The sequence below is a fragment of the Rutidosis leptorrhynchoides genome, chromosome 1, assembly GCF_046630445.1.
Source record: "Rutidosis leptorrhynchoides isolate AG116_Rl617_1_P2 chromosome 1, CSIRO_AGI_Rlap_v1, whole genome shotgun sequence".
NCBI classification, from domain to species: Eukaryota; Viridiplantae; Streptophyta; class Magnoliopsida; order Asterales; family Asteraceae; genus Rutidosis; species Rutidosis leptorrhynchoides.
In genome coordinates, this window is record NC_092333.1 from 236,548,846 (window position 1) to 236,620,934 (window position 72,089).

General features: G+C 34.0%; 3 protein-coding genes across 3 annotated transcripts; 1 reads left to right on the forward strand and 2 right to left on the reverse strand.

Moving 5' to 3' along the window:
- Positions 1–9,320: 9,320 nt before the first annotated feature.
- On the forward strand, positions 9,321–11,398 carry LOC139868701 (probable aldo-keto reductase 3). The gene is made up of 5 exons (XM_071857038.1): positions 9,321–9,544; positions 9,656–9,859; positions 10,430–10,602; positions 10,708–10,810; positions 10,906–11,398. The coding sequence occupies exons 1-5, from the start codon at positions 9,332–9,334 to the stop codon at positions 11,233–11,235; spliced, it is 1,023 nt and encodes a 340-aa protein (XP_071713139.1). The 5' UTR covers positions 9,321–9,331; the 3' UTR covers positions 11,236–11,398.
- A 5,311-nt stretch (positions 11,399–16,709) lies between these two features.
- LOC139895963 (uncharacterized) lies at positions 16,710–17,393 on the reverse strand. The gene has a single exon (XM_071878523.1). The coding sequence runs from the start codon at positions 17,391–17,393 to the stop codon at positions 16,710–16,712; it is 684 nt and encodes a 227-aa protein (XP_071734624.1).
- Positions 17,394–56,291: 38,898 nt separating this feature from the next.
- LOC139895969 (uncharacterized) lies at positions 56,292–57,076 on the reverse strand. The gene is made up of 2 exons (XM_071878535.1): positions 56,912–57,076; positions 56,292–56,810 (listed from the first exon to the last, which is right to left on the reverse strand). The coding sequence occupies exons 1-2, from the start codon at positions 57,074–57,076 to the stop codon at positions 56,292–56,294; spliced, it is 684 nt and encodes a 227-aa protein (XP_071734636.1).
- Positions 57,077–72,089: the final 15,013 nt, after the last annotated feature.

Consider the following 72,089-nt stretch of genomic DNA (forward strand, 5'->3'; position numbering starts at 1 on the left):
GAGATTCAAGGACACTCGTTCGAGTTAAAACATCACATCATCCAGCTCATCCAAAATAGCTGTCAGTTTCATGGATTACCGAATGACGATCCTAGTTCTCACCTTGATAAATTTATATCTCTTTCGAACTCCTACAAATAGCCAGGGATCGGACAAGATATAGTCCGGCTATACTTGTTTCCATATTCTCTCACACATCATGCTCAAACATGGTTCGAAGGACTGGAAAAGATTCCATCACGTCATGGACAAATTTCTAACCAAATATTTCACTCCTTCTAAACAAACCAAACTAAAGAATGACATCATTAACTTCAAACAAAGTAATGATGATTCTCTTTACACTGCATGGGAGCGATTCAAAACCCTGCTGAAGAAGTACCATAATCACCAGCTAGAACAGTCAGCTCAAATCTGTACCTTCTACAATGTTCTTACGGTAAATCATAGGATGACGATCGATGCAGCAGCTCAAGGAAATCTGATGAACCAAACCGCAGACGAAGCATGGGAATTGCTCGAGAACATGACAATGCATCATCATTACTGGAATAGTGGTGAAACAACTTCATCATCTGCCCCACTCTCTACACTTAACAATCAAACGGAGGCCATCAAATCCCTCACGAAAAAGATGGAATCTCTCGCTAAACAACTTGGAGAATTGAAGACGCAGTCGCAACAGGTCCACCAGGCTCAGGCTTGTGTTAATTGTACCAACCCGCAACCTATTGAAGAATATCAAGTTGAGTACGAAAACCATGACAGTTCAGTCTGTTACATTCAATATCCAGCTCGTCAACCAAATCCCAGATTCAATCAACAACCTAGGGTTAATCAATTTCAAAGAAGCAACCAGCCTTTTTGCTATCGCTACCCACCTTACCCAGCCCAACAATCTCAATTGTCCTACAATCAACCACTTCCACTTACTGGTCCACCAGTCGAGGAAAATTCCCCAACCACCCAGATTATAAAAGTAACCAACCCCACTATCGTAGCTGATGATCAGTTGACTCAGTTCATTCAAGGACAACAACAGCTACATCAGAGAACTGCATCCAGACAAGATCAGATGGAGATACTAATGAGAAATCAATTGGCTCTGCTCAAAAGTCTGGAGATGCAACTCGGACAGTTATCACAACGCCTTGAAACCCGACCACAGGGAAGGTTACCCAGTAATACTATCCAAAATCCCCACATAGAGGAAGCTAAGCAAATGGATTTTGTACTCCCAGAGGAAGAACCACAGAGAAGGTCAGCTAGGCTCAAGAACAAATCGACATATACTCAGAAGCTGGCCCCTGCAACTCCAGTTCGTGTACCCTATATTGGAAGGCTACATGAGGAACCATCCAAGCTTGATTCCTTCAAGCTTGATGGAAGATTCCTGGACACCATGTCCAAAGTTCCCAACCAAAAGAGATACATCCAAAGGCTTCTTACTACACAGGAGAGGATACCAGATTCTAACAAAATTTCACTGGGTGAAGAATGCTCAGCATTACTCAGAAACTCTCTACCACCAAACTAAGAGACACGGGCCGATTCATTTTCCCGTGTTCGATCTACCAATCTGGAACCATTCATGCGATAGTAGATTTAGGAGCAAGTATCAACCTAATCCCCTACTCTCTCTACAAGAGATTAGAGTTAGGAGACTTGTCACCAACTAAAATGACAATCCAACTTTTCGATCACACAATCAGATATCCTAAGGGCATAGTTGAGAACGTCTTGGTGAAAGTCGACAAATTCTTGTATCCTATGGATTTCATAGTAATGGACATTAAGGAAGATCTACAAACACCAGTAGTGTCAGGAAGACCTTTCATGAATACGGCTAGGACTGTCATTGATGTGCACAATCAAACCTTAATCTTGCGATCACATGGGGAGAGCGTTACCTTCAAAATTGATTGACCTACCGATCTCTCTGGACAGGCAGAAATGTTTACTATTTTCACCAGACGGATCACTTCCGATGACGAGTCTTTACCACCAGCCAATGATATCGAAATGGGTGTCGAATCACAGTCTGTAGATGACCCAGAAATGGAAGAAGAGGATCCCAGTGAAGAAATAGAGGAAGAGGAAGAACCTGAAGAGGAAGAGGGAATGGAAGACGTAAAAGAAACTATGAAAATACCCTCTCGAAGCATTAAGCATCATGAAGAATTAATGAGGATTGAGACGGAAGATTACAGGTTAATCATTCGTTTCAAGAAGAAGACTGACAAGGTTGAGGTTAAAGATATAGAAATTGACCCTGCAAGTATCAAAATGGAGAACCAGAATACTGAAGAAACCCGTTCATCAGACGCATCCTCGGAAGAACATTATACTGATGATGACGAGGAAGAGAGACATGAAGACATTCTGGATAACTCACACTCTCCAACCGAACCAGATCTAGGGGAGCTGGACTCTTCGTCAGATCGGATTCCGGTCATATCTACACACGCAGACATGATAAAATTCATCAATGATATTGATGAATTTTAAGATATTCTCGAAGCCATCCGTAAATCAACAATTTATTTCATGCTACGCTTAACGGAATGAATTATGGCTATCCAAGAAGAATACAACCTCTATCTCCAAAGAGAAAACAATGATGTTGAAATCCTAGAAGAACGCATTCAAGACTTTATCAACACTCTTCACGATCATATCTACCGAGAAGAAAGGAAACGAGAGCACAATTCAGTGGTTCGCACTATTCTTGAGATAAGGTTTTGTCGAGATCAGAAGATCATTTACTCTAAGGTCTACAACGCCTTAGCCGGATCTGCACTTTCGTTCTCAGCAAACCAACGAGCACTACTGACTCTCATCCGGAAGCACATGGATCTTTTCATCGGATGCCCGACTTATCACTCTGATTTTCAAATGATCGAGGATATTCACAGCTTTTTCGCTCTCTTGGAAAGAGATAATTTCGAAATCACATCAGATAGGCTAGTGATTTACGTAACAATTGATCACCATGCTGATCTGATTATCAAATAGTTACGAGACGCAGTTACAGAGGAAGTAAGGCGCAACAATCCGTTCTCTCATCTTGAACCAGATCAAGTCAACATTGCAACCTACGTTACGAAGCAGTTATCACGTATCTTCCACGAATCTACATATCCAAGTTTCACATTTAAAGCTGGATGTCGGGAGATATACTCAAAAACGGTGACGTTGATGCTCGGGTTAGGATTGCTGTTCACTTCTTTTCAGCTTCGCCTTTTGGCTAATATGTGCAAAGCTACAGATTCTTACTGTGGAGATCACCATTCCGAATATTTCGAGATACTAAAGATATAATTTCTAACATTATTTGAAGACCTCCGAAATGAGCATCCCATCAGAGAAATAATCACCACCAGCACTGCCTCTATGATTGACATTCATGGGTCAAATAGCAGAGCCGTGGATCATATTCTCATCGGACTTCAAGATTTATCACGAGCCGAAACTGCACACTACTTATCTTTCAGAAGATCTTCAAGAGAAGTACCGGATCTACTACCACTATTGGTCCAACACATTCTCAGGATTTACCCACCAAGACTCACATTCCCTTGAAAAGACCAAGATTACAACCACCAGCGAGGAATGTTTGCTTTATAAAAGCATCACTACGGTCGAGCCAATGACCTTAAACAAAAGCGCTTCTCGGGAGGCAACTCGTGCAATAAAGTAGAGTAGAAGAATAAAGGATGACAAATGAGCCGATCAATAAAGGACGCAAGGATTGAAAGCTAGCTAGTATCAAGCAACATCTACTAGGGGTACTTCTTTCTTCCTGCTACTAGCTCAAACTTTAAATTATGTCACATCCTAGCTTATCACTAAGTGTGGGATCCCAACCCAATTAAACACTAGACAAACACTCTCAAATCTTCAACTAAAACTCCTAAGTGTGGGATACACTAGGAACATTGAGGACAATGTTCGTCTAAGTGTGGGATGTTGGTATAATCTTTTTATACTGTATTAAAATAACTCATTACGAAGATTCCAAGTTCTTAAGACAAATTTCAAAAAATTTTAACAAGATAAAGCCTTTTCGAAAAAGTATTTTTGAAATCCTAAAACGTTTGTAAATAAATGTAAGTAAGGTGGAAATCTTGTTAGCTTGAACCAAAGCTCTAATAGAGCATTGCATGACTAAGGCATTATCGATCTAAATTGATTATGGTGAGGCACCCAAATAAGACCAGCATTCATCTTTAATGCTTAACTATTTTCCGTTGAGAGTGCCGATGTCTGTGCTCGGAATCATAACTTGCTTTAGATCTAAATTTCCAAAGCAGCGAAACGTGTTTCGGTTATAATCGGAAGAGCTAGCCATTTGTCAAAAATAAACCTTTCGCACCTCCACTACTTCTACTTCACCACCACACTCACATCATCTTTACTATCACCCGAAAAATTCAGAAAATGAGATTCCTTCCGAAAACCCGATGTTAAAAACCTCTCAAGTATCATGGTAAAGGTCTTGAAAAACTTTACTGGCAAAAAGTTTCTCGAGATGAAATATCTTTAAAAAAAAAAATTCAAAGTTCTGAAAAAAGAAGCAGAACTTATAAAGAGAAACGCCGAAGAAGAACTTGACCGAAAATGATTATCAAATGAAGAAAAGTTTAAAAGTGCTTCTCAAAAATTTCAGCACTCCTATCTATTCGAATAAAAGTCTGCATAAGGAGTAAGGACTATATCACCCTTTTTCTCACCCCTCGAAAACAACTTCACTTCCACTCCAAAATTCCTTTCCATCATTAACAAATGACCTAGAAGCTATGGTTACTACCGTTCTCACATTAGTAGCAAGGATTTGAGTCTTTATCAAGCCTATGACGATGGGTGCAGCATGATTGGCTATGAGTAAATTCATTTCTTAGATCTATAGGAAACCCTAAACACTTATGTGATTTGAGTGACCCGTGAAAGTTAGCCTAAGTCATGTAACATCCTCGCATACTTGCAAAGATAGTTTCAATCCTAACATAGATGACACACCTTATCTTTCGCTCTTATAATAAAAAGCAAACCGCTTAGGCTATTAGAAAAGAAACTTCGGAAAGATTTCTTAAGGTAATATGAGAGTTTTCTTGAGGATAAGCAAAGTCTAAGTGTGGGATATTTGATATCGGCTAAAAAGTCACGTTTTTACCCCGGTATTAAGGCCTAAAAACAAGAAAGATTCAAATTTTATTGACAAAATACCCACTTCATCGGTTAGAATTGAAGAATAAGTAATTACGAAGACGGTGCAAAAAGAATCAAGAGAATCGGAGCTAAAACGAAGATTCTAGAGCGAAAACAGTGAAAGACAAGAAATCAAGTTACAATCCAGAGAATAAGCAAGCCAAACGGCCTGTCAAACGACCGGCCAAATGGCTTGCCTGGCTCACAAATGGCTTTCCACACGCCCAAGTTAAACAGCCCCTGCAAACGGCTTGGTCTAGCAAACGGCCCCTGCAAACGGCCTGTCAAACGGCTTGCCAAATGGCCTGCCAGCCGCTTGCAGGCAAATTTCTTGCTTATTTAAAGGGTCTTTGTCATTCATTCCAACACACACTTCAATTCACTTCTTTCTCTCTCTTGTACAATATTAGTCATACTTTCAAGGTCTTCGACTCCGTGCGGGAAACCTAGTACCAGGAGAAGAACGCCGAAGATTGTATTAGGAGCGGTCTGGAGTTTGAAGTTTTCACTTTTGTATTCGGAACTCATTAAATCTACTGGTACTTCTATCCTTTATCTTTATAAAACGTCTTCTATTATTATGATGTTGTTGTCATGATTAGCGAGTAGTTATCTTTAGTGTATGCTATGATGTAGCAGTTATAATGCTGAAATAATGTTATGGTTTGTGTATGTTGTTAAAATGCTTTCCGATTATGCTTTAAACTCAATCGCTTTTCCAACTAATAGAATGTAGTTATCGGCTCTGTAATTGGGAAGTCGCGAACCCCGATTCAGAGTATACTATCTGTGTCACCCCTTGGTAAGAGAAGTCTATTGGATACAACGTAAGATCGACTGAGGCACACCGGTTGTAGTAAGTCAATCAAGCTTTGGATTCCGACTGAGGACTCTTTTGTAGTGAAACATCTGACTAGACCCTTAGTACATTGTCGGTCCCAGACCATGCTAGTGTAGTCACCAAGCATATAAACTTCGTATGTGCATGCTGAAGCACAGCGGTTGTTGCAAACTGTAACTCTGCTAAGTAAGGCCATGGAACCCGGTCAGTGTTGATTAGTACACTGCACCATAACGCGGTCTCAAGCATTGCACCCCGCTTGAGGGATTCTTAGTTAATTAAGGAACTTTTTGTTTAAACACATAAAGGATTGGACCGTTAGGATAACCGAAATTGTTCATGGAAGTCAACCTGACTTAGCCATGGTGTTCTTTATGGTTGAACTCTTTTTAAGGGCCTAACTATCTGTAAAACCAATCATTAATGAAAGCATTGAAACACATCACGTCTCTCGGATATGGTAAACCCTATATTCTATTATGCTTAAGAAAGTTTAGACCTTTGTGGAATGTTAATAGGTCACCCAACCGAGTCGCTCAGATGGATGAGCCGTCTGAACGTGTATGCCTGTAGTCAGACTGCACAGGCGTCGGGGGTAAGGGATGTTGCTGTCTATTCAGAATCTTTAATCCTATCGCATTACCCAGTGACATGTCTTACGACAGGGACGTTTAGGACCAGTGTAATGAATACAAGGCCTCTGCCTATTCATGAGCCAACATTCCATAATCTCGGCAGAATAACTGATGAAATCATAGTATGCACTTGTTTTAACCTTATCTGAATTACAAATTTTATTTCATTTACTTTATCTGTCCTATAAACTAGAAAAACCCAAAATTAGGTAACCACTACTCCGTCACAACTATCTTAAGCTTTAAATATAGATTTGATTTTAATGATATCTTAAAAATACGACTCTAGGTCATACTTCTCTTACTCATAATAAGGAGTAGTACGATTTATGCCCCGCTAAATATAAATTTAAAACAGTACCCCCCCTTGGTAGCTGATTCTGACGTGTTGCGACCTAACGTCACCGCACAAATAAAACCGTCCGTTTTGACCATATCAGTCACGATGCTTAAGGTTACGGTAGCGATTTGGTTGGTCTCGGGTGCGAAGTTGTGTATTACGAGCGTGAAACGGTAACAGAAGTTGAAGTAATAAAAATGTAATTTTGCTGTCACAATTTAGCAGTTCGCGGTGTCGAGCTTGGATTTAATGAATCTCGCGGTCACGAGGTTCTTTGTCGAAGTTGCGAGGTTGAGGTGGTTTAGGAGTCCAAATTTCCATCTATAAATATACCATTAAACCCTAACTTTTTGATAAGGTTTTTATTTACGAATTCTTTGGGTTTAGGGTCAAATTTTAGAGTTTTTCACTATTTTTCTTGGGTTTTTTTATCACTTTGGATTCAATTGTAAAAAGATTTAATCATTGGTAACTTTAATTGATTAATACTATGATGAATTTTTGTTTATCCTTGTGTTTATTTATCTTTTACATGATTATGTATAGCTAAATCTTTTGTATCCACTTAGATGATTGAACCTAGGTGATGGATTGTTAACTCTTTAATTTATAGAATCGATAATTATTCTTAATATGTTTGATTTAAGATCCACCGTTACTTATGCTTATTATAAGATTTGATTACAAGTTTGTTGGTCGAATTAACAACAGTTAATAAGATTGATGAACTTTTCTAAGTTATTAAAATATAATTTAGATATTGTTAGATTGCATGCAGGACACCACTGTAATTAGATAATTGTGAAAGAATTGATTAGCTAGCTAAATTAAATGTGAGGTTAAAGCGTGACACTTAGTTAACCTGAAATTGAGTCATAATCTTGAATAATTGATTGATTTTATTTTTGATTTGCGTGCGGGAAACCAACGTTAGTTGATTATACTTTCATGATAATATTAGTAGTTTATGTGCGGAAAACCAACCTAGATTTTTTTGGGCAAACAAACCATACTCAAAAGCTATATAAAGCTACAACCACAAGTCTCATAATCATACAACCAAACAAACCATACCCGAAAGCTATATAAAGCTACAACCACAAGCCTAAGGGCTTGAGACGGAAACAAACTAGAAAGACAAAACATTATTGCACGATTACGTGCTGCACAACAAACCATGTACGTACTGCACAATAAACCCTATACCATTACGTGTACGTGCTGCACAATATTGCACGATTCGGTTTGTTCTTCTACAATAAGTCTCAAACAATAAGCCCTAGAGAAAAAATGACCACCATAATATGATATTTTGAATGCAAGTGTTTCTAGTAGCAACTATTGCATAACTGGTTTTTGCTTTTAGGTCTTAACATTTGGGTCAACTGGTTTTGCTTTTGGGTCTAAAAACTTGGGTCAACTACTTTTGACACTCTGTTTTTGACACCAATGTTGCATACCTTTTGAATGCAAGTGTTTCAAGTAGCAAATGTCAATAATGATCAAAATGTCATAAGAGTAGATACAAAATGTCAATACAACACAATTGCAAAATGTGTCAAGTAGCAAAAGACAATTCAATACAACACAACTGCAAAATGTAATTAAAATTCAAAAGAGTAGAAACAACAAAACTATAGAACCAATACTTTGATTCATAGTCGAACTAAAAGATAATTCATTACAACCAAATGGTTCTTATCTACGGGCCAACTTTCGTTCCCTGCTTGCCTTACTCTTGGCACGTTTAGCCTCAGATTGATCAACAATTGTCTTCTCACGAGCCTTTTGTGCCTTGAATTTGTGAATGCTTTCCATAAGCACACATTTACATATAATCTTAGTTGGTAATTTTGCCTCCCTTGTACCCTTACGCTTACCTAAAGACGAATCACATCTGTTCTTCCACAAAAGCAATCGACCATTATGAGCTTGAATTTTGAAATAGGATGAGATTCATCGATTAAGGTTTATGCATTTTCGATTTGGGGATTTTCTTTATACTGGAACTGAAGATTCACGTCAATTGAACGCCATTTATATGGAATAAAATGTTGGATCGGACGAAATTATCCTCACATGCGTTGCACATGTGAGGGCTTGGCGTTTTAGTGTTGACATCCGTTAGGCATGAATATTAACCATGTAACTAATTGAAATCACAGGTACCAATGACACAAAAATTAAAGTTTTGGTGTTGTGATGAACAAGTGAACAAATCACAGGTACCAACGGAGTAATTTTTTTCTCTTTATATGTACCTTTGTTTACATCAATTTTCCAAAAAGAATAAAAATTAAAAAAAAAATGTCAAATATGAAGAGAATTAAGCTGGGATCACAGGGGTTAGAGGTATCGGCAATTGGACTAGGATGCATGGGTATGTCTCATGGTTACGGCCCCGCTAAACCTGACCAACAAATGATCAACGTTATCCATCACGCCGTTAATTCCGGTGTTACCCATTTGGACACCTCCGATATTTACGGTCCTCACACTAACGAAATCCTCATTGGCAAGGTTTGTTATTATTCCAGTTGATTGCGCTTATCTTTATCTGACTATTAAACAACAGAGTTAAAAAAATAATAATAATTAAGTTTAGACTGATTTTGGAATTTGTTCATATAGGCGTTGAAGGGATTGAAGAGAGATCAAATTCAACTGGCTACGAAATTTGGGATCATACATGGGGAGGGTTTTAGGGTGAAAATCCGAGGGGATCCGGAGTATGTGAGAGCTTGTTGTGAAGCAAGCTTGAAGAGGCTTGATGTTGATTACATTGATCTTTACTATGTTCATCGTATCGATACAAACATCCCGATCGAAATCACTGTTAGTACTTCCTCATTTCGCTCCTTGTGTTTATGTCAAACTGAACAATGCTTTATATAGTGTTAACTAAAAGGCTGAGTACTCGGAAAAAATTCTTCCGATTAGTCGCTCCATTTACTCGGTCAAACTTGGTCACACTCGGTCAAAACTTAAGATTAGTTGGTCAAACTCAGCCAAAGCCCGGGATTACTCGGAAAATCGGTCAAAACTCGAACAAAGTTAAACTTAGAAAACATCTGAACTCCTCCGAGTACTCCCGAAAAATTCTCGACCGAGTAGCAATTTCAAGTTATGGGGTGGGACTATTCGTGAATATTCGTGATGTGTGTGTGTGTTTGCCTTTGAAAAAACAGAATACGAAATAGTTATTTGAAGTTATTAATAATGAGATTGGTAGCTCAGTGGCATGAGACTTGGAATCTCAAGCGGAGACTCAAGTTTGAGGCCAGCTCGAAAGCAGGCCATTGGGTGTGCTGGAACATTGCCTCCCACATATTGTATATGGGGGCGAGTGTCAGTTATATCTATATCTATATATACTGTGTGTAAGAAAGAACAATATTTTTGTAGATGGGAGAACTGAAGAAACTGGTTGAAGAAGGTAAAATAAAATACATTGGACTATCAGAGGCTGGTGCGGACACTATTAGAAGAGCGCACGCGGTGCATCCAATAACGGCCGTACAACTGGAGTGGTCTTTGTGGACTAGAGATGGTGAACCTGAGGTCATTCCAACTTGCAGGTAATTAGGCACAAGCTATAATAAGCTATATGTTATATGTTACTGATATTATTAAGTTACTAAAAGCCACGTAGTGAATGATGTCTTGTGTTTACTTTTATTCAGAGAATTAGGAATTGGGATCGTTCCTTTTGCTCCATTGGGTAGTGGGTTCTTTGCAACTGGTCCGAAGTTGATGGAAAATATGGCAGATAATGACTTCAGAAAGGTATATATGCACATGTCCAAATTTATCATTCGGTTGTTGGAGCTTGTCACATTTTTATTCATCTGAATAATATTATTTCATCTGTTAATTTATAGATGATGCCAAGGCTACAAGGAGATAACTTTGACCACAACAAACTTGTATTTGAGAGAGTTAGTGAAATGGTTCAAAGAAAAGGGTGCACCCTGGGCCAATTGGCACTTGCGTGGGTCTTGCACCAGGGTGATGATGTCGCTCCAATCCCTGGTACAACAAAGATCGAGAACCTGAACCAAAACCTTGGTGCTCTTGCGGTTAAACTAACCGCTGAGGAAATGGCTGAGCTTGAATCCTTGGCTTCATTCAAGGGTGCTCGGATGCCCGAACAGCTTTTGGCATATAGTTATCTGGATACTCCACCACTGTCATCATGGAAAGCTGAGTAACAATATGGGTTCTTAGGGGGCTTTTATTTTAATATGAGCTTCGTTAAAGTATGGTTTGAATAATGCCGTTTCGGGTGCTTTTGTTGTGAATAAATCTACAAGTTATATGTTTGTGATTGGATTATGTGATGATATGTTGATTGTGTTTGTTATATATGTTCCATTTTGTATTTTTTTCTAGAGACACATTTTGCATACATCTGATTACTTGTTATAATTACAATATGAAGTATGTATATGCAGTTTAATCATTTGATACATCCTAATTATAAGATTGTATTTGAGGGAGTTAGTAAAAGGATCAAAGAAAGGGGTGCACCATGGACCAATTGGCACTGGCTTGAGTCCTGCAGCAAAAAGAAAGGGGTGCACCATGGACCAATTGGCACTGGCTTGAGTCCTGCAGCAAGGGGATGATGCATTGATGCAGATCCTATCCCTCAGACAACTAATAATTGAAAACACAAGTCAAAACCTTATTCGTGGTTAAAGTCACGATTGAGGACTTGGTTGAGCTTGACTTCATGTCTTCATTCTATGAAGCTCATGTATAATATTTTAGCTTCGTTTGGTTGCATTAGCTTTTAGGTTTTAGAAAAAAATAAAAAAGCTTCAATTATAAACACTACCGTTTAGGGAAAAAAGGTTTGGCACATTAAATACTTAAATAACCTTTCCTCCATGATAGCGTAATAAAAAAAAACCCGCGCCTGATTTTTTCCATACGCCTCAACAGTCGATTGCAGCTTCTCAAAGATTTCTTTCTGTGTTCGGTCTCCATCCATCTGATATGTATATTCAAGTTTATTAATGGGGCACTACTTATTTTGTAAGCAAACATGAGGATTATGATGTGTTTTTTGGTGTATATATATGTACTTGTTTTTTGGTGTGTCATATGAAGTGAACATTAAAAGTCACAAACTTTATGTAATTTGAAGTTATGCATCGCGTCCTGGTGTATCTAGTATGGAGAAAGTAAAGAAAGTCTTTTTTCAACACTCGGACTAAGAAACTTATCTCTACTTAAGAGTATACGAAGTGTCAACCTGAATAAATTTTCGTAATTCACGTACAGCAAACCTGTATATATTACTAATAACACCACTTGTTTAACAAATAAATGTTATTCTACTAATTTTGTATATTGAAGGTAAAAAGGTCAAACAGTACGCCTGAAAGTTATATGCGTGATTAAACACATGGAGTTATAATTTGCGGTTATGGATTGAAATTACACCCATGTAGGGGTGCTGCTAGTTTCTTCCTCTATATAGATATAGTTTGTGGTTATGGGTTGAAATTGTTGACTTAGTGTGCACGTCATAACATAAATCTATACTACCGCTTATATACAGGCTTATGGGATCACACACTTTAGCATTTAGACACCATTATTATATATTGTTGATATATAGTTATAACCTATAGTTCGAAAAACATATTTTAATTAAATATGATTTAATAAAATTAATGAGCCGTTGAACCCCAAAATATTTGATGGGCTTATTTTAATAAGAGTAAAATAAAATAAACTATATATATTATATATATAGGCCCATCTCGTTTTATTTTGGACTACCGTAAGACAATACAAAAATTAAAAGGGTTGTTTGTATTGGGATGACACAATATAAATAGAAAAGAGTGATTGCTTGTTTTTAAAACTAATGATGGCAAAATTAATAAAAGAAAAAGGGTTTTCGTAGTTTGGTTTTTGGTCTTACACAGCTACCGAAACGAAAGAAAAGATATATGGTTTTGTTCGATGTACGGCTCAAAGAAAAGAAAACAAATTATTGGTTTCAATTCGTGCACTTTAAAAACAGAACTAGCCTTTTGTTTATTTCTTGAACTAATTAAATAATCTTATTGATTATTTGATTATTATTGTTGTTGTTAACCGAGAGTAAGCAGAAGGAATAAGATTGATTTTATTTGCTTTTCAAAGTTGAAGTTATAAACAATATTGTTTTCGGGTTATACGGACTAGCATCTGATTGGTGTTGACGTGCTGTGTGGATCAACCATAGAGATTTTCATACACTTTGAATATATGTTTCTTCTAGACGTGGACAGTTATTTCTACCGTTCTTGCATCGCTCTCTAAAGGTATATCTAAACTCCACTTTATGTTTTATTATATTGACAATTATTATTGTTGTAATTGGATCTTGTTGGGAACCATTAATCGTGTGAATGTTTAATTGAAAATTTTATTATAAATTAAAATATATGCTTATTTTAATCATTCCGCTGCATTTATAAAAATTAAAAGTACACACGATTTTCCTTCAGAAATTACAGCCATGTAGTGTTGCTGCTAGTTTTCTATGTAGATAAATCTTTTGTGGTTATGGTTTGAAAATACACACATCTTTTGTGGCTATGGTTTGAAAATACACACATCTTGTGTGGTTATGGGTTGTGCTAGTTTTTTGCTTAAGGTGTAGAATTAAGTGGAATTCTTCATATAATTGGAACAGAGTAGCTATAGCCTATACTCCATATGTTGTAACTGGAGTTGGTATAAACATATTTATTTTTTGAAAATATAAAGGGTTAAAGCTAAAAATAGGCTACAAACTTACACAAATGTAACGATGTCGCCCACAAACTTATTTCCGTCCTAATGTCGCCTACAAACTTATAAAAAATGTGCTGATGTTAACATTTTGTTACCGGTTAACCGGTAAAGTTAATTATTTAACTTTTTTTATTCATTTTATATGTCCCGATGTCGCCCATATACTTTCAGTTGTGTCCCGATGTTGCCCATATACTTTCAGTTCTATTTCGATGTATCACCGACGTGTCATGACTACTTAGAAGCCACGTAATCAACCATTTTGGTTGACGGTTAAAAAAAGTATTTTGTTTATATTAGCACATTTTTTATAAGTTTGTAGGCGACAGTAGGACGGAAATGAGTTTGTGGACGACATCGGTACATTTGTGTGAGTTTGTAGCATATTTTTGGCTTTAACCCAAATATAAAAGACAAAGATATGTCGAATGAAGTGATATTTTTGTTCATGCTTAATGAAAACCAAATTATATATATTTCCTACTAGTGAAATGACCGGTGAAATCACGGGTTTGTTTAAACGAAACAATTTAATGACATGTTTTAGGTATTAAGTGAATGTAAATACTAAAGTCATTTATTTTAATGACCCGTTTGATTAAGAAACTTATCGTTGTATTTACAAATATATAGAGACGTGTATTCTCGCATACATATATAACGTAATTAATTTCGTAAAAAGAATTCATATTTGAATATTAATAATATAATAATTATAATTATGATTATTATATTACAAGTAAATAATAATTTGGGAGATTTTACAATTTAGGAGAGATTAGAATTTCTTTTTATAAAAGATCTTGTATTATTTTTTAATTAAATTAAAATTAAATTATGACATCATCATTATAAAAATTAAATGTAATTTTCTTAATGATGATATCATCATTTTAGAGCTTTGTATGACTATATAGATTAAAATTATGGTAAGCAACTGCTTTTGCTCATCACTTATTTTTTACCTAATATTGGTTCAAAAAGTGAGAGAGAGACGTGATGGAGGTTATATAATCTTGATAAATTTAGTTGTTTTACACTTATATATACAACCTTAATAAGACTTTTTTTTTTTCTTTTTGGAACAACTGAGATTATATTAAACCGACCCCAACCAAAAACTGAGATTATATTAATAAGACTTTTGATTTTATATTACATTTTGGATCGTTAATGTTTTGTTTAATTATAAAATTTATAAGGTAACAGAGAGTGTGTTTTAAGTTAGGTATTAAACTATTGCTAGATGGCCTCCAAACTACATAGATGAGCTTAGTGATGTTAGTAGTCTTGTCTCAAGCACCGGGCGTATTTCTGAAAGAACAAGGAATGAGATGAAACACGTTCGTAACGATATTGCTAATTTAATTTGGAATGAACATCAGTAATGCTTTTGTATTTGTTATGTTCTCGATTATTTTTTAATGACTATGTTTCATTAAATTAAAATGATGATATTTAGCAAATATTATGTGTTATCGTACTTTTTCATACAAAAGTACCTCTACCATTCCCAATAACATAAAACATATGTTGCCTGATATCCTCCTGAATACTTAACATCTTTCTCCAACCCCAAGACGGATTTGCTTTTAATTGGACGTCCCAAAAACTCCTACCCTCAAGTCGGTATGAATGAATCCATTTAACCCAAAACGAAGATTTATTAGTCAATAACCGCCAAACCTAAGACGTCATGAGAGCAACATTCCAATTTTTAAGTCTTTTAATCCCAAGACCACCCTCCGATTTGGGAAGACAAACATCCAACCACTTAACCTTCGCTTTACCACGCTTCATATCACCTTGACAACATAAGAAACCCCCCATCAATGCTTAAATCTTTAATAATGGCATCCAGGAGAATGAAAACAGACTGCCAATAAATTTGCATGGAAGAGAGAACCGACATAATAAATTGAACCATCCCAGCAAAAGAAAGAATTTTTTTTTTTCAATCTCCTATTCTACATTTCACCCTTTCGACTAGAATACGGTAGTAACGATAATACAGTCTGGACGAAATCAGCGAGACTTCCAAATATATCACAGGTTGCTTACCTTCTTCAAAAGGAAGAATCGATAGGATAGTTTGCTTCATCCCTGAAGAGACACTAGTAAAAATTGCGGTACTTTTGGGAAGACTAGGAATTAAACCCGAGCATCCTTTGAACTCATCCAAGCTTTGCCGAATAACAGAGACAGAGTTTGCATTTGCAAAGGAGAATAAGAATAAATCATCAGCGAAACAAAGGTTAATAATTTCCTGTCTATCACACATATGGTGAAATCGAAAATTCCAAGAGAGCCGGATATTGCGAACCAGCATCAAACTCAGGATTTCCATAACCATCGTAAATAAATAACGCGAAAGAAGATCACCCTGGCGAAGACCACGTTTGCCTTTGAAAAATCCATGGAGCTCACTATTAACATTGATAGAAAATGAAGTCGATGTGACGCATGCCATGATCCAACTAACCATGGTATTATGATATCCAAATCGATATAAAATCTCCTCCATAAATTTCCAATCAACCGTATCACACGCCTTTTGGATATCGACTTTAAACGCGCATCTAGTCGTACCACTAGCACGATGGTTGTTCCTCATTAATTTCTGTGTAAGCAAAATATTATTTGATATCCGGCGACCCGAAACAAAAGCCACTAATTTTCACTAATAATGTCACCCAGGCTGTCTTTAATACGGTTAGTAATAATCTTACAGTAATACATTTGTAGATGACATTACAACATGAAATAGGACGATAATCAGTAACCTTGCAAGGGTTGGCCACTTTAGGAAGCAAAGAAATAATCGTGTGATTGATTTCTTTAAGAAGTTTTCCGTTATAAAAGAAATCTTGGACCGCTCATGTAACTTCTACACCAATAATATCCCATGCGACTTTAAATAAACCGAAGAATAGCCATCCGGGCCCGGTGATTTGTTATCCCCAATGTCAAAAATTTCCGCCTTAACCTCCTCATCCGAGACCATTGATATCATAGCTAGATCTTTCTCATTACTGACCTTTCTTGTGAATAATGAATCTGGATCATGGACGGGAGTCGAAACTGTTGCAGTACCCAAGAAGGTAGCATAATGATTAACAAACATATTTGGAACTTCATTGCCATCAATCATATTACCATCAACATCCATAACAACTTGAATTCTACTCTTGTTTATTTTACTCTTGACAACATTGTTGGAATAACGCGAATTATTATCACCAACTCGTAACCATTCCACTTTTGCCTTTTGTTTAAGAAACCGCTCCTCATCTAATAAAGCGTCGTTATAAGCTTGTAACAAATGAGATTCATCCCCACGAATGTCAACTGAGAAAGGGTTTAAATCAAGGGCGAGTTGAGCTGCATCCAGTTCCATCCGCAGTTTCAAAACATGCTCATGTAAGTTCCCCTTCTGCCACATAATTTTTCTAATCGGCTTTTTGAGCATACGGAGCTTCTTGACCACTTTATACATGCAATGTCCCTCCACCTCTTGACACCACCCATCTAAAACAGTGTTACGAAACTCATAATGGGTCACAATGTACATTGAAAATCTAAATGGTTTATGGCGCATATTGTTCACCAAACATCAGGGAGTTTTAAAATTGCAGGAGTGTGATCAGATGCCCTATAGGGTTGGAAACCAGCATACGAGCTAACAAATTTAGCAAAAAAGACATCATTGGCCATAACTTTATCAATCTTATTCAAAATACCCGAATTCAATTTCAGCTTCATTGCTTCAATCTTCATGTTGTGCAGCTATCGTTTCTAAGAGATTCCATGCTTCATCTACCGTTCGTGACATGAAATTGCCTTGCGAGGCCATATCTAGGAGAGGCGTATCATCCTTGGTCAAACCATTGTAAAGTGTGCAGATTATGTCTGCCCGACTTAACGAATGATTCGAACATCTTTTAAGCATCATCTTTAATCTATTCCATTCTAGACACAATGACTCGTTTTCTTTTTGAGAAAAGTTTGTGATGTCATTTCTTAAACAGGTTTATAGGGAAGGTGGATAAAATTTGTTCAAAAACTTTGTGGCTAATTCTTCCCATGAATGAGGTTTAAGCTCATCAAACTATGCTAAAGCGTGTGTAAACAAAGAATATTGGAAAAAGTGAAGTTTTAAATGTTTTTCTCATTTTCTCCCTTCTTAAAAGAGTCAATCAGATTGATAAATTTGTTTAGGTGAAAGTTTGGATCGTCAGTTGGAAATTCTTGAAATTTACAGATCATACTGACCAATTTGATCATATGTGAACTGATTTCAGGGATCTCTTCGGTTCCTAAGGTGAAGGGTCCTCCTCTTTCTTCTAAGCATGGCTTTAGCGAGGGTGATTGGTTGTTCCATTTTTAGATTTTTTGTTTTAAAACTTGGAAGAGTAACTTTCAAAAAATGTTAATTAACTTAAAGGATCGATAATTTAATAAAAACAATTATTCTTGAAATTCGGTCGCTAACCTTATCGAATATTCCAATTAATAGGGCTTCTTACAAATTAATTATTCCAATTAATAGGGCTTCTTACAAATTAATTCGTGCCTAAGTGGCTAGATCGACTACGAAGAGGCATGATCCTTTTGGTTCCAATATAATTGGAGACTGTTAGGAAAATCCAACAACCAAGTTCGTGTATAATTGTCTTTCTTAGACACCACCAAATAGCACTTTTGTCTATTTTAAACCTTTCTCAATCAAAATATTCGATCCCCGGCAGCGGCACCAATAGATTTTATCTCTCTCTTGATAGATAAAAATAGACGGTTTTATTTATGCGGTGTTGTTAAGTCGCAAACGTCGGGATTAGTAATCAGAAGAGAGACAATTGTTTATTCTTTTATATTTTGTGGGGCCTAAATTCACTTTTAACTTTCTAAGGTAGAAGGTGTAAGTTAACTAGGGTCGTGTTTTTGAATGATTTAACGAATTGAAAATCAAGTGGATAATTGTCTTTGGTTAAATTACCTAGATGAAAGATAGTAGTTGGTTTTAAGCTAATAATCCTAATTTCGAAAAGGTAAAGGTAATGGAGGATCCAGAGTATGCAGATCAGGGAAATGTTGACCAATAAATCAGTTTGGGTGAAAAGTAATTATGTTTATGTTAAAGCTATGATTAGAATAGTGTAGATCTGTTCGAATGAGCCAATTACACAGACTTAGTTATCTCTAGACTATCGGAGTTCTCGTTGAGCAGTGAAAAGTATGTCACTTGGTTATATAATTGAAGGGTATCTATACCTCGGAGGTTATCCTTAGTAAAGCACTAGGTTTATTAGTGAGTTGATTTCTAATCCTAAACCTCATTATTAGTTTAGGGAACTGAATAACAACGAGCCGTATTGAGTGAACACTTGTTGTGACCCGAACTTTTCCATGATTATATATTATATGAGATTAATATTTACATGAATAAATGTTTCTAACATGTTAAGCAATCAAACTTGTTAGGACTTGATTAATTGAAACGGATTTTGTGTTAACGTTTGACCACCCGATGATTCACGAACGTTATAACTTGTATATGACATGATATGATATATATGAACATATATATATGTTTAACATGATGAAATGATAAGTAAGTATCTCATTATGTATATTAAAATGAACTTATACATAAAACAAGACTACTAACTTAAGGAATTCAAAACGATATCTATATGTAATGATTATCGTTGTAATAACGTCCTAATATTTATATATCATATTAAGATATATTAGTACATCATGTTATCATGATAATGTAACAATTTAACATCTCATTAGATATAATAACAATGGGATTAATTACATTTAACGAAATCGTTAACTTAAAGGTTCCGAAACAACATGTACATGTAACGACTAACGATGACTTAACGACTCAGTTAAAATGTATATACATGTAGTATATTAGGATGTATCATTACACTTTTGAAAGACTTCATGACACATATCAAAGTACTTCTACTTAACAAAAATGCTTACAATTGCATTCTCATTCATTTTCATCAACAATTCTACTCGTATGCACCCGTATTCGTACTCGTACAATACACAGCTCCTAGATGTATATACTATTGATATATACACTTCAATTATCAACTCTTAGCAGCCTTAATGAGTCACCTAAACATATGGGAACCATAATTTGGCAACTAGCATGAAATATCTCACAAAATTACAAACTAATAGAGCATATATGGACACCCCTAGTTCACGTCCCATTTCACCAACCATAATACTTTCATTTTTAAATTTTTATGCATCAAACACATCTCTCTCAAGTTTTCTCTTCATGTTCTAAGTGTTCTTCATCATCTTCATCAAAATCTACATCAATCTAGCTCATAAATCCATACATAAATCAACTTACAAAACAACTACTCAAGAACACTTTCAAGTTTACAAGTCTACTTCCAAGCTTTCTAATCCATTCCAATCAATCATCTAAGATCAAGAAACCTTTGTTATTTACAGCAGGTTATCTTCTAATTCAAGGTAATATTCATATTCAAGCTTTGATTCAATTTCTATAACTATAACTATCTTAATTCGAGTAGTAATCATACTTGAACTTGTTTTTGTGTCATGATTATGCTTCAAGAACTTTCAAGCCATCCAAGATCCTTTGAAGCTCTAGATCATTTCTTGTCATTTTCAGTAGGTTTACCTACTATACTTGAGGTAGTAATGATGTTCATAACATCATTCGATTCATATATATAAAACTATCTTATTCGAAGATTATAACTTGTAATCACTAGAACATAGTTTAGTTAGTTCTAAACTTGTTCACAAACAAAGTTAATCCTTCTAACTTAACTTTTAAAATCAACTAAATACATGTTCTATATCTATATGATATTATAACTTAATGATTTACAACCTGGAAACACGAAGAACACCGTAAAACCGGATATACGTCGTTGTAGTAAAACCGGAGGCTGTTTTGGGTTGAAAAAATAAAAACTATCTTAATCTTTGAATTTGAAGTTTGTTTTCTAGAAAAATGATATTTCATATGAACATGATACTATATCCAAAAATCATGGTTAAACTCAAAGTGGAAGTATGTTTTTCAAAATGGTCATCAAGATGTCGTTCTTTCGACGGAAATGACTACTTTTTTCAAAAATGACTTGTAACCCGTATTTACGACTATAAACTTATAATTTTTCTGTATAGTTTCATAAATTTTAGTTCATTATGAAACCATAGCAACTTGATTCACTCAAAACGGATTTATAACGAAGAAATTATGGGTAAAACAAAATTGGTTAGATTTACTAGTTTAGCTACGAAAATTTTATAACAAATCTATATTAACCATAACTTAACTAACTTATATTGTATTATACATGTAATCTAACATATATTATGTAATCTTGATAGACCATAGACACGTATGCAATGTTTTGACATATCATATCGATGTCATCTATATATATTATTTGGAATAACCACAGACACTCTATATGCGGTAATGCTCGAGTTAGCTATACAGGGTTGAGGTTGATTCCAAAATAATATATATACCTTGAGTAGTGATCGAGTCTGAGACTTGTATACACTGGGTCGTGGATTGATTTGAGATAATATATATTGATTTATTTCTGTACTACTAACTGTGGACAACTAATTGTGGACTACTAACGTTGGACTGTTAACTTAACAAATTTAAATCGTTAAAACGAAATAAAATATGTTGTGAATATATTTCGATCATACTTTGATATATATGTATATATTTGTTATAGGTTCGTGAATCGACCCGTGGCCAAGTCTAATTCTCGACGAATTGATAATCTGTGAAAGTGAGTTATAGTCTCACTTTTAAAATCTAATATTTTTGGGATGAGAATACATGCAATTTTATAAATGTTTTACAAAATAGACACAAGTATGTGAAACTACATTCTATGGTTGGATTATTAAACCGAATATCGCCTCTTCAAGTCTGGTAACCTAAGAATTAGGGAAATGGCCCCTAATTGACGAGAATCCTAAAGATAGATCTATGGGCCTAACAAACTCCATTCTGGAATTTGGAATGCTTTAGTACTTCGATTTAAATGGTGATTGCGATTGCCAATATTTATGGCATACTTGCGAGTATGCGGGAGATATTCTATATGTATTATGTTAATGTCGGTTGCCAGGTGTTCATGATACGAATGATTTTTATACACTTGCGAGTGTATGATTATTTATTAATGAAATCTTGTGGTCTATTATTACAATTTGATACATATAGGTTAAACCTATAACTCACAACATTTATGTTGACGTTTTTTAAGCATGTTTATTCTCTGGTGATTATAAAGAGCTTCTGCTATTGATGCTAATTAAGGACAAGATTTGGAGTCAGCATGCTTGTATAATATTGTTTGAAAACTGCATTCGGAAAATAAATTGTTGTAAAATATTATTGTGAACCATTATATAATGGTCGTGTGTAAACACTATATTTTTGATTATCATTACTTGATAATCTACGTAATGCTTTTTAAACCTTTATCGATAAAATAAAGGTTATGGTTTGTTTTAAAAACCGAATGCAGTCTTTGAAAAATGTCGCATATAGAGGTTAAAACCTTGCAACGAAATCAATTAATATGAAACGTTTATAATCGATATGAATGGGACATTTCAGTTGGTATCCGAGCATTGGTCTTAGAGAACTAGAAATTTGCATTAGTGTGTCTTATCGAGTTTGTTAGGATGCATTAGTGAGTCTGGACTTCGACCGTGTTTTTCTTTAAAAACGATTGCTTAAGACGTTTGTTGGAAAATATATATTGTTAACATGTAAATAATATGTGATATATTAATCTCTTAACGTGCTTGCTATTGTGTGATAGATGTCTACCTCTAGTACAAATCTCATCGACTCATCTAATAATAATGAAGAGTCGAATGTATTTTGGGAAGATTCACAAATTCCGGAAGAAAAAGAAGAAGAACCGGAAGAAGAGGAACTTGAAGAAGAGGAACCAGAAGAACATGAACCGGAAGAAGAGGTTCCGGAGGAGGAAATATTAAGAACCACATAAAAATAGATAAGTAAAAGGAAATCCTCAACCAATGGACCAAAGTTAAAAATGGTCAATGGTGTTTCCACCGAGGAAGCAAAATATTGGGAAAATTACCATTTTTCTGATGAATTGGATTCCGATGAGGATTCCGATGATGTTATTAAATTACCCCGACCCAATTTAAAATAGCAAAAGAAAATAATAAGGGAAAAGCTATCAAAATAGAAAAACCCGAGTCCAAAATCGATGAACTTTATGTTAACATAAAATATCCCGATAGGATATATCGTAAACAACCGTATTTCTTAAACTTTAACTATAACCCTGGAACATCTAAGCCACCAGGATTTTCTAGACCATTTGTGAAAAGGATGGCTCATATTAGAGGAGCACCATGTATCCCTAAGAAATTAGAAAAACGAACCAAGTCCGAGGAGGAGGAAACAAGTGAGTCGGAATAAAGAATTGTAATCATGTTGTGTAATATATGTACTTTAGTGTGCTTGTACTTTTTTGCTGTATGTAAAAATTGCTTATAATATTTGTATTCTATCATCCTTTACAAGATCTAATTTTTCATCTCTTTTACAGTATAAAAATACAAAATGGACGTTAAGGATAGACAACCGAATATTTTAGAAGACCTACCACGGGACATGATTGATGAAATCTTGTCAAGAGTTGGTCAGGATTCCTCAGCTCAATTGTTTATGACAAAATTAGTTTGTAAGACGTTTGAAAGACGTTTCAGGCATGCCTTGGTTTATAAAAGGCTTTCCTTCGATAGGTGGTGTATATCGCATTGGGGAAACCTAAAGTTACGTCATATTTTCTATAAGGCTATGTGTGCGGGAAACCCTAATGCAATTTTCCGCCACGGGTTGAGGGCCTATTTTGACTCCGAATATCCCAATATAGGATTTCATTCATTAAAAAGGGCTTCAAACATGCAACTTAAGGAAGCATGTTATGTTTACGGGTTAGTGATGTTCACCTCTCATCAAATTAAGAAAAAGAACATTGGTTTACAACTTCTTAATGAAACATTCCCACAAGTGACAGATTCTGTAGTTGGGGTAAGAGATAAGGTTTTTAACTTGTTACGGCACTGTTGGATATTAGGTAACCCTCGTCCTTTTGACGACGTTACAACGTGCTGCCTTGCCAACGATCACAACGGTTATTCCCCACTTGATCAAGGATGGAAAATAGTACTAGTGAAAATCGAATGCATGACTTGTTTCTGGTCTTATGAATTATGTGTCTTTATTGCCTTCACTGAACAGTTTGAGTTTCACTAGAATTGTCCTAACAGCTGCCTGGTATTATGGTCATCGTGTGCCTTATTTCATGCTATATGTAAAATAACGGTATTGTATGATTGTATGATATTGTATCGAAAGTTTAAGCGTGAGATGTTAATGAATTAAGTTTTCATGATAGAATATTATTTCGATAGTAGTAGTTAATTTTTGCGCTAGCTATTATGTATGAACTTTAACGGGTAGGTACTACCCGAACTAAAATTATAAAACGCTAATATGAAGAAAAGGCTTTTATAAATAAGTTCATATTATGCTACGAAATACTATTGACTACTCCTAATATTCTATATGATTAACTTAACTCTTTTGGCTATTTTTGAAGGAAATGTCTCCGACTACTCGACAGAACTTGAATATGAGCGAAGAAGATTTCCGTGCATTCCTTGCTGCAAACATAGCCGCAGTACAGTCTGCAATGCAAAACAACAACAATAACTCAGGGTCTAGCAGTGGAGTTAACTCCACAGGAAACCGTGTAGGATGCTCCTACAAGGCTTTCACTACATGCAAGCCTCTGGAATTCGACGGGACTGAAGGACCAGTCGGACTGAAACGTTGGACCGAGAAGATCGAATCTGTGTTTGTATAAGCAAATGTGTTGAAGAAGACAAGGTAAAGTACGCCACACATACCTTCACAGGTACTTCGTTAACCTGGTGGAACACCTATCTCGAACAGGTGGGATAAGATGTTGCTTACACACTATCGTGGTCAGCATTCAAACACTTGATGAATGAGCAGTACCGTCCCAGAAACGAGGTCAATAAGCTCAAGGCAGAGCTTAGAGAATTACGAATGCAAGGATTCAATATTACCACATACGAACGACGATTCACAGAATTGTGCCTATTGTGTCCAAGAGTGTTCGAAGACGAAGAAGAGCAGATCGATGCATTTGTAAAAGGGTTACCAGAAAGGATTTAGGAGGATGTGAGTTCGAGCGCGCCCAACTCAATGCAAAACGCAAGTCGAACGGCTCACAAACTCATGAACTAGATTGAAGGAAGAATTAAAGAGCAGGCAGCCAAGGAGGCTAAAATGAAGCAAGTCAAGAGAAAGTGGAAAGAAAACAGTGATAAGGGTCACCAATACAACAACAACAACAATCACAACCACCATCGCAACCACAACTGCAACATTTACCGTAACAAGAATAACAATCCCAATAATAACTACAACAACTACAACAACCGTACCAATAACAATAACAACCGCAACAACAACAATCCCAACAATAACAACAAGAGGCAGAAACCATGCAAGAGGTGTGAAGGATATCATCCGAATGGGTACTGTATGGCATCATGTGCTAAATGAAATAGAAAGGGTCATAGTGCGACGAAGTGTGAAGTTTACGGACCAATGGTTAACAAGAATAAAGGTTCAAATAATGTCGGAACAAATAATGCCGCCATTATTTTTTTATGGATGCGGAAAGCCGGGTCATATCAGAAACGAATGCCCAAATCAAGGAAATAATAACGGATAAGGCCGCGGAAGAGTGTTTAATATTAATGCGGTAGAAGCGCAGGAAGACCCGGAGCTTGTTACGAGTACGTTTCTTATTGACAATAAATCCGCTTATGTTTTATTTGATTCGGGTGCGGATAGAAGCTATATGAGTAAAGATTTTTGTGCCAAATTAAGTTGCTCATTAAAGCCTTTGGATAATAAATTTTTACTCGAATTAGCAAACGGTAAATTAATTACAGCAGATAAAATATGTCGGAATCGAGAAATTAAACTGGTTAGCGAAACGTTTAAGATTAATTTGATACCAGTAGAGTTAGGGAGTTTTGACATGATAATTGGTATGGATTGGTTGAAAAAGGAGAGAGCAGAGGTCATATGTTACAAAAACGCAATTCGCATCGTACGTGAAAAAGGAAAACCCTTAATGGTGTACGGAGAAAAGAGCAACGCGAAGTTAAATATTATTAGTGGTTTGAAGGCGTAAAAACTAATAAGAAAAGGTTGCTATGTCATCCTAGCACACATCGAGGAAGTCAAACCCGAAGAAAAGAACATCAATGATGTTCCCATCGTAAAAGAATTTCCCGATGTATTTTCGAAAGAATTACCGGGACTACCTTCACATCGATCCGTTGAATTTCAAATAGATCTTGTACCCGGAGCTGCACCGATAGCTCGTGCGCCATACAGACTCGCACCCAACGAAATGAAAGAATTACAAAGTCAATTACAAGAACTTTTGGAGCGTGGTTTTATTCGACCAAGCACATCACCGTGGGGAGCTCCTGTTTTGTTTGTCAAAAAGAAGGATGGTACATTCAGTTGTGTATCGACTACAGATAATTGAACAAACTTACCATCAAGAACCGTTATCCACTACCGAGAATCAAAGATTATTTGATCAACTACAAGGCTCGTCGATTTATTCGAAGATCGATTTACGATCCGGATATCATCAAATGCTGGTGAAAGAGGATGATATTCCGAAGACTGCTTTTAGAACACGTTACGGTCATTATGAGTTTATGGTTATGCTGTTTGGATTAACTAACGCACCAGTTGTGTTCATGAACCTCATGAACCGAGTGTGTGGACCATATCTTGACAAGTTTGTCATTTTCTTCATCGATGACATACTTATTTACTCTAAAAATGATCAAGAGCACGAAGAACATTTGAGAAAAGTGCTAGAATTGTTAAGAAAAGAAAAACTGTACGCCAAGTTTTCAAAGTGTGCATTTTGGTTGAAAGAAGTTCAATTCCTCGGTCACATAGTGAGCAAAGAAGGTATTCAGGTTGATCTAGCAAAGATTGAAACCGTTGAGAAGTGGGAAACACCGAAAACTCTGACACAGATACACCAATCTTTAGGATTGGCTGGTTACTACAGAAGATTCATCCAAGATTTTTCCAAAATAGCAAAACCCTTAACTGCATTAACGCATAAAGGGAAGAAATTTGAATGGAAGAATGAGCAAGAGAAAGCGTTTCAGTTGTTAAAGAAAAAGTTAACTACAGCACCTATATGGTCATTGCCTTAAGGGAATGATGATTTTGTGATTTATTGTGACACCTCAAAGCAAGGTCTCGGTTGTGTTTTAATGCAACGAAAGAAGGTAATTGATTATGCATCCAGACAATTGAAGATTCATGAGCAGAATTATACGACTCATGATTTGGAATTGGGTGTTGTTGTTTTTGCATTAAAAATATAGAGGCACTATCTATATGGGGTCAAATGTACCATATATACCGACCACAAAAGTCTCCAACATATATTTAATCAAAAACAACTGAACATGAGGCAACGTAGTTGGTTGAGCTGTTAAATGATTACGATTTTGAGATTCGTTACCACCCGGGAAAGGCAAATGTAGTAGCCGGCGCCTTAAGTAGAAAGGACAGAGAACCTATTCGAGTAAAAGCTATGAATATAATTATTCATACTAATCTTACTACTCGAATAAAAGAGGCGCAACAAGGAGTTTTGAAAGAAGGGAATTTGAAGAAGGAAATACCCAAAGGATCATAGAAACATCTTAATATTCAGGAAGACGGGACTCGGTATAGGGCTGAAAGAATTTTGGTACCAAAGTTTGGAGATGTGAGAGAAATGGTACTTAAGGAAGCACATAAAACTAGATACTCAATACATCCAGGAGCGGGAAAGATGTACAAAGATCTCAAAAATATTTTTGGTGGCCGGGTATGAAAGCCGATATTGCTAAATACGTAGGAGAATGTTTGACGTGTTCTAAGGTAAAAGCTGAACATCAGAAACCATCAGGTCTACTTCAACAGCCTGAAATCCCAGAATGGAAATGGGAAAACATTACCATGGATTTCATTACAAAATTGCCAAAGACTGCAAGTGGTTATGATACTATTTGGGTAATAGTCGATCGTCTCACTAAATCAACAAACTTTCTACCAATGAGAGAAGATGATAAAATGGAGAAGTTGGCACGACTATACTTGAAAGAAGTCATCTCCAGACATGGGATACCAGTCTCTATTATCTCTGATAGAGATGGCAGATTTGTTTCAAGGGTTTTGGCAGACGTTACAACAAGCATTGGGGACTCGTCTAGATATGAGTACTGCCTATCATCCACAAACCGATGGGCAGAGTGAAAGAACTATAAAGACACTTGAAGACATGCTACGAGCATGTGTGTGACGACCCGGAAATTTCCGACCAAATTTAAAACTTAATCTTTATATGATTTCGACAAGATAAGCAAAGTCTGTGATATTGATTCTAAAATTTTTTGAACTAATGTTATATATTCAGTTAACCTTTGACTATTGACCGACGATTCACGAACAACTATTTATAAATATATATATATATATATATACAATAAGTTGGAATATTAAAATTAATTATAAATAACTAGCAATGTGTATTTAAAAACTGATTTATGTATATTAAATAAAGATATATACATATATATAATTTCAAGTTATTTAGTAAACGATAGTATGATTCGATTATTGATTCGATTGATATTTAGATAAGTTAACTAAAACGTTTAAGATGAACAAGTAAAACACTAATTTGCTACAGTATTTTCGAATTGTTACAGTACCCGAAAAGCTACAGTGTTTTCAAAAACCACTATTTGCTACAGTAAAAATCATTTTGCTACAGTAAAATACTATTTCAAAATGACATGTATGTATATTTTACAAATGTTATAGAATATAATATTAACTTAGATATAAAATGTTTTGATTTAAAACAATATTATTAAATATACTTTGATAAATAACGAGAAAATGATTTAAGGAAGCAAATAACCAAAACACTCGAAAGTTCAAGATACACTTTGAGTAATATGGTTTATTGATAATTTAAGACTATATTTTGACAAAGGTACGAATCACGAAACGTAAAGTACAAGTTTTCTAAGCGTACGAAAGGACGTTCGAAAAACCGGAACCGGGACATAAGTCGAACGTAAACGTACAAGATATCGGAACCAAAATTACAAGTTAACTAGGCACGAGAATATAATATAATATATAATTAATTAATATAAATTATATATTTATTTAATTATGTCGACAAGCAAAACAACAAAAACATGTGAGCTGTAAAACATCCCTATGCGATCGCATAGGAAAATACCTTGGAAGCCATGCGATCGCATGGCAGCCTTGTCCAGGCCACATCTATAAAGCTCGATCATTTTCTGCAAATTCTTTCATCCCTCTCTCAATCTCTCTACTCTATATACATATATATTTATATTATTATTTATATTACTATTATTACTATTATTAATATTAATATTAATATTATTATTATTATTATTATTATTATTATTATTATTATTATTATTATTATTATTATTATTATTATTATTATTATTATTATTATTATTATTATTATTACTACGATGAGGTTATGTCCAAACGATTTCAAAAATGGTTTTCGAGTGAGACAAAGCTAAGAAAGTCATGGGTTATAGCTATGAAGGTTATGGGTATTGCTTGGAGGTTATGACCATGAGTCAAAGGTCAAACCTAGTGTTTATCAACTTCGTTGCGTCTACATACTTTCCTGCAATATTGAATCACAATATTGATACGTGAGTATTCATATCTTATCTTTTATATATTTAATAGTGTATCCATGTCTAGTGCTCGAGTATATATGTTTATGCACGCTTGTATGCTTTAATTTTGTTGTTAGATAGTTTATGATGAATCGCGAATTTAATACATATACTACTGATAAAAAGTATATGATATGCATGTTATTGGAAAGCTGGCGAAAAATCAATAACTTTTCATTTAGAAATTGCATAATTTCGATGAACGAATTAAAAGATTTGATCAACTGAATTATGATTGACGTTAATTGAAATTGGTTTTGAATCTGCAATTAAGATTTAAACAACTTGTTTATGAGATTGATAAAGTGAATTTTTAAATATTACCAGCCAAGTAAATGAATCCTTATATAAGGCACGTCTCGTTTTGTTGAACAATTGTCAAAATTGACTGTTTTATCATATTTTAAAGACTTATAAAAACTATAGTCTAATTTTACAAGAATTGAGATACTATGTGAAATGTTAAAATGTTTCAATTGCCATGATCATTCAACTATACTATTGAGTCAGATTGACTTTTTGAAATGACTTTTGTTAACTTTTGTATGTCGATCTCGAGCATTAGGATTGTGATACACTATGACCCGGCCTAGCTTGTTAGACATGTATTGACCAACATATGTTCTTTAGGTTGAGATCTACGGTTATTTTACATTCTGAGTTTCGGTCACATTTCGATGAATGACCTTATGTGCTGCTAAGGTGAGTTTCATTTGCTCCCTTTTTAATTGCTTTTGCAATCTATATTTTTGGGCTGAGAATAAATGCACTTTATTTTAAACGCAATGGATACAAGTACATACTAAATTCTACACTGAGTTTGAACCAAAAATCCCTTAGCTTTGGTAACTAGTAACTGCCGGTTATAAGAACTGGTGGACGCGAATAGTTGTATATGGATTCATAGGGCTTGACATCCCCGTCTGTTTAAGGTATATAAACCCTAGCCTGAACTATAAAATAGACGTATGCTATTTGAGGTTAGTACATGTTGGTTTACGTGTATTGTACATGTTGGTTGCATGTATGTTGAAACAGGGGTACTTATTATAACGTTAAAGCTTAGTTACCAGGATGCTCAATCTTGTAGAATATTTTGATAAACGTTTCTGGATGAAACAACTGAAATCTTGTGATCCACCTTTATATACGGATGATGCGCAATATTAAAACTATGAACTCACCAACTTTTGTGTTGACACTTTTAAGCATGTTTATTCTCAGGTTCCTAGAAGTCTTCCGCCGTTTGCTTATATGTGAGTCAGGCTATGTGCATGGAGTCATACATGCTTTATTCGAGAAAACGTTGCATTTACAAAATCATCACCATATGTCTTATTTTGACTGCATTATCAACAAATGTAGTATTGTAAACTATTAATTACGGTGATTGTCTATAGGTAGAAATCATCAAACTTCAAAAACCTTGGAATTTGATATTCAACTATGGTGTGTCTTTTCAAATGAACGCACTGTTTACAAAACGTATCATGTAGAGCTCAGTACCTCACTGTGAAGTCGATGAATGATGTATTCGTTCAAATAGATTTGGACAAATCGTCACAGTTGGCATCCGAGCTTGAGGTCATAGAGAACCAGAATTTGCATTAGTGTGTTTAACTGGTAATTGTTAGGATGCATTAGTGAGTCTGGACTATGACCGTATCTATTTTTACCGAGTTTTACTTATCATTTCTTGTCGAAAATTACCTGCTTATCATTCCTAAGTCTAGACACGTCTTACTACATTTACTGCATAGATAGTATACCGAAAAAATTCATATCTTAGCATATCTGTTACTGTAAACTTTTCCTTACATCTTCCGAAAATTTCTCCGTAATTTACTCGATTTTGGTATTATATATACATATGTAAATTATGTATTGAAGAGTACCAATCTAAATTCTATAATCTATTTCATATCAAAAATCATCTCTCTAATTATACAAGATGGATCCCGTATCTAGTTCAAATTCCTTAAACTCCGACAGCTATTCCGATATGGATATTCACCTGAACTCTGAAGACAGTGTAACCGGAATGGATCAACCAATCAGCCATCACCTATTCTGGATGAATTGGGGATGGGTTCGTAGCTTACTTAATCATTGGAGAAAAGAAGAAGGCGATCCCTTCCATCCACCACATTGCCCTCTTGGCGAAGAACCTGAAGCACTTACCGGCGAACCTGTTCGTAATACCATTTTCTCTCTCATCTCCAGAGTATCTCGTCATAATTATATACTCTCTCAAATTCTGGATCTTATTCATCCGCTCGTCCGAACCACCAATCATCCCAGTGTAGTAGAAGAAGTCAACGAGCTTCGCGCTCGAGTATTGGCTTTGGAGAATATGATGCAGAACTTACAAGCATCACAAGCCCCACAACCAACAACTGCACCAACAACATCAACACCAACAGTACCATTACCACCACCAACAACATCTGCACCGCAAGCCTCAACATCACAATCTGTACCTCGAACATCAACGTCATAGCACCATAGATACCAAGGAGTACCAACAACAATAACCGATGAAGTATTGATTCATAACTTCATTGGCGAAATATTCTGCAGCGATTATGTAATCTCTAAAGTCTTAGAGATTATCTATTCCAGCTGTAACCGTAAATCAGATGAGTGGACCGAAATGATAGAAGGAAGAGTAGGAACCCTGACCGGAATGGTGCACGATTTACAAGCTAGACTTGTTTTACCAGTAGCATCAACAGTACCGTCAGTATCACCAACACCGGCAAAACTTGTAGCACTACAAGTTCCGCCAATTTCATAATCACCAACATCATCACAAATCAACAACGCGTATATTGTATCAACGAGTTACGAAGTATTAGCTCATTTCCCCTGAAGAAATTATATGTATATTTAATATATATGAATTTTGAAATCAAAATAAATCTTTTTGTACCAAGCTATTACTTGTGAATCATAACTGATAGGTACTACTCGGTTAATTCATATCACTAATATGTTATGATGTACATCCTTCGTTAATGACTTAACAATCGTTAACCATAATCTCTGTTTCAACTCAATAAGTTCCATTCCATAATAAACCAAGTGTATTATTCAAATACATGTTTAATTGTAAACATTCATTTTAGATGTACTCGAAACTTTCTAGAAAACATCATTCGTACCTTGCGAAATTCACAATAATTCCACGAGCACCAACATCCTTCACCGAGGAATATCAATATCAATAAAAAATGAAGTATTGATTACATTAGTGAAATATTCCGCGAAGATTATGTAATCTCTAATGGTTTAGAGATTATTCATTTCTAATTCCAGTCGAAAATCAAATAAGCTTAATATGATATTAACTCATTAAATCTATATTACATCTGAAGAAAATATACATACATATAATTTCATAAAGACTGTAATGAAAATTCTTTTATACAAAATATTACTTGTGAAACTTTTAACGGGTAGGTAATACCCGGGAGATATATAAAGTCACAATTAATATGTTCGATTTTGATTCAGCAAATCATCAACTATACTCACTACTTTCTCAACGATATACATTCTTTCATAGAAATCAAAAAAACTATTCTCACCCAAATTTGATTACATATTCTGATTTTGACAAATCAGAATCCATGATTTAACAGAAGATATTACTCTTAGATTCCTACATCTTTCAAAGCTAAACTTTGACTTCAGAATTGTGCTAGGACATCACTTCTATTCATAAAACCCAGAAAAATATTTGTATCATTCAAAATTCTAGAACATCATATGTATCTTGACAATTACAACCTTCATTCAAACCCTTCGAACTCTTGAAAACACCTCGGATTGATAACAGACAATTCGGTTATGATAACTTTGAATGCTGATGAAGCAGCAAAACTGTCAATGGTCTTAATGGCCAAAAGTTTGATAATAAAGAGTGGTGTGTTGAAAAAGCTCAGATTTGAAACTGAAAAACGGATTGAGCAAACTTTGAAGGAGACTGTTGACAAATCACAAAGACTAAATCTGCCTTCAAAGAATCTAAATGATTCAGTATCTGCTGAAGTCATTAACGAATACATTGCTTCTGACTCTAAATCTTTACGGACAAATCTTCTTTGTTGTCCTTTGATATTAAAAATTCTAAGATATCATCATATCTTTCATTATAAATATCCTCGATATTTCTGAAGATATTTTCATAACTATTCTTATCTGAAATCATTTATCTCCTCGCGTTATCTGTATTACATCATAAAGGAAACTGTTTAGTTTCTATATTCTGTAAACCTTCGACTTTAAATTATGAATATTTTTGAAGCAGTGTTGGGAACTGAAACATGAGTTAGTATAATATAATGACACTTGATCAACGTGATTATATTACAATAAGTCATGCTGAGTTTCTAATGGAATGTGATGATTCACAGACCATAACGTCATCATGTGCCATGTTACATGACTCTTACATTCTATCTAATATATAAACATATCAAGAACATAATTTCTTGATAGTTCTATCTTTTCTCTTGAATTCTGGTAATTTAACCAATCAAGATCGTGCTATTACAATTTCTCTCTTAAAACATTAGCCATATTCATTCGAAACTCCATTTCTACAAATTCTAGACCATTATTCGCTTGACTTGAAGTCGGGAAGAAGAAAACAAAAGCATGAAGCTCCGAAATAGAAATGGGAGTATAAATCGCAGCAAATAGAAGAGAGCATTAATTGTGGATGTCAATGATTATAGAAAGACAGAAGCAGAGACATCAAAATATAAGGGAAGATATAAAGCTCAACAACAACCGAGAAATTACAAACCATGTATATCAATGCATATAGCGATATAAAGACACGAGAGAACTAAAAACACTATAAAACCAAGAGTATAGTAGAAGTATATAGATTTTTCCGGCGGCAGATGAAAAAGAAGAATGACAGATATGAAAGTTATGAGTATATCAAGAACCCGAACTGGATGGAGCATATTTAACGGATACTTTAAAGTATGAATTAAGGGAGAAAGAACAGAAGATGTGACCTATGGAAATAAGGAAACAGAGAGGGTGGATTTATAGTGAAATATCAGACAGAGCGATCGAGACAGATCATCGCATTTAACCAAAGAGGATTCCAATTTCCTTAATTACCGAAGAATCAAATCTTATTACAAAGATTTTCTCTAAATCCCTTGAACTCCGAAAATCAACCCTATCTACGTCAAAAGATATGACGAAACTTTATTTTCCCATTTCACTCTTTTGCGATAGCTTCACTCGTACTCTTCACATAAACGAATTGTTTTATCCGTATTACTCAATGATGATAAAATTCTAATTTTCAACTCGTATGAGTCATGAAGACATACTTATTGTCAGCCATGACGATCCCAATCAAATTTCGGGACGAAATTTCTTTAACGGGTAGGTACTGTGACTACCTGAAAATTTCCGACCAAATTTAAAACTTAATCTTTATATGATTTCGACAAGATAAGCAAAGTCTTTAATATTGATTCTCAAAATTTTTAAACTAATGTTATGTATTCAGTTAACCTTTGACTATTGATCGACGATTCACGAACACCTATTTGTAAATAGATATATATATATATATATATATATATATATATATATATATATATATATATATATATATATATATATATATATATATATATAATATATATATATATATATATATATATATATATATATATATACAATAAGTTGAAATATTAAAATTAATTATAAATAACTTGCAATGTGTATTTAAAAACTGATTTATGTATATTAAATAAAGTTATATACATATATATAATTTCAAGTTATTTAGTAAACGATAGTATGATTCGATTATTGATTCGATTGATATTTAGATAAGTTAACTAAAACATTTAAGATGAACAAGTAAAACACTAATTTTCTACAGTATTTTCGAATTGCTACAGTACCCGAAAAGCTACAGTGTTTTTAAAAACCACTATTTGCTACAGTAAAAATCATTTTACTACAGTAAAACACTATTTCAAAATAAAAATGTATGTATATTCTACAAATGTTACAAAATATAATATTAACTTAGATATAAAACGTTTTGATTTAAAAAAATATTATTAAATATACTTTGATAAATAACGAGAAAATGATTTAAAGAAGCAAATAACCAAAACACTCGAAATTTCAAGATACACTTTGAGTAATATGGTTTATTGATAATTTAAGACTATATTTTGACAAAGGTACGAATAACGAAACGTAAAGTACAAGTTTTCTAAGCGTATGAAAGGGCCTGTGAAAAACCGGAACCGGGACATAAGTCGAACGTAAACATACAAGAAATCGGAACCAAAATTACAAGTTAACTAGGCACGAGAATATAATATAATATATAATTAATTAATATTAAATTATATATATTACATATTTATTTAATTATGTCGACAAGAAATACAACAAAAACATGTGAGCTGTAAAACATCCCCATGCGATCGCATGGGAAAATGCCTTGGAAGCCGTGCGATCGCATGGCAGCCGTGTCCAGGCCACATTTATAAAGCTCGATCATTTTCTGCGAATTCTTTCATCCCTCTCTCAGTCTCTCTGCTCTATATACATATATATTTATATTATTATTTATATTACTATTATTATTAATATTATTATTATTATTATTATTAGCATTAGTATTATTATTATCATTATTATTATTATTATTATTATTATTATTATTATTATTATTATTATTATTATTATTATATTATTATTATTGTTATTATTATTATTATTATTATTATTATTATTATTATTATTATTATTATTATTAATAGTATTATACATAAAATACTACGACGAGGTTATGTCCAAACGATTTCAAAAATGGTTTTCAAGTGAGACAAAGCTAAGGAAGTCATGGGTTATAACTATGAAGGTTATGGGTATTGCTTGGAGGTTATGACCATGAGTCAAAGGTCAAACCTAGTGTTTATCATCTTCGTTGCGTTTATGTACTTTCCTGCAATATTGAATCACAATATTGATACGTGAGCATTCATATCTTATCTTTTATATATATTTAATAGTGTATCCATGTCTAGTGCTCGAGTATATATGTTTATGCACGCTTGTATGCTTTAATTTTGTCGTTAGATAGTTTATGATGAATCACGAATTTAATACATATACTACTGATAAATAGTATATGATATGCATGTTATTGGAAAGCTAGCGGAAAAATCAATAACTTTTCATTTAGAAATCGCGTAATTTCGATGAACGAATTAAAAGATATGATTAAATGAATTATGATTGACGTTAATTGAAATTGCTTTTAAATCTCCAATTAAGATTTAAACAACTTGTTTATGAGATTGATAAAGTGGATTTTTAAATATTACCAGCCGAGTAAATGAATCCTTATATAAGGCACCTCTCGTTTTGTTGAACAATTGTCAAAATTGACTGTTTTATCATATTTTAAAGACTTATAAAAACTATAGTCTAATTTTACAAGAATTGAGAAACTATGTGAAATGTTAAAATGTTTCGATTGCCATGATCATTCAACTATAGTATTGAGTCAGATTGACTTTTTGAAATGACTTTTGTTAACTTTTGTATGTCGATCTCGAGCATTCGGATTGTGATACACTATGACCCGACCTAGCTTGTTAGACATGTATTGACCAACATATGTTCTCTAGGTTGAGATCTACGGTTATTTTGCATTCCGAGTTTCGATCACATTTCGATGAATGACCTTATGTGCTGCTAAGGTGAATTTCATTTGCTCCCTTTTTAATTGCTTTTGCAATCTATATTTTTGGGCTGAGAATAAATGCACTTTATTTTAAACGCAATGGATACAAGTACATACTAAATTCTACACTGAGTTTGAACCAAAAATCCCTTAGCTTTGGTAACTAGTAACTGCCAGTTATAAGAACTGGTAGGCGCGAATAGTTGTATATGGATCCATAGGGCTTGACTTCCCCGTCTTTTTCAGGTATAGAAACCCTAGCCTGAACTATAAAACAGACGTATGCTATTTGAGGTTAGTACACGTTGGTTTACGTGTATTTTAAATGTTGGTTGCATGTATGTTAAAACATGGGTACTTATTTGATGTCGAACGAGGTGTATATAAAATAGCTTATATTTTACTAGGAAAAACTATTAAATACGATACAATTTTACACAAGATATTTATTTATTTATAGAATGGATATACTTAAACCTTGCTACAACACTTATAGGCAGTGTACCTAATCGTACAGTAGTGTAGTTTTTAGTAAGTCCGGTTCGTTCCACAGGGAAATCTTTAAACAAAGCTCAACGCTATATTAGTTTATTTTTATAAAAATACAAATATATATATAGGTAATATTATTATTATAAAGGGGGGTTTTTACCGTTTAATGACCGGTTTGTCGATTTTAAGATTTTAGTCGCAGTTAAAACCTAATGTAAAATATAAAATAAATACAAGACTTAAATTAAAGCGTAAAGTAAATAACGATAATGAAATTGTGAATAATAAAATTGCGATAATTAAAAAGTACGATAATTAAAAGTGCGATTAAATAACAAATAATAAAAGTGCGATAATTAGAAGTGCAATTAAATATAAAATAAAGGAAATTAAATATGAAATAAAAGAATTATGCTTATTTAAACTTTCGTAATCATGATGTTTGACGTGTTGATTTTAGTTTTATGCCCTTGGGTTAATTGTCCTTTGTCCTGGATTATTCAATATGTCCGTCTGGTTTTTGTCCATAACAGTCCATCAGTCATAAATATAAATTGCAAGTGTCCTTGACAAATTATTATTATACCCGAAGTTAAATATTCCAACTAATTGGGGATTCGAATTGTAACAAGGTTTTAATACTTTGTTTAATGAATACACCAGGTTATCGACTGCGTGTAAACCAAGGTTTTACTACTTTGTTAACAATTACACCAATTACCCTTGAATGTAATTTCACCCCTGTTTTAATTATTCTAGTGGCTATTAATCCATTCCCGTGTCCGGTTAAATGAACGATTATTCGTACATATAAATACCCTGCCCATCGTGTCCGATCGAGTGTATATGGTAATTTATAGGGACGCCCAATTGTAAATCTTTATATTAACATTAACAAACTTTCATTTAGTTAAACAAATATAAAGCCCATTAATAGCCCATAGTCTAGTTTCCACAAGTGTCGTTCTTTTGTCCAAACCCCAATTATGGTACAAAGCCCAATTACCCAATTTTAGTAATTAGCCCAACATCATGATTACTTCGTTTTAAATAAGCATAATAATAACTTAGCTACGAGAAATTAATGTAAAAAGGTTGAACATAACTTACAATGATTAAAAATAGCGTAGCGTTACACGGACAGAATTTCGACTTACACCCTTACAACATTCGCTAACATACCCTTATTATTAGAATTAAAATTAAAATTAAAATTAAAATATAAATTATATATATATATTACTCGTATGAATGAGAAGAAAAAAGATATGAAATTTGATCAGAATTCGGTTGGCTTTATAGCCAGAGTTGAAAATTGGGGCTCCGCGACTCGCGGCAAAATGCCCTTAAAACTCCGTGAGTCGCGGAGATATATTTACAGCTCACACCCTTGGAGTTTCTTGCTGCTGACGGTTTTTAATATATATATATAATATATATATAATTAATATAATTAATTATATATTATATTATATTTATATACATAGTTAACTTGTAATTTTTAGTCCGTTGCGTTGAGCGTTAAGAGTTGACTCTGGTCCCGGTTCCGGATTTTTGAACGTCCTCGCGTACAATTTAATATCTTGTACTTTGCGTTTTGAATCTTGTACTCTTGTGATTTCGAGACGTTTCTTATCAATAATTGGAACCTTTTTGATTGTCTTTTGTTCTTTTGAGCTTTTTGGTCGTTTGCGTCTTCAAATCGTCGAATCTGTCTTCTGTCTTCACCTTTTATTATTTAAACGAATATCACTTGTAAATAGAACAATTGCAACTAAAAGCTTGTCTTTCTTGAGGAATAATGCTATGAAATATATGTTCGTTTTTAGCATTATCAAATATTCCCACACTTGAGCGTTGCTTGTCCTCAAGCAATATTGTCTTGAAATACTAGAATCACTTCTTTATTCTTCACACTTTGTACATCAGTGATTTCTATACGGCGGTATAAACTATGGTAGTAACGATATGGTTTACAGTCCCACATGACTATAAAAATTTAGATCCATTAAGGAAATTGGATCTTTATGAAAACATTTGATCTTTTGAAAATTAAATCTAGTTTTTACCCTAGATAAGTTTTCCGGAATAACCCTTTACCGGTGTTTGCAAAATATTTTTGTGGGTTTGGTGGGTTTCAGATTTGAAAATTTTAGCTCAAAACTTGCGGTTTTGTGTCACCCACTTGCTAACCTTGTATTTGGAAAGCAACACGTCCAGTTTACTTGTTCCGTATATTACCTTTCGGCAAACTACCGTCCGGTTGTAAAGGAAAGCGTTGAACAAGCAACTGTTAAGGCAATGTCCCGTGACATGCTTTTGATTATGGTCTATAACGTGTCGGACGCAATTACTATCCTTGGTAGGAGCAATAGTAAAGCTCACCCTTATAATTTGTCGGTCTGGCACAAGGTCCTGTCTTTGACCATGCTATGCAACCACCGTTCTTACGGTTGACACCCGATTTAGTTCAGGTGACCTAATGAATTCCAGGTGAATTCCTAGGATTTTACGTTCAATCGTAATGAACGCATTGAAAATAGGGTTTTCAGAAAACAAATCGGTTTGTAATTTTGATCAAAATATTTTCTCGTTTAAGCTCGAGTTTAGATATCATTGAATTCCATGAGTTTGAATTCTCAATCTTTAAGGTCAATCTCAAGGATTGAGTAATATCAGGCTTAAAAGCTGATTTTTAATCTTTAAGGAGATTATCCTTTCTGGGAATCTGATTCATTAGTCTTATCCAGCTAATTTGCATGGTGCCTCCCCATTGTACGAGATAAATCCTTCTCATGGTTAGGATAAATCTGACCACATGGCGACCCTGTTTGATGCTGAGGTCCGTGGATTTCCTGCTGATTTTAGTGATGACTTTTCTAGATTTTTCGTCAACCTACAGCTGGTCTGGACGACAACTTCATGACCTAAATCAAGAAGCGCGTGTCTTTTTCGGAAGACTTTACTTCCTTTTAATGATGGAATTGATTCATCGTGTAGATCCATCTCTTCTTTTCTTTCATCGGGTAAAACAGTTTAGTTTAGTTCAAAGCAAAAGTATTTTCAGTTATTTGTTACAGATATATGTGGCATATGTTTAAAATAACTTGGTAAATTTTCCCACACTTGGCTTTTATTTTCCTTTTTATCGTTCTCTATTCCATTTTAAATGAATTTTAACATTTTAGTTTGTTTCTCAATTTATGTCCTTTCCGAGGTAACAATAATTTCGGTGTTAAAACCTAGTTTTATCGTTCATAAATATGTATAAACATGATTTGAATTCATTTAATTGAAAAATTTTACTAGAATTGGGTAGTCAGTATATAAGACTAGGGCTGTTCTTTTTTATCAGAGAGCACTAGATTCTAATACAACTACTGCTTTACTAGTATTTTTAATGGTAACCAAGTGTATAAAGTAAAAAATTTTAAAATCCGAAAGAATTTAACCCCTTCCCACACTTAAGATCTTGCAATGCCCTCATTTGCAAGAAATCAGTAACAATTTAAATTATTGAGGGTGATTTGTGTGAAAATGATTAAATTTTTACCAAAGTTTCCAAATATATTGGCGTTTGTTTGCTGAATGATAAATGGTGCACATCATTTGTTCATTCCGTCTTGTTGCTATTTCACATATATTTTTCATCTTGTCGTCAAAATTTGTTGCTTTTGCTGAACTTAATGCCAGTCTTTGAAAATGCGTTGTTTTACCCTGTTTTGTGCATAAAAGAGAATACATACAATACAAATATAATCATACATGCAATTTGAAATGGAACTTTGGCATCCCACTTTCAAACTATAAGAAAAATATTAGTACACAATAATAATAAGAATATCAAACATTACATAAACGTAATAAAATGTTAAGTGTTTAAAATAAAAATAAAAATTACCAACTTATCTCTACTGATCAGGAGGTGGGTTAGGAGGATAATTAGGATAGGGATCCCAATTCATGTTCGCGTCCGGGTTCCATGGCTGATTATAGGTGAACTGGTATGCTGCGTCATAATCATATGAATCATAGGGTGGTCTCATTTCTGGCTGATGTGCGGGATAGTATGCGGGTCGGGTCGGATAATACATCTCGCCAGGCTGCAACTGGCTTATAATTTGGCGCTGATGATAATCCCATCGGCCATGCTCTCGTTGCCGGGAATGCTCGTAGTCATTCCGACGTTGCCATGCCTCGTACTGCATATGCCTATCATAGTTCGTCATGTATTCATCCTCCATACGAACGCCTAAATCAAGAGCAGTCTCCCGAACAACTCCTATAATGTTGTTCGCCTCTTCCATTTCATCATCCGAACCTCTTTCTACCTGTCGCTGAGGTCCCTCGTATCGATATACCCGACCACGTCTCATCAATAATACCCTTGCACCGTGATAAAGGTTTGAACTTATAGTTTCACCTCCGTCCTCTATTTCGTTCATTGGACCCCCTTGGTGCTTATCTACACCTAAATACTCTCCAATGAGAGTAATGAAAATACCACCACCTATAATACTCCCCGATTTCATCCCCGAAACTACATTAGCGAGATAATAACCAACACAATAGGGAATGTTAACGAAACTCCTCGGGTCTCTAATACACTTGAGGTAGAACAAATCGTTTACGGTCAATTTCTCCTTATTTCTTCCCCTTTGTGTAATTGTGTTTGCTAAGAATCTATGAATCACCCGGAGTTCAGCTCTGTCTATATCTAAGTATGTATGATTTCCACTGGCGTGAAATTCATTAAAGTGGGACATACGCCTCCAGATGGCGTTAATATCAAATTCCCTATCTACCCTTTCTCCTTGAGCAATCAGGCTATTACAGTCGGGGCTCAAAAGTTCAGCAGGGGTGTAAATCTGTAAGGCCCTAGCTAAATCTATCATGGACATTCTGTACATGCGTCCACCTAACAGAAATCTAATAAAGCTTCTATCATCTATCCTCCTAACATCACTGTTTAACTTAATAGTACTAAGTAATTCTATACACCATTCCCTATATATGGTTCTACGAATGGAAAATAGGCGCATCCAATCGTTAAACTGAGAATTACCATACCTTTGCACCAATAATTCCCGAATCGGTTCGGCAAGGTCAACTGTTTCCAAAGGTACCCAGTCAATTGCCCTTGGCATTTCAACAACCTTAAAGTAGAGAATGTGCATGTTCTTTTGATAATCTGGATACTCTATCCAACATCGATCAAATCTCAGATTTGGGTGTAACTGATCTTCATTAATGTCTAAGCTCAGAATCCTTTGATGTGGAGCGAATTGACGAAACTGATTCATGAATAATTGATCTTGATCGTGATATGGAATATGTTGCTCCTCCTGTTCTTCTTCTTCTTGTTGCATATGTTGTTCTTGTTCATGAAACATTTCCGGTTCGGGCTCTGGTTGCCTGGACGATGATGCTCCTGAACCTCCAGTATCGGCTCTCTGTAAAATACATTAAACACAAAAATTGTGCATCCAAATATGCATTAGTGTTAGCAAAATAATAATTTGAAACAATTATGATGACATGTTCAATTCATAACACATTTTATACACATTTTCTTAACAATAACAATTCTACATTTTTACATACGAAAATGTATACAATGTTTTATCACATTTAAACTCTTAAACATGTCAACAATAATCATTATAGCAATTAAACACTTGTTACATGGCATTCAAATCAAACTAGTGCTCATTTTCATATTTTTGTCAAGTCTACACTTTGTCAAATAAGCATATACGAAAAATGTACATCAAGTTCATAAGCATTTATCTTAAATAACATGCCAAAATAATCACTACTAGCAATTAAACAAGTTTCAAATGGCCTTTATATCAAATTATCCAAGTTCATGAATTTTTAGACTTAAAAAGTCCACTTTAATTCTCAAAAACATGTTTAGGCTCAAAGTTTGGATCAATTAACTACCTAAACATGTTACACTACTTAATTTAGCAACAATTCATGACAAAAATCGGCCATAACCTGTTTATATCAAAAAGCCCCAAATTGCTCAAGAACACAAACCCTAGATTCTTAAAAATTTGAAGTTTTTAGCTTCAATTCATGTTAAATAGCTTCTATCTAGGATATACATGCATAATATAACAACAATTTAGCTCTAATTACACCTAAATTTAATAAAATCAAAATATAAAATTTCTAGCTCAAGAACACAAAAATTCGATTTTAAAGAGATTAGGGGTGAAATCTTTACCTTTCTCCTGAAGGGGTTGAGACTACTGAATCTAGGCATGATTATTGTGAAGTTTTGCAAGAAATTTGGTGAAAAATGATGAATTTTTGAGAGGGTTTTGGAGTAAGTTCGTGTTTGTGTATGTGTGTTGTGAAAAAGAGCAGCTCGGCTGGAATTTTGATCCTGGCCAGTTTTTGGCACCCATGCGAGTCGCATGGTTTCCTGCCCATCTCCATGCGACTCGCATGGGGGTATTTTCCAGGTTTTTTTTTTTTTTTTTTTTTTTTTTTAATAATAAAAACCTTATACTTTTAAAACATAAAATTTAATAAAATTTTACAAATTTTGTTTCTTTTTAAGACGAGGTCGTTTCGGGACGATGCCCTAGTCCGCCCCTCGACAAAATTTTAAAATTTTGTCATTTTCAAGCGATTGTTTTAAAAGCTTAGATTTTTGGATTTTTTTAATTTTTTTTTTTTTTTTGCATACTTTAAATCAATAAGATTAAAAATAATGATAATAAAAGTTCTCGTCCCTCCCTCGGGTAAAGCAATTTCGGTTCAAAGACCTAGTCTTCAACTTACGACGAATTTTAAAAATCATATTCTTAACTTAATGAGATAAAGTAAATTTTTGTTTTTAAATTCACACAACTTAAATATAAAATTCAAAATAAAAAAATTCACACCAAACTCAAAATTTGAAATGCATAAAATTAAAAATTCATATATTTTTTTTTTTTTTTTTTTTTTTTTTTTAAAAATTCACACCAAACTTAATTTTAAAAATTCATATTATAAATTCATACCAAACTTATATTAATTTTTCAAATATTTACAATTTTAAATATATTGTTTTTACAAAGTTTACATTATTAATTTAGGATTTAAATATTAATTTTAAAAACATGGTAAAAATAAATTAAAAATCTTTTTGTCTTTTTATCCCACTTTAATCAATCAAATATTATCAAAAATATGCGCCCCTCTTTTCGGTAAAGTAATTTCGGTTCCAAGACCTAATTTAACTCATGACGAATTTTTGAAATATTTTGGGTTGATTGATTAAAGATATTTATACCTTAAGAATAAACGTTAAATTTCGCAGTGATGTAATAAATTTTTGAATGATATCAATAATTTCGGTCGCCAAACCTAATTTTATTTAATACCAATTTAATACTTTTTAGCGAACAAATTAGCGTTTATTATCAAAAGGTTAAAAATAAAAATAAAAAATAAAAACTGTACAGACATACCTGTGAAATAGATTTCTTAGTTATATGATCTATTATATTCATAAGATAGTCGGTTTAATTGGTTTTCCATGGCTGCATAGGCGTAACCTCGAGCATTCATTGTCTTTTCTTCTAAACATATGAACGGTCCGTCTCTGCATAAAGTAACAAATTCGGTATTTGAATAGGTTTGATTATTTGAACATTTACCTCCATGTGACCATTTTCCGCATTTGTGACATCGTTCTAGGTGTCGTGCTCTTCTTTTCGCTGCGGATTTTGATTTTCCTTTACCAAATTGTAACTTATTATCTTCGCATCTGGATCCTTTTCTAACTCCGTCCATTCTTTCTCTGATTACTGATACTAATTCACTCGGTAGTATGTCATTATTTCTTTTAGTGATCAAAGCGTGTAGCATTAGACCATGGTTTAATTCACAGGCAGTCTTCATTTTGTAAAAACCTAAAAAAAATAAAAATTCAGAATGGGGGGAGAAGACTAGTTCTTTAGGGTCTGCTAGGGAAAGACCATACGTGTTCCATTTTCGAGAACTACACGAAAACAGACAATCTAACTCTAACAGAAATACATATTATCCTTTAAAGACTTGATTCTCCCCACACTTAGTTAGCTGTGGTGTCGAAATTGTGATTAACTTCGTTGTCGACTTCCATCGGACCATGTATGTAATGTTTAACTCTGTGACCATTAACTTTAAATTCAATCCCATTTGAATTTATCAATTCTATCGTTCCGTATGGGAAAACTCTTTTTACTATGAATGGTCCAGACCATCTTGATTTCAATTTTCCAGGAAATAGCTTGAATCGTGAATTGAAAAGAAGAACTCTGTCTCCTTCTTTGAATTCTTTTGAACTTCTGATTCTTTTATCATGCCATTTCTTCGTTCTTTCTTTATAGATTAACGAATTTTCGTATGCTTCATGTCTTAATTCTTCTAATTCGTTTAGTTGACTTAATCGTAGACGTCCGGCTTCATGTAAATCAAGATTACATGTCTTCAAAGCCCAAAATGCTTTGTGTTCAATTTCTACTGGAAGATGACATGCTTTTCCATAAACAAGTCTAAAAGGTGTGGTTCCAATTGGAGTTTTGTAGGCTGTTCTAAAAGCCCAGAGTGCATCCTCCAATTTAATGGACCATTCCTTCGGATTTGATCCTACGGTTTTCTCTAGAATACGTTTTAAAGCTCGGTTGGTATTTTCAACTTGTCCACTTGTTTGTGGATGATATGCGGTGGAGATTTTATGAGTTACTCCATATCTTTTAAGAACTTTCTCAAGTTGATTATTACAGAAATGAGTACCCCGATCACTTATTAAAGCTTTCGGTGTTCCAAACCTTGCAAAAAGACGTTTTAAAAAGTTGACTGCAACTCGTGCATCGTTAGTTGGGAGAGCTTGTGCTTCCGCCCATTTAGATACATAATCAATGGCTACGAGTATATATAGATTATTATGAGATTTTGGAAATGGACCCATAAAGTCAATACCCCAAATGTCAAATACTTCACATACTTGGATGACATTTTGTGGCATTTCATCACGTTGACTTATTTTTCCGGCCCTTTGACATGCATCACAGGATTTGCAAAGAAGGTGTGCGTCTTTGTAAATTGTAGGCCAATAGAATCCAGCTTCATAAACTTTTCTTGCTGTTAGTTGAGGCCCATAATGCCCTCCTGTTGGTCCTGTGTGACAATGGTTTAAAATTTTACTAGCTTCATCTCCAAATACACATCGGCGTATTATTCCATCGGGACAACTTTTAAACAGATGTGGATCTTCCCAGAAATAGTGTTTTATATCACTGAAGAATTTCTTTCGTCTTTGGTACGATAATCCTTTTTCAAGGAATCCACAAACTAAGTAGTTTGCATAGTCTGCAAACCATGGGATTTCTTTATAATCTATCTTCAATAGATATTCATCAGGAAAGTTGTCTTGTATGGCCGATTCATTTAGAACCTCTAATTCGGGATTTTCAAGACGAGAAAGATGATCAGCGGCGAGATTTTCTGCTCCTTTTTTATCTCGGATTTCAATATCAAACTCTTGTAAGAGTAAGATCCAACGGATTAATCTTGGTTTAGCATCTTGTTTTGAAAATAGGTATCTAAGAGCAGAATGGTCGGTATAGACCACCGTTTTTGCTAGAACGAGATATGATCGAAATTTGTCAAAAGCAAAGACAATAGCAAGGAGTTCTTTTTCAGTAGTTGTATAGTTCGTTTGTGCTCCTTGTAATGTCTTACTAGCATAATATATAGGTTGAAATCGTTTTTCAATCCTTTGTCCTAAAACGGCTCCCATTGCAAAATCACTTGCATCGCACATTAGTTCAAATGGTAGATTCCAATTTGGTGTTATCATGATTGGTGCATTAGTGAGTTTTTCTTTAAGAATATTAAAAGATTTGATACACTCATCTGAAAAGATGAATGGCGCATCCTTTTCTAGGAGTTTATTCATAGGAGTGGCAATTTTTGAAAAATCTTTTATGAAACGTCGGTAAAAACCGGCATGCCCTAGAAAACTCCTAACTCCTCTAACATTGGTGGGATGTGGAAGTTTAGCAATTACATCTACTTTAGCTCTATCCACTTCAATTCCTTCTTTTGAAATTTTATGTCCAAGAACGATGCCTTCTTTCACCATGAAATGGCATTTCTCCCAATTAAGTACTAGATTTGATTTTTCGCATCTAATTAGCATTCGTTCCAGATTAACTAGACATGATTTAAATGTATCACCGAAGACTGAAAAGTCATCCATGAATACTTCCATGCATTCTTCTATCATGTCATGAAAAATCGCCATCATACACCTTTGAAAGGTTGCAGGGGCGTTACAAAGTCCAAATGGCATGCGTTTGTAAGCAAAAGTACCATAAGGGCACGTGAATGTGGTTTTCTCTTGGTCCTCGGGTGCTATTGGAATTTGAAAATATCCGGAAAATCCATCTAGAAAACAATAGTAACTATTTCCGGCTAATCTTTCCAACATTTGATCTATAAAAGGTAAGGGAAAGTGATCTTTTCTGGTGGCGTCATTTAATTTTCTATAATCAATACATACACGCCATCCTGTTACAGTCCTAGTAGGAATAAGCTCATTTTTCTCATTTGTAATGACAGTCATGCCACCCTTCTTAGGCACGCATTGAACTGGGCTTACCCATGGACTATCAGAAATTGGATATATCAAACCTGCATCTAGCAGTTTAATAATCTCTTTCTTAACTACATCTTGCATATTAGGATTTAGTCTTCGTTGGCGTTGCACATACGTTTTATGACCTTCTTCCATAAGGATTTTATGTGTGCAATACGAAGGACTTATTCCTTTAATATCATGAATCTTCCATGCAATGGCTGGTTTATGAGCTTTCAACACAGAAATGAGTTGTGATTTTTCATTTTCAGTAAGAGAAGACGATATTATTACAGGTAATTCAGATTCACCATGTAAATAAGCGTATTCCAAATGGTTTGGAAGTGGCTTTAACTCTAATTTCGGAGGTTCTTCTATCGATGATTTATATCGATATCTGTCTTCTTCTTTTAGTATTTGAATTTCTTCTGTTGTTGGTTCATATCCATTAGCTATAAGTGTAGCTAACATTTCAGCTTCATCAATTGGTTCATTACCTTCTCCTAAAGAACATTCTCCTGTTCCTTGTAATTCTGGAAATTCTTCTAATAATTCTGCATGTGCATCTATAGTTTGAATATAATAACATGTATCATCTGCAGATTGTGGTTGTTGCATTGCTCTATCAACTGAAAAGGTAACACTCTCATCCTCTATACTTAGGGTCAGTTTCTTACCGAACACGTCTATCATTGCTTTAGCCGTGTTTAAGAATGGTCTTCCTAATATGAGAGGAACTTGAGAATCTTCTTCCATGTCCAAAACAACAAAATCTACTGGGAATACTAAAGTACCAACTTTAACTAGCATGTTCTCCATTATCCCTCTAGGATATTTTATTGATCTATCGACTAGTTGTATGCTTATTCTGGTTGGTTTCAATTCTCCAAGGTCTAGTTTAGCGTATAGTGAATACGGCATTAGATTTATACTAGCACCTAAGTCTGCCAATGCTTCTATTGAACTAAGACTACCCAGAAAACATGGAATTGTGAAACTTCCTGGATCAGATAATTTTTCTGGTATCTTATTCAACAGCACTGCTGAACAATTAGCATTCATAGTAACAGCCGAGAGTTCTTCCATTTTCTTTCTATTCGTGATTAGATCTTTCAAGAATTTAGCATATCTAGGCATTCCTGAAATTACATCAATGAAAGGAAGATTTACATTTATTTGTTTAAACATATCCAAGAATTTGGATTGCTCGGCTTCAAGTTTTTCTTTCTTCATTTTACTCGGATAAGGAAGTGGTGGTTGGTATGGTTTAACATAAGGTTTATCCTTAACTGTGTTATCTTCATTAACCTTTTCAACTACCTGTTCTTTTTCCTTATCTTGATCAGGTTGTGGTTCTTGTGGAGTAGGAATAGTTTCATCAGAATTTACAGGTATTTCAGGTGGTTTAAGTGTTGTACCACTTCTTGTGGTAATAGCTTTAGCTGTTTCATTCCGGGGGTTAGCATTTGTATCACTAGGTAAACTTCCCGGTTTTCTTTCACCTATTAACCTTGCTAGGTTACTTACTTCTTGTTCCAGATTTTGAATAGAAGCTTGTTGATTTCTAAATGCTTGAGCATTTTGTTCATTTGTTTGTTTTTGAGATGTGAAAAACTGCGTTTGAGTTTCAACTAGCTTCGTCATCATATCTTCTAAATTCGGCTTTTTATCATCGGTTTGTTGTGGTGGTTTGTTTTGAAAATTCGGTCTTTGCTGATTGTAAGTATTATTGGATACTTGTTGATTGCTAGGACCTTGTTGGTTATTGTATGGAATATTTCGGTTATAATTCTGGTTTTGATTGTAAATCGGTCTTGGCGGTTGATAATTATTCTGATAATTATTTCCAGGCCTTTGGTTTATGTATGAAATATTCTCTCTTTGTTCCATTGTTAATTCAATACTTAGACAATCTTTTGTCAAATGTGGTCCTCCACACTGCTCACAACTAATTCGTATTGCATGAATATCTTTAGTCATCTTTTCCATTCGTCTCTCCACAGCATCTATCTTTGCGGAAATGGAATCTAAGTCATGGCTAGAATCGGCTCTAGCTGCTTTAGATGATCTAATGATATCTTTTTCTTGGTGCCACTCATGCGAGTGGGAAGCAGTGTTATCAATAATTTTGTAAGCATCAGTTTCGGTTTTCTTCATAATAGAACCACCAGCTGCTATATCTATGTCTTTTCTTGTAGTGATGTCGCATCCTTGGTAGAATATTTGTACTATTTGACAGGTGTCTAAACCATGTTGCGGACATCCTCTTAACAACTTTCCATATCTTGTCCATGCCTCATATAGAGTTTCATTTAGTTTCTGTGTGAACGTAACAATTTCTGCTTGAAGTCTTACGGCTTTAGATGCAGGAAAAAATTGTTTAAGAAATTTGTCAACTAAAACGTCCCATGTATCAATCGCCCCTTCAGGTAACGATTCCAACCAATCTTTGGCTTCTCCCTTTAAAGTCCAGGGAAATAACATGAGATATATCTGTTCATCCTCCACTTCTCGGATTTTAAATAGTGTGCAGATCCTATTAAAGGTACGTAGATGTTCATTTGGATCTTCCTTCGGCGCACCACTAAATTGGCATTGATTAGTCACCATGTGTAGAATTTGTCCTTTGATTTCATAATCTGGCGCATTAATGTCTGGATGAGTAATTGCGTGACCTTGGCCAGTGCGTTTAGCTCTCATTCGGTCTTCCATACTTAAAGGTTCCAGATTCTCCATAATTGAATTTGTTGAATCGGTATCACTAGATGATTCTGTTTTAATAGTTCGTTCCTCAACAATCTCTGTTTGAATGATTGGTGGTTCCGGAGGAAAGTTTAGTGGTTCAGGATCTACGAACCGTTCCTGAATATTCTCTGGATTCTCAATTGTGAGGTCGGGTTCAAAAAATGGATTATCGGTAATTTGAACTGAAGTACTTGGTCGACTGGATGACGATTCTAAAGAAAAATCAACGGCGGTTATATTTGTTAAACGATGTCTTGATCGAGTTACAGGTGGTGAACGTACAAAAGGTGATGAACGTCTTGCTCGGTGCATTCACTGAATATCCTATTAGTTTTTAAAAGGAAAGAAAAATTATAATAAGTTATCCAATCAATAGACTTTTCTGATTTTGCCCACGTTTCGAATAGCCAAATGATGCAGCAGAGGGGCAGGATTCGTTTGGTCTCAATATAATTGAGGACTGTTTGGCTCCAATAACCCGGTCCACGTACAAATCCAACTATTACTACGAACCAGAAAATTTTGATGTCTATCAATTTAACTACTCAAAATAAATTTTCGTAATTTTAAGAAATTTAGATAAGAAGTAGAATAAAATTCTAAGTCCTAAAAACTAGAATGGCGAGAAATAAGAAAGACAAAGAGTTCGTCACAAAAGGTCGAAAAAGAAAAATGGTTGAAAAATAAAAGGTGACGGAAAAATAAAAGAAACTTATAAAACTTAAAAATACTTGACTAACCTAACCTTATTACTACAACTAACTTAAAATTATAATCGCAAATTGATATTACTAATTGGAATGATAATTGGTACATAGTAAAAGGTCTAAAAATATTAAAGCTTACAAGGAAAAACTAAATCCCAAATGGAAATAACTTAAAAAGAAACTAAAACTTAAAAAGGCGTCGCAAAATTCTAAAGCACCTAAATCTTAGTCTAAAGAAAAAGCACTTAAGGAATTCTACGGCAAAGCCTAAAAATCTAGGAGTAAAAATAACTATAGCAAAAACTAAGTTTAAAATTAAATATGAGCTAAAAAATACAAATATTACGCTACAACGATTAAAAAGGGACAAAATATAAAAATATACAAAAAGTTGTAAAAAGTACAATTTTTATAAAAATATTATTTTTATATTATTATTTAATAAAACTACTAATTTTACAATTTAATAAAACTAATTAAACTAAAATATATAAATAAAAAGTAAAAGTAAAATTAAAACTAATAATAATAATAATAATAATTAGGTTTAATTAATAATTAATATTAATAATATCCCGTAATTAACGCTCGATTAGGGCTTCCTTGTCGCCTGTCAGAAACCCTCCGCGAGTCGCGGCAAATAAAGAAGAAAATCCCGCGAGTCGCGGGGTTCAGGAATTCAGTTGACAGCTTTGTGTTTTTACGCGTTTTTCTTTATTTTTTTTTTATTTTATGTTTTCTGTTTTTTTTTTATAAATAAAAGGTTTTAAAATAAAACTTATATTTTTATAAACTAAAATAGAAATAAAGAAACTTATAAAACTTAAATATTTAACAAAATCTTAAAAATACTAATATTTTTGTTTTTCTTTTTATATTTTTGAATAATTAAAACGTATTTTTACAAAAGCGAATTTTTAATAAAAGTAAAAAAATTTTTTTTTTTTTTTTTTTATATATTAGCGTTGCGCTTCCGGCTTTTAAGATAGTTCCCCGGCAGCGGCGCCAAAAATTACTTGATGTCGAACGAGGTGTATATAAAATAGCTTATATTTTACTAGGAAAAACTATTAAATACGATACAATTTTACACAAGATATTTATTTATTTATAGAATGGATATACTTAAACCTTGCTACAACACTTATAGGCAGTGTACCTAATCGTACAGTAGTGTAGTTTTTAGTAAGTCCGGTTCGTTCCACAGGGAAATCTTTAAACAAAGCTCAACGCTATATTAGTTTATTTTTATAAAAATACAAATATATATATAGGTAATATTATTATTATAAAGGGGGGTTTTTACCGTTTAATGACCGGTTTGTCGATTTTAAGATTTTAGTCGCAGTTAAAACCTAATGTAAAATATAAAATAAATACAAGACTTAAATTAAAGCGTAAAGTAAATAACGATAATGAAATTTTGAATAATAAAATTGCGATAATTAAAAAGTACGATAATTAAAAGTGCGATTAAATAACAAATAATAAAAGTGCGATAATTAGAAGTGCAATTAAATATAAAATAAAGGAAATTAAATATGAAATAAAAGAATTATGCTTATTTAAACTTCCGTAATCATGATGTTTGACATGTTGATTTTAGTTTTATGCCCTTGGGTTAATTGTCCTTTGTCCTGGATTATTCAATATGTCCGTCTGGTTTTTGTCCATAACAGTCCATCAGTCATAAATATAAATTGCAAGTGTCCTTGACAAATTATTATTATACCCGAAGTTAAATATTCCAACTAATTGGGGATTCGAATTGTAACAAGGTTTTAATACTTTGTTTAATGAATACACCAGGTTATCGACTGCGTGTAAACCAAGGTTTTACTACTTTGTTAACAATTACACCAATTACCCTTGAATGTAATTTCACCCCTGTTTTAATTATTCTAGTGGCTATTAATCCATTCCCGTGTCCGGTTAAATGAACGATTATTCGTACATATAAATACCCTGCCCATCGTGTCCGATCGAGTGTATATGGTAATTTATAGGGACGCCCAATTGTAAATCTTTATATTAACATTAACAAACTTTCATTTAGTTAAACAAATATAAAGCCCATTAATAGCCCATAGTCTAGTTTCCACAAGTGTCGTTCTTTTGTCCAAACCCCAATTATGGTACAAAGCCCAATTACCCAATTTTAGTAATTAGCCCAACATCATGATTACTTCGTTTTAAATAAGCATAATAATAACTTAGCTACGAGACATTAATGTAAAAAGGTTGAACATAACTTACAATGATTAAAAATAGCGTAGCGTTACACGGACAGAATTTCGACTTACACCCTTACAACATTCGCTAACATACCCTTATTATTAGAATTAAAATTAAAATTAAAATTAAAATATAAATTATATATATATATTACTCGTATGAATGAGAAGAAAAAAGATATGAAATTTGATCAGAATTCGGTTGGCTTTATAGCCAGAGTTGAAAATTGGGGCTCCGCGACTCGCGGCAAAATGCCCTTAAAACTCCGCGAGTCGCGGAGATATATTTACAGCTCACACCCTTGGAGTTTCTTGCTGCCGACGGTTTTTAATATATATATATAATATATATATAATTAATATAATTAATTATATATTATATTATATTTATATACATAGTTAACTTGTAATTTTTAGTCCGTTGCGTCGAGCGTTAAGAGTTGACTCTGGTCCCGGTTCCGGATTTTCGAACGTCCTCGCGTACAATTTAATATCTTGTACTTTGCGTTTTGAATCTTGTACTCTTGTGATTTCGAGACGTTTCTTATCAATAATTGGAACCTTTTTGATTGTCTTTTGTTCTTTTGAGCTTTTTGGTCGTTTGCGTCTTCAAATCGTCGAATCTGTCTTCTGTCTTCACCTTTTATTATTTAAACGAATATCACTTGTAAATAGAACAATTGCAACTAAAAGCTTGTCTTTCTTGAGGAATAATGCTATGAAATATATGTTCGTTTTTAGCATTATCATTATTATAACGTTAAAGCTTAGTTACCAGGGTGCTCAATCTTATAGAATATTTTGATAAACGTTTCTGGATGAAACAGCTGAAATCTTGTGATCCACCTTTATATACGGATTATGCGCAATATTAAAACTATGAACTCACCAACCTTTGTGTTGACACTTTTAAGCATGTTTATTCTCAGGTTCCTAGAAGTCTTCCGCCGTTTGCTTATATGTGATACAAGCTATGTGCATGGAGTCATACATGATTTATTCGAGAAAACGTTGCATTTACAAAATCATCACCATGTATCTTATTTTGACTGCATTATCAACAGATGTAGTATTGTAAACTATTAATTACAGTGATTGTCTATAGGTAGAAATTATCAAACGTCAAAAACCTTGGAATTTGATATTCAACTATGGTGTGTATTTTCAAGAAACTATCGAGAAAATTATTCAAATTCAACAACGGTTGAAAACTGCCCAGAGTTGACAAAAGAGCTATGCTGACAGTAAAAGAAATGATATAGAATTTGAAATTGGTGACATGGTCATGCTTAAAGTATCACCTTGGAAAGGTGTTGTTCGTTTTGGAAAACGGGGGAAACTAAACCCGAGATACATTAGGCCATTCAAGATTATAGATCGTGTCAGACCAGTAGCTTACCGACTTGAATTACCTCAACAACTAGCCGGCGTACATGATACTTTTCACGTATCGAATCTGAAGAAATGCTTAGCCAAAGAAGATCTCACTCTTCCTTTAGACGAAATCCAAATCAATGAAAAACTTCAATTCATTGAAGAACCCATCGAAATAATGGATCGTGAGATTAAAGGACTTATGCAAAACAAGATACCAATCGTTAAGGTTCGATGGAATGCTAGTAGTGGACCCGAGTTCACATGTCACCCAAGTTGTCTTTAATACAGTTAGTAATAATCTTACAGTAATACATTTGTAGATGACATTACAACATGAAATAGGACGATAATCAGTAACCTTGCAAGGGTTGGCCACTTTAGGAAGCAAAGAAATAATCATGTGATTGATTTCTTTAAGAAGTTTTCCGTTACAAAAGAAATCTTGGACCGCTCATGTAACTTCTACACCAATAATATCCCATGCGACTTTCAATAAACCGAAGAATAGCCATCCGGGCCCGGTGATTTGTTATCCCCAATGTCAAAAATTTCCGCCTTAACCTCCTCATCCGAGACCATTGATCATAACTAGATCTTTCTCATTACTGACCTTTCTTGTGAATAATGAATCTGGATCATGGATGGGAGTCGAAACTGTTGCAGTACCCAAGAAGGTAGCATAATGATTAACAAACATATTTGGAACTTCATTGCCATCATTCATATTACCATCAACATCCATAACAACCTGAATTCTACTCTTGTTTATTTTACTATTGACAACATTGTTGGAATAACGCGAATTATTATCACCAACTCGTAACCATTCCACTTTTGCCTTTTGTTTAAGAAACCGCTCCTCATCTAATAAAGCGCCGTTATAAGCTTGTAACAAATGAGCTTCATTCCCACAAATGTCAATTGAGAAAGGGTTTAAATAAAGGGAGAGTTGAGCTGCATCCAGTTCCATCCGCAGTTTCATAACATGCTCATGTAAGTTCCCCTTCTGCCACATAATTTTTCTAACCGGCTTTTTGAGCATACAGAGCTTCTTGACCACTTTATACATGCGATGTCCCTCCACCTATTAACACCACCCATCTAAAACAGTGTTACGAAACTCATCATAGGTCACAATGTACATTGAAAATCTAAATGGTTTATGGCACATATTGTTCACCAAACATCAGGGAGTTTTAAAATTGCAGGAGTGTGATCAGATGCCCTATAGGGTTGGAAACCAGCATACGAGCTAACAAATTTAGCAAAAAAGACATCATTGGCCATAACTTTATCAATCTTATTCAAAATACCCGAATTCAATTTCAGCTTCATTGCTTCAATCTTCATGTTGTGCAGCTATCGTTTCTAAGAGATTCCATGCTTCATCTACCGTTCGTGACATGAAATTGCCTTGCGACGCCATATCTAGGAGAGGCGTATCATCCTTGGTCAAACCATTGTAAAGTGTGCAGATTATGTCTGCCCAACTTAACGAATGATTAGAACATCTTTTAAGCATCATCTTTAATCTATTCCATGCGAGACACAATGACTCGTGGCTAAAATTTGTTCAAAAACTTTGTGGCTAATTCTTCCCATGAATGTATTGAATTAGGTTTAAGCTCATCAAACCATGTTAAAGTGTGTGTAAACAAAGAATATTGGAAAAAGTGAAGTTTTAAATGTTTTTCTCATTTTCTCCCTTCTTAAAAGAGTCAACCAGACTGATAAATTTGTTTAGGTGAAAGTTTGGATCGTCAGTTGGAAATTCTTGAAATTTACAGATCATACTGACCAATTTGATCATATGTGAACTGATTTCAGGGATCTCTTCGGTTCCTAAGGTGAAGGGTCCTCCTCTTTCTTCTAAGCATGGCTTTTGCATATAAGCGAGGGTGATTGGTTGTTCCATTTTTAGATTTTTTCTTTTAAAACTTGGAAGAGTAACTTTCAAAAAATGTTAATTAACTTAAAGGATCGATAATTTAATAAAAACAATTATTCTTGAAATTCGGTCACTAACCTTATCGGATATTCCAATTAATAGGGCTTCTTATAAATTAATTCGTGCATAAGTGGCCAGATCGACTACGGAGAGGCATGATCCTTTTGGTTCCAATATAATTGGAGACTGTTAGGAAAATCCAACAACCAAGTCCGTGTATAATTGTCTTTCTTAGACACCACCAAATAGCACTTTTGTCTGTTTTAAACCTTTCTCAATCAAAATATTTGATCCCCGGTAGCGGTGCCAATAGATTTTATCTCTCTCTTGATATGATAAAACGGACGGTTTTATTTATGCGGTGTCGTTTGTAGTGACCCGAACTTTTCCATGTTTATATATATTAAATGAAATTGATATTTACATGATTAAATGTTTCCAACATGTTAAGCAATCAAACTTGTTAAGACTTGATTAATTGAAATGAGTTTATGTAGTCAATTGATCACCCAAGTTGACTATATATATATAAATATATATATATATATATATATATATATATATATATATATATATATATATATATATATATGCGATTCACGAATGTTTAAACTTGTAACAACTACATATGATATATATATATATATATATATATATATATATATATATATATATATATATATATATATATATATATATATATATATATAGTTAACATGAGAATTATCATAGGTAAGTATCACACTAAGTATATTAACAATGAGTTATATACATAAAAATGAGACTATTGAATTAAGAAACTCGAAACGATATATATAACGATTATCGTTATAATAACGTCTTACTAAATATAAATGAATCATATTAAGATATTGATACACTATGTTTAACATGATAAAATTATAATTAAATATATCATTAAGTGTGTTAACAATGAACTACATATGTAAAACAAGACTACTAACTTAAGAGTTTTGAAACGCGTTATATATGTAACGATTATCATTGTAATGACGTTTTAATATATATATATATATATATATATATATATATATATATATATATATTGTATTAAGATATATTCATACACCATGTTATCATGATAATATGATATTTTAACATCTCATTAGATATAATAAACAATAGGTTAACTATATTAAATGAGATCGTTAACTTAAAAGTTTCAAGACAACACTTACATGTAACGACTAACGGTGACTTAACGACTCAGTTAAAATGTATATACATGTAGTGTATTAAGTTATATTAATACACTTTTGAAAGACTTCAATACATATATCAAAACACTCATACTTAACAAAAATGCTTACAATTACATTCTCATTCATTTTCATCAACAATTCTACTCATATTCATTCAGTCTTCGTACTCGTATTATACCCAGCTTCTAGACGTACTTACTATGGGTATATACCAATAGGAACTAGCATGGGATTCCACTCTTGATTATGTCATGCATGACTAATCAAGTTTAACTTCTACCATGAACTAGTCAACTAACAAGAACTCCTTTTAACCCCACTCACCACTCACCACTCACCATTCACTTCATTTCATTTCCATTTTCCTTTCTAATTCTCTCTCAACACAAACATACACCTATGAATGAATTTTTCCAGTAACCAAATCATCATTTTCATCAAAAACTACTTCAAGAATCAAGCTATAATCATCATAGGAAGAACACTTCAAGAACACTTCGAAAATCCTTTCAAGTTTGCAAGTATACATCCAAGCTCTCTAATCCATTGCAAGTAATTATCTAAGATCAAGAAACCTTTGTTATTTACAGTAGGTTATCTTTCTTATTCAAGGTAAAACTCATATCCAAACATTGATTCAATTTCTATAACTATAACTATCTTAATTCGAGTAGAAATCTTACTTGAACTTGTTTTCGTGTCATGATTCTACTTCAAGAACTTTCAAGCCATCCAAGGATCCTTTGAAGCTAGATCATTTCTTGTCACTTCCAGTCGGTTTACCTAATAAACTTGAGGTAGTAATGATTATATATATATATATATATATATATATATATATATATATATATATATATATATATATATATATATATATATATATATATATATATATATATATATATATATATATATATATATATATATATATTATATATATATATATATATATATATATATATATATATATATATATATATATATAACTATCTTATTCGAAGATTTAAACTTGTAATCACTAGAACATAGTTTAGTTAATTCTAAACTTATTCGTAAACAAAGTTAATCCTTCTAACTTAACTTTTAAAATCAGCTAAACACATGTTCTATATCTATATGATATGCTAACTTAATGATTTAAAACCTGGAAACACGAAGAACACCGTAAAACCAGACATATGCCGTCGTAGCGAAACCGGGGGCTGTTTTAGTTTGGATAATTAAAAACTATGATAAAATTTGATTTAAAAGTTATACTTCTGGGAAAATGATTTTTCTTATGAACATGAAACTATATCCAAACATCATGGTTAAACTCAAAGTGGAAGTATGTTTTTCAAAATGGTCATCAAGACGTCGTTCTTTCGACTGAAATGACTACCTCTACAAAAACGACTTGTAACTTGTATTTCCGACTATAAACTTATACCTTTTCTGTTTAGTTTCATAAATTTCAGTTCATTTGAAAGCATAGCAACTTGAATCACTCAAAACGGATTTAAAACGAAGAAGTTATGGGTAAAACAAGATTGGATAATTTTGCTTGTTGTAGATACATGAAATTTGTAACAAATCTATACAAATCATTACTTAACTAACTTATATTATATTAAACATGTATTCTAACATATATTATGTATTCTTGGGATACCATAGACACGTATACAATGTTTTGGCATATCACATCGACCCATCTATATAATATATTTCAGAACAACCATAGACACTCTATATGCAGTAATACTTGAGTTAGCTATACAGGGTTGAGGTTGATTCCAAAATAATATATATACTTTGAGTTGTGATCTAGCCTGAGACTTGTATACCCTGGGTCGTGGATTGATTCGAGATAATATATATTGATTTATTTCTGTACATCTAACTGTGGACAACTAGTTGTAGATTACTAATGGTGGACTGTTAACTTAACAAACTTAAATCATTAAAACGTAATAAAAATGTTTTGAATATATTTCGATCATACTTTGATATATATGTACATATTTGTTATAGGTTCGTGAATCGACCAGTGGCCAAGTCTTATTTTCCAACAAAGTGAAAATACGTGAAAGTGAGTTATAGTCCCACTTTCGAAATCTATTATTTTTGGGATGAGAATACATGCAGTTTTATAAATGTTTTACAAAATAGACACAAGTGATCGAAATTACATTCTATGTTGAATTATCGAACCGAATATGCCCTTTTTAGCTTGGTAGCCTAAGAATTGGTGTTTATGATAATTGCCACCAATTGATGCGAATCCTAAAGACAGATCTATTTGGCCCAGCAAGCCTCATCTGAGTTACGGATGCTTTAGTACTTCGATTTATCATATCCGATGTGAGTCCCGGAATGATGGGGATATTCTATATGCATCTTGTTAATGTCGGTTACCAGGTGTTCATCATATGAATGATTTTTATGCAGATTGCATGTTATTGAGAAATGGAAATGGAAATCTTGTGGTCTATTATTACGATTTGATAAATATATAGGCTAAGCCTATAACTCACCAACATTTTTGTTGACGTTTAAAGCATGTTTATTCTTAGGTGATTATTAAGAGCTTCCGTTGTCACATGCTAATTTATGGACAAGAGTTGGAGTTAGCATGCTTGTATAATATTGTTTAAAAACTGCATTCGAAGACATATATTGTTGTGTAATATTATTGTAAAATATTATGTAATGGTCGTGTGAAAACGCTATATTTTAGATTATCATTATTTGATAATCGTCGTAATATTTTAAAGGTTATGTTTTGTTTTAAAATCGAATGCAGTCTTTGAAAAACGTCTCATATAGAGATCAAAACCTCGCAACGAAATCAATTAATATGGAACGTTTATAATCAATATGAACGGAACATTTCAGTTGGTATCAGAGCGTTGGTCTTAGAGAACCAGAAATTGCATTAGTATGTCTTACTGAGTTTGTTAGGGTGCATTAGTGAGTCTGGACATCGACCGGGTTTTCTTTAAAAACGATTGCTTAACACTTTTTGTTGGAAACTACATATTACTAACATGTAAATATTATGTGATATATTAATCTCTTAACGTGTTTGATATTGTGTGATAGATGTCTACCTCTAGTACAAATTCCATCGACTCACCTAATAATAATGAAGAGTCGAATATATTTTAGGAAGAGTCATAAATTTCCTAAGAGGAACCGGAAGAGGAGGAACTGGAAGAAGAAGAGGTTCCGGAGGAAGATATTTGTAATGACCCGCACTTTTTCGATCATTTTATACTTATAAGATTAATATTTACATAAATTAAACCTTACCAACATGACAAGCAATCCAAATTGTTGAGACTTATGTCTTCGAAAAGAGTTTTACACAACGTTTGACCGTCTAGTTTGACCGATGATATCACGAACTATACAATATATGATAATTATACGTTTGTGTATATATATGTATATATACATATTTAACATGATCTAAGAATGTTTTAATACCTCATTTTGTATTAATAACAATAAGTTACAAGTATATTTTGAAACTACTAACTTAAGTTTTTAAAACGATAACCATACGTAACGTTATTTGACATAAATACTTATGACCTATAATGTTTATACATATATCGTATAAGTAATGTATTTAATCACTTTTTAAGGACTTAAATACATAAAACAATATAAGTGTATTCACAAAAGATAGCTATATTTGAATTCTCATTCCATTTTTCACAAAATTTCTATACGTATATCTAGAGTACATGTACTCGTATCATACCTAACCTCTATATGTATTTACTATTGGTATATACACATCAAATCACCACCAACCAGCCCTTGTTCAATGCCTTATGTATAAGGTAACTACTTTTGTTATCTAGTATGACAATTTCACATGATTAAAAGATTTTTTCACAAAATTACAAACTTATACACCTTTTACACCACCATTTATACTCCATTCCATTTTCATTTTACTACACATTTCCTTTAACAAAAACACACTCTTAAGAAACTCCATAACCATTCAGCTAGTATCCGTGAAGATCTAGCCATAAAAACATCACTTAAACACCATAAGAAAAACCTTACAAAAACACTTCAAGAATCCTTTCAAGAACACAAGTTTACTTCCAATCTTTCATTCAATTTCATCACTCTTTTGGTTCTAGGTTCTTACTCCTCTTTTACAGCAATCTTGTCCAAGTAACTTGAGGTAGTAACTTTGTTCATAACCTTATTCGATTCATATATATATAGCTATCTTATTTTGTGGCATAAAATTTTAACAACAAGAACATAGTTTGAATGTTTTCAAACTTGTTTGCAAACTAAATAGATCCTTCTAACTTAACTTTTAAAATACTTCAAGACCTGTAATATTTCATAAATATATGCTAATTTAACAAGGTATAACTTGGTTTTTCAAAGAACACCTTAAAAACTGAATTTACGACTTGGAGTGCAACCGGGGGCTGTTTTGGGTTGGATAATTAAAAACTATCTTGAACTTTGAATTGGAGGTTTATTTTCTGGAAAAATGATATTTGCTATGAATATGATAACACATAAAAATTTCATGATTTAACTCAAAGTATAAGTATTTTTAGAAAAATAATCATTTAAGGTTGTTTACATGATGGAAAATGATTAACTTCATAAGTTTTACTAAAGTTTGACCTATGACCTGTGATTTCGAATACAAACTAAGGTATTTACAGTTCATAGTCTTAAAGAGGGACTCGATCCAAGGAAGTGGCAAGTTGAACCAACGAAAACGGAGTTGTAACGAAGAAACTACGACCAAAACAAAATCGGATATCCAAGACTAGTTTAGCTACGAAAATAATTGGAGAAAATTAAATAAATCACATCTTTTTAAAATAACATGATATTTTATATATATGTACTCATAATTTAATTTTATATGGTTCAGGATCACCCGTAAACAATACGAGAAGATTAATCATAAGATCCCATGATTGTACGCAACACGTCATTTGACAACACCGGTACTTTATGTACGCAACACGTCATTTGACAACACCGGTACCGTGGGTCAAGATTAATCTCGACCAATACATATACGATGGGGGTTTTATTTATTTCGTTGGGGGTTTATTAAACACCTAAAAATGAACCATTTAAAATTGAATTACTAACATCGAACTGCTAACTACGGACTAAGGAATTATTAAAAGTATTAAAAGTATTATAAGTATATATATGTGACGATTGTTTAAAAAGAAAAGGTATTGATATATTATATATGGTTAGGTTTGTGATATCAATCGGAGACCAAGTCAAAAATTACATATCTTCAAGACGAAAGTGAGTATATAGTCCCACTTTTAAACTCTAAGTATTTCGGGATGAGAATACATGTATTTTATGTTTTACGTTATGGACACAAGTAACTGAAAAATATATTCTACGTTGAGTTGTACCACTGGCATACTTCCCTGTAGCTTGGTAACTGTTATTTACAGCGGTATTGTAAACGCGAATCCTGTTGATAGATCTATCGGGCCTGACAACCCCAACCGGACTGGACGACCAGTATTCAACGGTTGCACAGTACTTCGTTTTGTGACTACACTTGGTACGGTGTAGTAAGATTTCATAATAAAGGGAATATGCGACGTGATTAAATGTTAAGTATGGTTATCAAGTGCTCAACCACTTAGAATATTTTTATTAAAATGTTTACATATGAAATCTTGTGGTCTATATTTATACCGCTGCCGGCATTAAACCTATATCTCACCAACTTTATGTTGACGTTTTAAACATGTCTATTCTCAGGTGATAACTAAAAGCTTCCGCTGCAACATGTTGAATTTAAGCAAGATCTTGAGTATGCATATTTGTGTCAAAAATAAAACTGCATATCCGAGGAATTGTAATGTAAAATATGCTAGAAATCGTATTGTTATCATCACATGTAAAGTTTGTAAGTCTAAGATTATCGCTAAACGATAATCATCTTTATATTGTCTAAAGCTTGTATTAACATAAGAGTTATGGTTTGTAATGTAAAATAAATGCAGTTGTTCTTTTAAAAATGTCGCATATAGAGGTCAATACCTCGCAATGAAATCATACGTTATCTAACTTGTTCTTATGGTTAAGGACGGGTTATGACATGTGGTATCAGAGCGGTGGTCTTAGCGAACCAGGTTTGCATTAGTGTGTCTAACCGATAAGTCGTTAGGATACATTAGTAAGTCTGGACTTTGACCGGGTCTGATTTAAAAACCATTGCTTATCATTGTTGGTTAAAATTTATATGTAAATATTATGTAGTACTAATGGGTTAGTTGTTGTATGATAGATGTCGGGCTCAAAACTTGTTATCACATTCAGCGACTCCGAACCAGAATCTTCAGATGGCGTTTCAGTCATTAACCTATCCGATGACGAAAATAATATCTTTGGGGAAGACTCACAAATTCCGGATGAACCAACAATAAAGAACCCGGAAAGTGAACCCGAGGAGGAAAGTGAACCCGAGGAAGAAATACAGGAAATTACGAAAGACAAGTTCGAATTAGGAAAGAAATGAAAGGCTAATGAATTAGAAAATTCAAATCCCGAGTTTAGTGAGGATGATGTGGCACCAACTCCACTAGACACTACCACCCCTATTCCCGCTATTCCTATTCGTTCTATCCCGGCATCCAGTTCTTCAGTCCCACAGCCAAAATATAGGCAGACAGCTAGGATAAGCGTTAGGCGATTCATTGAACCTAAACGTCTTAGAAAATAGACCAAACGATGCGCTGCCGTACTAAACCATGGGATCATATAATGTTTTGTATAATATTATTAGTGTGGTTTGCTTAATGTTCGATGTAAGATAAGCATATGTAAAATAGTGAAGTGTGAAATGCAATAATTTTCCATGGTTAAGTATTATTTAGATGGTAGTAATTGATTCTGTACTAAGCTATTAAGTATGGACATTAACGGGTAGGTACTACCCTAGATATAATTATAAAACGCTAATAAGAAAAAAAGGCTTTTATAATAATACCTGGTTCATATAATTAATAAGCTATAATGTACTGTAAATATACACTACGTCTATAATATTCCATGTGAATAATTATTTTTTTTCATTCTTATAGAAGAATATGGCGCGATTGAACCGAATGACGGAACAAGAAATCCAGGAACTCATCAATCAGCGAGTGAACGACAGAATGTTATGGGTCGAGGCTGCAAGAGGTGCTGCAGTTTACCCAAATCCTCGTGTGGGGTGCACTTACAAAACTTTTCAAGCTTGCAAGCCCTCATCATTCAGTGGAACAGAAGGACCGATCGGTTTAACCCGGTGGATAGAAAAGATGGAGACTGTGTTTAAAATAAGTGGTTGTGTTGAAAAGGACATGACCAAGTATGCATCGTGCACTTTACAAGATAGTGCACTCACGTGGTGGAAAAATTATGTGAAGGCTGTAGGAGGAGATGTAGCTTATGATACTTTTTGGGAAGAATTCAAAACAATGTTAATCAACGAGTATTGTCCAAGGAACGAGGTTAGGAAGTTGGAAGATGAATTACGAAGCCTGAAGGTTGTTGGTACTGAAATCACCAACTACAATCAGCGATTCATGGAATTAGTTTTGCTATGTCCTGAATTGGTTCCAACCGAAGAACGGAAGATTGAAATGTACAAAGATGGTTTGCCCAAAAAGGTCAAGGCAAATGTTACAGCATCGAAACCTAAGACAATTCATGAAGCTATAACCATGGCAAACGAGCTAATGGATCAGGTCATCATGGATAAGAAAGTATCCAATATTGATGTGAAGGTATCAGGTAACAAAAGAAAGTGGAATGGAAATTATGATCGAGGTAACCAACAACAATCTTTTAAGAAACAAGAAATCACGCAAGGTGCGGGTAGTGGTTTAAGCTTTGGTTATAAAGGACAAAATCCTTTATGTAACCGATGCCACAAACATCACTCTGGCTACTGTAATGTGGTATGCAACAAATGTAATTGAAAGGGTCATCTTGCTGAAGATTGTAGGGCTCTCGTTACAAATACAAATGGTACCAAGACTCCTGCCACCAATGCAAATAGAATTGCTTTGGCTACCATTACTTGTTATGGGTGTGGAAAACAAGGTCACTATAAGAGCCAGTGTCCGAATCCAGAGAAGAATAATGGATCTGCACGTGGAAGAGCATTTGTTATTAATGCTAGAGAGGCGTGTGAAGACCCGGAGCTTGTTACGGGTACGTTTACCATTAATAACTTATCCGCATCTATTATATTTGATACTGGTGCCGATAGAAGTTACGTGAGTAGAGGCTTTTACGCTAAATTGAATTGTTCATCATTACCTCTAGATGCTAAGTACATGATTGAGTTAGCTAATGGTAAACTAATTAAAGCCGATAAAATTTGCCGTGATTGTAAAATAAATTTAGCCGGAGAAACATTTAAAATTGACTTAATACCCGTAGAATTAGGAAGTTTTGATGTAATAGTCGGCATGGACTGGATGTCCAAAGTAGGAGCTGAAGTTGTGTGTGCCAAGAAGGCAATTCGCATTCCTTGTAAGGATAGAATGCCGGTGATGATTTATGGAGAGAAGGGTAACTCAAAGCTAAAACTCATTAGTTATTTAAAAGCTCAAAAGTGCTTGAAGAAAGGGTGCTATGCTATCTTAGCACACGTTAATAAAGTCGAAAAGAAAGAAAAAGAGAAGTGCATCAACGACGTGCCTGTGGCAAGAGATTTTCCTGAAGTTTTTCCGGAAGAGTTGCCGGGATTACCTCCATTTAGATCTGTAGAATTTCAAATAGATTTAGTACCAGGAGCTGCACCAGTTGCCCGTGCTCCATATAGACTTGCACCGTCCGAGTTAAAAGAACTTCAGAGTCAGTTAAAAGAATTACTGGATCGTGGATTCATACGACCAAGTACTTCACCGTGGGGAGCTCCAATTTTATTCGTCAAGAAGAAAGACGGATCTTTCCGAATGTGTATAGATTATCGTGAATTAAATAAGTTAACTATCAAGAATCGGTATCCACTACCGAGAATTGACGACTTATTTGATCAACTCCAAGGATCATGTGTGTACTCGAAAATTGACCTAAGATCGGGCTATCATCAATTACGCGTCAAAGAAGAAGATATACCGAAAACTGCTTTTCGGACACGTTACAGTCATTACGAATTTTTGGTCATGCGGTTTGGGTTGACAAATGCGCCAGCTGTATTCATGGACCTCATGAATCGAGTTTGTAGTCCGTATTTAGATAAGTTTGTTATTGTTTTCATTGATGATATTCTTATCTATTCCAAGAGTGAGCAAGAGCATGAGCAGCATTTAAGGTTGATATTAGAGTTGTTGAGAAAAGAACAGCTATATGCTAAATTTTCTAAGTGTGCTTTTTGGTTGAAAGAAGTGCAATTTCTTGGCCACGTTGTTAGTAGCAAAGGAATTCAGGTTGATCCAGCAAAAATTGAAGCCATTGAAAAATGGGAGACTCCTAAGACACCAATGCAGATACGCCAATTTTTGGGTTTAGCCGGTTATTATAGAAGGTTTATTCAAGATTTTTCCCGAATAGCTAAGCCGTTGACAGCGTTAACGCAAAAAGGGAAGAAATATGAATGGACTTCTGAGCAGGAGAGTGCATTTCAATTACTGAAAAAGAAGTTGACTACGGCGCCTATTTTATCGTTACCTGAAGGGAACGATGATTTTGAAATATATTGTGACGCTTCGCGACAAGGTTTTGGTTGCGTTCTTATGCAACGGAAGAAAGTTATTGCATACGCATCCCGACAATTGAAGATTCACGAGCGGAATTATATGACGCATGATCTAGAATTGGGAGCAGTCGTGTTTGCATTGAAGATGTGGAGACACTACTTGTATGGGGTTAAATTCATTGTGTTTACTGATCATAAAAGTCTTCAACATATTTTTGATCAGAAACAGTTGAACATGAGGCAACGTAGGTGGGTCGAGTTAATAAATGACTATGATTGTGAAATTCGTTATCATCCCGGGAAGGCGAACGTGGTGGCCGATGCTTTAAGCAGAAAGGAACGAGAACCAATTCGAGTTCGAGCGATGAACATAAAAATTCGCATGAATCTCAACTCGCAAATCAAAGAAGTTCAACGAGAAGCACTTACTAAAGAAAACATAAGAAATGAAATAATGAAGAAGTATGAGAAGCAACTCGTTATACGGGAAGACGGAATTCGATATTTTGCAAATCGTATTTGGGTACCGAAGTTGGGTGGATTAAGGAAGTTGATATTGAACGAGGCACATAAGACAAGATACTCGATACATCCCGGAGTCGGAAAGATGTATCAAGATCTTAAGACACATTATTGGTGGCCTAATTTAAAGACAGACGTTGCAACATATGTTGGGGAATGTTTAACTTGTTCCAAAGTCAAAGCTGAATACCAAAAGCCGTCAGGGTTACTTCAACAACCAGAAATCCCAGAATGGAAATGGGATGGTATTACCATGGATTTCATCACGAAGTTACCAAAGACTGCCTGGGGATACGACACCATTTGGGTGATTGTTGATCGTCTCACCAAGTCTGCACATTTCTTGCCTATAAAGGAAACGGATAGAATGGAGAAACTATTATGATTGTATATAAAGGAAATTGTTTCAAGGCATGGAATACCTATTTCCATTATATCTGATCGTGATAGTAGATTTACCTCAAAGTTCTGGCAATCACTACAGGAGGCCCTAGGAACTCGTTTGGATATGAGCACCGCATATCATCCGCAAACTGACGGCCAGAGTGAAAGAACAATTCAGACTCTTGAAGACATGCTCAGGGCATGTGTGATCGATTTTGGAAACGGATGGGATAAGTATTTACCGTTAGCAGAATTCTCGTATAATAATAGTTATCATGCGAGCATTAAAGCTGCGCCATTTGAAGCACTATATGGGAGGAAGTGTAGATCTCCTATCTGTTGGAATGAAGTAGGAGATCGACAATTAACTGGTCCCGAGATCATACATGAAACTACTGAAAAGATAGTACAAATTAAGGAGAGATTGAAAACAGCCCATAGTCGCCAAAAGAGCTACGCTGATGTTCGAAGGAAACCATTAGAGTTTCAGATCGGTGACATGGTTATGTTAAAGGTATCACCATGGAAAGGTGTAATACGTTTCGGCAAAAGGGGTAAACTGAACCCAAGGTACGTAGGCCCGTTCAAGATCATCGAACGCATTGGACCGGTAGCTTATCGACTCGAGTTACCGCAACAACTCGCCGGAGTACATAATACATTTCACGTCTCAAACCTTAAGAAGTGTCTTGCAAAGGAAGACCTCACCATTCCTCTTGAAGAAATCCATGTCGACGAGAAACTACAATTCATCGAAGAACCAATCGAAATCATGGATCGTGAAGTTAAACGGCTCAAGCAGAGCAACATACCGATCGTTAAGGTTCGTTGGAATGCTCGAAGAGGTCCTAAGTTTACTTGGGAACGAGAGGATCAAATGAAACAAAAGTATCCACACTTGTTTCCCGATGACGCAAAATAGGTACAATTTTAAAATTTCGGGACGAAATTTATTTAACGGGTAGGTACTGTAATGACCCGCACTTTTTCGATCATTCTATACTTATAAGATTAATATTTACATAAATTAAACCTTACCAACATGACAAGCAATCCAAATTGTTGAGACTTATGTCTTCGAAAAGAGTTTTACACAACGTTTGACCGTCTAGTTTGACCGATGATATCACGAACTATACAATATATGATAATTATACGTTTGTGTATATATATGTATATATACATATTTAACATGATCTAAGAATGTTTTAATACCTCATTTTGTATTAATAACAATAAGTTACAAGTATATTTTGAAACTACTAACTTAAGTTTTTAAAACGATAACCATACGTAACGTTATTTGACATAAATACTTATGACCTATAATGTTTATACATATATCGTATAAGTAATGTATTTAATCACTTTTTAAGGACTTAAATACATAAAACAATATAAGTGTATTCACAAAAGATAGCTATATTTGAATTCTCATTCCATTTTTTACAAAATTTCTATACGTATATCTAGAGTACATGTACTCGTATCATACCTAACCTCTATATGTATTTACTATTGGTATATACACATCAAATCACCACCAACCAGCCCTTGTTCAATGCCTTATGTATAAGGTAACTACTTTTGTTATCTAGTATGACAATTTCACATGATTAAAAGATTTTTTCACAAAATTACAAACTTATACACCTTTTACACCACCATTTATACTCCATTCCATTTTCATTTTACTACACATTTCCTTTAACAAAAACACACTCTTAAGAAACTCCATAACCATTCAGCTAGTATCCATGAAGATCTAGCCATAAAAACATCACTTAAACACCATAAGAAAAACCTTACAAAAATACTTCAAGAATCCTTTCAAGAACACAAGTTTACTTCCAATCTTTCATTCAATTTCATCACTCTTTTGGTTCTAGGTTCTTACTCCTCTTTTACAGCAATCTTGTCCAAGTAACTTGAGGTAGTAACTTTGTTCATAACCTTATTCGATTCATATATATATAGCTATCTTATTTTGTGGTATAAAATTTTAACAACAAGAACATAGTTTGAATGTTTTCAAACTTGTTTGCAAACTAAATAGATCCTTCTAACTTAACTTTTAAAATACTTCAAGACCTGTAATATTTCATAAATATATGCTAATTTAACAAGGTATAACTTGGTTTTTCAAAGAACACCTTAAAAACTGAATTTACGACGTTGGAGTGCAACCGGGGGCTGTTTTGGGTTGGATAATTAAAAACTATCTTGAACTTTGAATTGGAGGTTTATTTTCTGGAAAAATGATATTTGCTATGAATATGATAACACATAAAAATTTCATGATTTAACTCAAAGTATAAGTATTTTTAGAAAAATAATCATTTAAGGTTGTTTACATGATGGAAAATGATTAACTTCATAAGTTTTACTAAAGTTTGACCTATGACCTGTGATTTCGAATACAAACTAAGGTATTTACAGTTCATAGTCTTAAAGAGGGACTCGATCCAAGGAAGTGGCAAGTTGAACCAACGAAAACGGAGTTGTAACGAAGAAACTACGACCAAAACAAAATCGGATATCCAAGACTAGTTTAGCTACGAAAATAATTGGAGA

Bases quoted from the DNA above. Each gene is read 5' to 3' on its own strand.
- LOC139895963 (XM_071878523.1), bottom strand. From the start codon at position 17,393: ATGTACATTGTGACCCATTATGAGTTTCGTAACACTGTTTTAGATGGG.
- LOC139868701 (XM_071857038.1), top strand. From the start codon at position 9,332: ATGTCAAATATGAAGAGAATTAAGCTGGGATCACAGGGGTTAGAGGTA. The intron at 9,545-9,655 runs GTTTGTTATTAT...TTGTTCATATAG, and splicing joins ACGAAATCCTCATTGGCAAG to GCGTTGAAGGGATTGAAGAG. The intron at 10,811-10,905 runs GTATATATGCAC...GTTAATTTATAG, and splicing joins CAGATAATGACTTCAGAAAG to ATGATGCCAAGGCTACAAGG.
- LOC139895969 (XM_071878535.1), bottom strand. From the start codon at position 57,076: ATGAAGATTGAAGCAATGAAGCTGAAATTGAATTCGGGTATTTTGAAT. The intron at 56,811-56,911 runs GTTTGGTGAACA...TGGTGTTAATAG, and splicing joins CAATTTTAAAACTCCCTGAT to GTGGAGGGACATCGCATGTA.